General features: G+C 34.5%; 1 long non-coding RNA gene across 1 annotated transcript; it reads left to right on the forward strand.

Annotated features, from left to right (window-relative positions):
• Window positions 1–3,200: 3,200 nt before the first annotated feature.
• On the forward strand, window positions 3,201–35,116 carry LOC140609121 (uncharacterized). The gene is made up of 4 exons (XR_012011076.1): window positions 3,201–3,268; window positions 4,076–4,451; window positions 24,699–24,903; window positions 34,892–35,116. It is a non-coding gene; the product is annotated as an uncharacterized lncRNA (long non-coding RNA).
• The last annotated feature ends 29,488 nt before the right edge of the window (window positions 35,117–64,604 follow it).

Consider the following 64,604-nt stretch of genomic DNA (forward strand, 5'->3'; position numbering starts at 1 on the left):
ATTATTTTTAAAGCCTTTTCCTCTCTGTTCAGAGTATTCAATTTATTATTCAATCTGTTGTTTTGTATTTCTGTTCACCTGTTGTTCTTCTTTACCCTCCATTCTGCTGTAGAATCCATCCATCATGGTTTCTTTTTTTTAGTTTTGATGATTGTATTTTTCAGTTCTAAAAAAAAGAAAAATTTCTTTATAAGTAGACTCCACAATGGATTGTGGACCAATGCAGGGCTTGAACTCATGACCCTGAGATGAAGACCTAAGGTAAAATCAAGCGTCAGATGCTCAACTGACTGAGCCACCCAGGCACCCACATTTTGAAAAGCTTATATTTGATTCCTGTTAAATGCTCTTTAAATATGTGAATTTATTCTCTATTTCAGGAAAGTTTCTTTCCATTATAGTTGTCAGATTCTGTTCCACTGATTGTGTTTTCTTTTAAGAACTTATGTATCTGTGTTGCATGTTTTTTTTTGTCTGTCTTGTATAGTTATTACTTTTTCAGGTTTTAAAAATTCATTCCTTCTTTACGTTATAATTTTTTCCCTCTTTATTTTACAGAGGTTCATTCTGTGGTCTCTTTTTCTTCTTGTATGCCTTCTGGTTTAATCTTCATTTCTCTCCATACTTCTACATCTGTTGCTTAACCATCCTTAAGTGGCTCAATATTTATGATGAGGTAAAATTCAGATTAATGTTTCATTTGACAGCTTCTATAACTTTTTTTGTAATATTAGTATCCAACTTGTTCTCTAGCCATATTCTTTCTGATGTGATTTTGTTTTCATAAACATATAATTTAGATTTCATCTTATATCTTGCAATATTTTTTCTTTTTTTATCTTGCAATATTTTTAATTGGGTTTAACTGCATTTTTTTCATTGTTTATATTAATAAAGATGGAGTTTCCTGTATTTAAGGAGGAAGTGCCTATTTAGCAGAAATGAAGGTCAGGATTGCTTTTCCAACTTCAAAACCAGTTTTCCTCTTTGGTTTTACTGTAATAAATTTTATAAAATATTTATCTGCATAGCTATATCATTGTGAGATCACATCTGCAGCTTTTCTTCTTTGGTTAGAATATAAATCTCTTTTCTCTTTTACACCTAATATTTCTTTATCTTAAACAAGTGGTGACCTGCCCTGGCAATTCGTTGTAGGGTTTTGACTATTTTTGAAATCCCAGATTGTTCAGGTGGCCCTAACACCTTCAGAGTTGTTCAGTCCTCTTGTACACATCTACAAATAGGAACCTGTGAAGTTTCCCAGTGCTATGACTGTCCCATGTTTGGCCAATTTGAGTCCTCCACTTTGAGTGGAGACCTCTTTGAGAATAAAAACTGGTTGGCAATTTCCAGCGTTCTTGGTTTTTAAAGCCCACCGGGATTCTCTTTGTATTCCTTTTTGCTTATTCCAGCATATCTGCTGTTTCCCCTAGGATCTTGCTGCTGTATTTTATTTTATTTTTTTTTTTTTTTTTTTTTTTTTTTTTTTTTTTTTTTTTTTTTTTTTGCTGCTGTATTTTAAATACACTTGCTCTTTTACTGGGATTTATGGGACAATTTATCATCTTGTTTTGCAATCTCTTCTGTTTATTGCTGCCTAACAAATATGCTTAAAGTATATTGCCTTAGAACAACAATTTATTATTGATATTTTTGGGTCATGGATTGAGGAGTGGCACAGTATGGGTGTTTTATCTTTGATTCAGTGCTGTAACTCCAGGTGAGATGACTGGAATGGTTGAGAATTGGAGTGATGTGGGTGGGGGGAAGGGTTGCCAAGCGTCTTTTTCTCTCCACATGGCTCACTAGGCTTCCTCAAACTAGAGTGGCCTCAAGGTATTTGAAGTTCTTGCATAGCAGCTACAGTCTCCAGGAGATCAGATTAAAGCATCCAGATCTCTTAAAAGCTAGGCCTGGAAATGGCACAATGTCTCTTTTGCCTACTGTTAACTCAAAGCAGCCACAGGCCAGCGTAAACTCAAGGGCAAGGCAAATAGATCTATCTTTTGATGGCAGGGGTACCTAAGAACTGTGTCCTCCTTTAACTTACTGTAATAACCCAGTTAGCCTTTTAAAAGTAACAGCTTTTTTTGAGATCTAATTCATCCATTAAAAATGCACAGTGTAATGATTTTTGGTGTATGAACAGAGTTGTGCAACTTCTGCACAATTTTAGAATATTTTCTTCACCCCAAAAAGAAACTCAGAACCAATTAGAGGTAACTCACATTGCTGTTGGTTTTTTAAGAGGTTGGGAAATTCAAAAAACATGACACAGGACTGCCACCATTTTGTTCAAACTTGTGATACGTTTTTATTTAAAGGGAATATTTCTAGTTTCTGAGATATGTATTATTGAGACCAAGGCACAGATGCAATTTTAAAAATACATCAGTAATACAAGATTTTATCTTTCCTATTTTCTACCAGATGTTATAGGGAACAAATAAAATGACGAAAATAAAAACAATTTCAAAAAGTTGAAAATCCATTCTAAATGTATTATTTATTATTCCTTAACTATTAAACAGAGGAAAATGAAGTATTTGGAGAACATATTACCATAGTTTTTGTATATTTCTCAGTAGTTATAGTATCAATCTTCCTGTATTAAATTATAAATATACATATTCCTCACATAAAGCAGTGAATGCTAAAAATTTCTCCAATAAAGTGAATATTCACCTATATAGTTCTGTTTTCTCTTGAGAACCAATTTCAAAACTAAACTTAAAAATATAGAGAGCACATAGGGACGGATTGGAGTATGAGTTGTGCAGCAGTACTTCAGTAATAAGAACTTGATCCTCTATTGCTGCTCCTCCTACCCTGTCCTTCTCCTTTACCTTCTTCCTTACCTCAACCTGGACCTCTGCAGCAAGGGTGCCTAGGTCTTAGCTTTGGATAACAAATGGGACTGACAGCTTTCTAAAACTGGGGGTTCCTAAAATGGAGAAACTGGATCTTCTCTCATTTATGAATGAGGTGATCATACGATAGATGATCTACCAATTGTGGTGCTTTTGTCTTGGAGAGATATTAAACAGGCCAGGGCAGGTGTACAGCAGGTGTACATTGGGCTACTCCTGAGCATTCAAGGTGTATGGTTCCCATCTAAAGATACATCTTACTTTGTCTTTTAAAGTTGATCAGAGTCACTTGGTAACTAAAATATTGGGTGCTTTTCTCTCCATGTATAGTCTTCAAACAAAGACCACTTGAGTTGAGCAATGCCAGCTGGGGAACAAGATGGATGTATAGTGAGGTAAGCCTCCACCCATCTGTAATGTAAATACAACATATTCATATTTACTAATTTGAAGAGAAAGGCTCAGTGACATAGTCATTCAATTAGTCATGTTTGGAAGGTGACTTTTTTTTTTACTGGATTTATACATAAGTTATTTAGATTTTTGTAAAATTATGCATAACAATATCCCTAATAAAACATGAGAGAGTGTCTCCTATGAACAGGTAGCTTAAATCCTCTCCACAAACTTGATTCTCCATTTCCCTTTTGCTAGAGATTGGCTTGGGCTCAGTATATGTTTAACCTTAGCTTCATTTCTTAAACAATAATAATAATAACGATCCTTCCTCACAGGGTTGTTGGAAGGCATACCAAGGTTAGATATGCAAATGTCTTCTGTATAGTTAGTCTTATATAAAGTTTTATATAAATAATATGGTGGGTATTTCTATTCACTGGTAAAGCCCTTGGGCTCTAAAATGAAGATTCTTGATTATAAATTGCTGTTTCACAACTTATTTAGTTGTGTAGCTTATACACTAACCTCACTAAATCTCAGTTTTATCTCTAAGATGAGGATAATACCTTCTTCATAAGATTGTTTTAAGAATTGAAGGATATAATATATATAAATATTGTAGCCCAGTGCCTAAGAAGTGCTAACCAATTATAGATTTTAGTTATTAATATTATCATTGATCATATTAATGATAATAAAAACTGGTAAGAACATTTACTTCAAGGTTTAATCAAGATTATTCTTCATTACTTATTTTCTGCAGAAGTCTGACAAAGATTTGAGGGTTTTTTTTTTTTTTTCAGGCTCTGTGTCTGTTCTTTTCATGTACAAACATGGTTTTCTTTGCTACATTAGCATCTTAAATTCTGAAGTTGTAAGAGACCAGTTGGTGAGAAAAAGATTATCTGATCACTCTTGCATCGACCTGTACATGACACCCTACTCTGTCAGGGAACCTGGGCCTGATATACTGGCATAGAGGACAGCGTACTTGCTCTTCACTCCTGGACCTAGCACTTTTTTTTTTTTTTTTTTGGCACTGAACCTGCACAAGCTTGGACTCCTGGCCCAGACAGGATCCAATTTCCAAAAGGAAGAGGTGACCTCCTGCCACTGACCTAGAATTATGGCATTGTGATATTCCACTATTTGCTCTTCTGATTTTTTCTCAGCTATGTTGTAAGTATCTCCTTTTTGACTGTCATTACTGCAGTGTGGTTTCATCTATTTCCTATCACTGACCTAAATCTTCAAAACAGACCACAATGTCAGAACTCTGTTTTTAATGCAGGATTTGAGACTCATACCATAGCTGGGGTGAGGCTAATCTGGACTCACCGGTCTATAAAGCAATCTATAACACTCTATAAAGATATTTTCCTTTTTGTTTAAGCACCCAATGTATGTGTTACAAAGGTTTCTACCTTCTGATATATAAAGAAACAGCTTGTTCATTTCTTACAAGTGATCTGATCTTTGTCATAAGCTACTAGCTAGGTTAAAACAGTCCTCTTCAGGTATATGTTCAGTTTTTTTCAGAATTCTACTTGCTTTTCTTATTTCTCCCCAAGATGGAGTTTGTGTGTAGAAAAAGGAGCTCATAGTTTCCCTTGGCTTCAGAGAAAGGGCTGCAGTTGTGTGTGTGTCCTTGTGCTACTCTTTGGATCATTGCTAGATTCTGCAGCACTACTTATCAGCCTGTCATAGCTAAATTTGCTGGAATCCTCTGCTGGAATTTGAAGCTGGAGAACATGGGATCTCTCCCTCTCTTGACTTGGACAGGCCCTATGGTCCTATCTGCCATTTTGACCCTACTTCAGTTTTTCCAAGACAGTGGCTGCTACAGAAGTCTGGCTGTGATTCTCTTTTGCTTACTAGCCTACATGCTTTACTAGTAAGGTGTTAACAGATGTTAACCCCAGCTAGTCATCCTATCAATTACTAGACATCCCATCAGTTAACTTGCATGACCCTCCTTAGGACATGTGAGAATTTCTGGATTTCTTCCATGACATTATACCCAAACTGAAGATCTCCACTCAGGCCCTTTCTCCCTAAATCTGCGATGTCTCTGACTTCACACTGAAACAGCTTCTCTAGGCTGTTCTCTTCTCCAAATGTGAGGAGACGCCCTCCAGAGTTACTGAGAGTGGAAGAAAAGTAGGACTTTCCTTAGCTTCTCATTGATGAATATGGACTATTTTCCTTCCCTCCTAGCTAAAGAAAGGAAATACGGGTTTTGAATCTCTTGTTAGACATTGTACCACTCATTAATTCTGTTTTTTAAAAAGTCATCTACTATGCGTATTTCATTTTTCTTTTCCTGAAAAATTCATTTCTTCCTCCAACACCACAACTGTTATAATTCTTGGTGATGCCACAGTCACCAAGATCCTTCAGTATCTTTGGCCTTATATCCTTCAATGATATTGATCTTATTTTTAGCACTCATTCCTGTTTATAGCTTAGATTTTTTTGGTCATTACTAATCTATCCCTTCAATCATTTCAATTTCTAGCTTCTCCTTCTCTGCCTATCACTTTTTATTTCTTCAGCTGACTCCCTTTAATGGTCCAGCTCCAACAATGCTTTTATACTCAGGGACTTGAAACTAGCTCGTCTACCATCTTTTCCATGTCCTTAGTCCATGTCTTCACACCCTTTCTTCTGTGACAATTCCATATTTCATTATTATAATCATTCCTTTGCTATTAAACCACAGCTCCCTTGTATCTCTCTTGTTTCATTATACTGCCTGGCTATAGTTAAATAAGACTGTTGGTCACACCTGTGTGCTTGCTTGAAAAATTGAACATGGCTAGAGAAAAACTTGCCATCATGCTGACTGGTCCCATTTTAAATTTATGAAACCCTCAAGTGGGCCCTAATGATGATCAACAACCATTTATATTTCTTTTGTATATATACTCTCTCAGTCCTTAGATAACTTTTCAGACCTTTTCTTTCTTCTAGATCCTTTCTCATCTATTCTCTTGTTTTCATCCTCTGCTGCTAATAAAATAAAAGCAATCAGAAGACAATTTGCTTTTATTTATGCCTTCTCACATTTCTACTCATGTATATCAAAGCTCACATGTTCTCCCTTAACTCCTTTTTGTAAATGAACTAAATTCCTAGCAAAGGAAATGCTTCTATTTGTGCATAGGGTCTCATGGCCTTATCCTTTTAAGAACTTTCTAGTGATTCTCCTTCCTCATTCTTGCATCATCAGTTCTCTTTCCATTGAACTTTTCCATGAGCATAGAGTAATTTCTCATAACAAAAACATAAACAAACTGCCTCCCAAGACTGTGGGATCACAACCTGAGCCAAAGGCAGACACTCAACCACTGAGCCAGCCAGATACCCCTTTATTTGGATTTTTAATGTGGAGCGTGCAGAGGCATTTTTGAAAGTGATCTGAGGGTCTAGGTTTTTGCAATTAATATTTGATCTCCTAACAATTGTATCTCCACACCTAATTTGACAAGACTGTTTAGAGAGTCACATTGATTGAGGCTTTACAAAGTCATTACATTTTAATTTAGTATAAACTCTATTTTTTATGTATATATTTAGCACATACCATTTAATATACAATAGCAGGTTCAATATCAAGTACAACAGATGTAAGCATATCTGGGAACAAATATGACTGACCCTTGGTAAGCATACAGTTCAATTTGTGTGAATAGAAGGATACAAGCATGCAGTGAGAGCAACCCATCAGTGGTTAGTGTTTGGACTACTATGTTTATGTCAGCATGTTTTGCAGAGAAATAGAAATTGTCTGTTAATATGGAGAGTCAGTTAAGAGAGCTCTTACTGCATTACTGTGTTTCTGTTAATGTCAGCTTTTATTTTCAACACACCTTTTTTGCTTTGTTCTATGCTTTATTTGATGCATAAAAGTTGATGACAGTTATAGCCTTTGAGCATTGCTCTTTCATACATAAAAGTAACATTCTTTGTTCCTTTGAAGCTTTCACCTTAAATTTGAATTTGTCTCTTACTGCAACCTTTCTTTAATGCTCCTTATCTCTTCGCTTTGTTTTCTGTTATAGCTAGAGTTTCTTTGATATTTTTCCTTTTTGTAATTTGGAAGGCCTCCAAATTGCTAGAGATCAATTTTAGAAATAAAAAAAAACCTTTCTGGATTCTATATTACTCAAAGTATCAGCTTCAATAACTGTCAACTTTCCTCTTTTAGATGAAGTGTTGGCAAACTTGCAATTTCTTCACTCTCTTATCTAACATATTTTGTAACACATTTCCATAATCATCGATTCTTCACAAATATTTATATATACATGCACACATACATGTGCATGCACACTTGCACGCACATGTGCACACACTCAAATATATTTAATGCCCACTAACAAATTCCTCCCTTATTGGCTACTTATTTTGATTAACTTACTCATGTATAACTTCAAATAGCTTTTTCTCCCTGCAATGGCACATAAACAATGTACTTTTCACACCATATTTTTATCTGAAAAATTTCTTAGATTTCTTATTTTCCAGAATGGGAATTTATTAGACTTGTAAACTTCATGAATTGAAATCCTGTCCTTTTAATATTAACAAATGTTAGCAGATGCTAAATGGCATTTAATGCAGTCAAGGAGAAAAAAAACCCCTATGTATTCAAATTGCTGTTCTTTGTAGGTGAATTTTCTATCTTCTCTGGATGCTTGTAGGCTTTTTTTTCCCCACAAATGACTAATTGCATTATGTGCAGGGCAAATGTTTTCTATCTGTAGATAGACCATGAATATGTTCTTTTAGTATACTTCTGGTTATTCCATCCCATCTGTTGTGTTTTCTCCTGCAGGAAATTTTATTCCCAAATGTTGGATTTCTGCTCTCTGTTCTTGGTGTCTCTCATTTTTTCCTTAGACCATATTCTGGGTATTTCTTAAAGCCCTTCATTAAAAGCAGTGATTTGATATTTGATATTATTGATTCTACATTGCTTTTCAATAGTTTCTAAGCATATGTATCTAATTCCTTTTTAAACTGTTCAGAAACTAAAAAATTTTTTAGCTTGATCCACATCATCATCTTCATCTTGATATAAGTATTTTTTCTTATCACTCATGGAGTCTATTTATTTAATTTTTTTTGAGAGAGCAAAGCACTTTTGGTTTAGTTTTCTTTTGCTGTTTTACTACATCTTCAAAAGCATACTTTTGCATCCGTACTTTGCATGTTACAGTTTCATTTCTATGTGGCAGATTGATTTCATGAGTTTTTATAGGACTGAATGCACTGGGGCAACTCTAATTAGTTCTGCCATTTGTTCCAAAATAGTAAAGATGGATTCTCTTTGGCTCTCTTCTTTGTTTACCAAGATCTCATAATTTTGCCCTTCAAAATTTAACTGAAATGCTAGATTTCATAAGTAAATGTTATGAGTCTAGTCTAACTAGTCTGAGGAAGTGTGGGCATTGTCACCTTTGTGGTGATTTTGTTTCTATAACGTTTAGAACTACAAAACTAAGAGCTTAATTTTTCTGTTTATTTTTCTTTTCAGTCCACTTTGAGTTCTAGAAAGTTTAGCTCTATACAATCTTCTAATTTTCAGTTTGCTCAGTGAGGAAATGCTGTATCTCTCATGCTTTGGGGGACTTGGCTGAAAGTGTTCATTGCAAATCCTCCTTTATGACCTTAGAATGGGGTTAAGAAGGGCACAGTTGTACATCTCTTGTCTTTCCCATGGCAGCACAATTCCTCTAGCCTTTAGTGCTAGACATTAAAGCATTTTTTGACAAAATATTCTTCATTTACTTCATGCAACACTCCTCTGATTTCTTGTTAAAAGGAACTGTGTAGTAGCCAATATTGTCTTTTATTCAGTCTGTATTGTAGCTTGCAGCCATTCTTGTGTTTGGTATGGTCCCTTGCTTTCAGTATTCTGGAATATTTTTGGTCATCGCAGTTGGTTTCTGAGTTGGAGTGTTGGAATAGACCCATTGATTCCTAGGGCATTATCTTTTCCAGAGGACATCCTCAATATGACTTTTGTTCCTATCTATACATTATTTTATCCAACTCTTCCTCCTTCACTCATTTCATAAAGTAATTAGTCTAAATGTTCTCTTCCTTTTTCCTTAATACTAAATTCCTTTAAATCTTTTGTACAGTCATATCAATCTGGTAAATTTCTATCTTTATCTATTTTTTAATATATCATGACCTACAATCCATTGAATTGCCACTATTGAGGGAAATTAAGTCCTATAACTAAAGCATGAAGCTATGTGGGACTCCATAAATATGAGTTCCAGTCCCCTTGCATTCCCAGGTGCTTTTATTGTGTATTTCCTCTTCTGTTCTCTATATCCTGAAAATTGCTGAATAATTATCTTTAAAACATAGCTCTCTTGGTACTTGAATGTCATATTGGTTACAAAACCGCTAACAAACTTGGTAGTCAGCAACTATTTTATGTTTCATAAGCATTTGCTTGGATTCTTTACATTCCTAGATGATATATAACTAGACTAGTTACAAGAACAGAATAGATACTCAGGAAAAAATTCACTGATACAATGAGAATATTCTTTGCTTTTTTTCCTTTTAAAAAGTTCCTTATCATTACTTTTGGATTACTTGCACTCATTGGCATTTGTTTTCCTTCCACTTTTCCTCATATCTCAATGGGGGTTGAGAGTTCGTAAGCCACATTGAAACTATTTTTTTTTTGGAAGAAAATCCCATGGAAAGTAATATTTCTTGGCATTTCTTTTTTGTTTCAGTGGAGGGTTTTGTTTTGTTTAAATCTGAATAAAATATTTTCTGCCATATTTTTGAGTTATATAGAAAGAAAAGGCACATTTATTTTTTCTTTAGAAAGCATACTGAGTTTCTAAAAATTTTGTATTTATACTGAAGGCAATTAGTTTTATATTTCAAATTTATTTCAGGAAAAAAGGAATCTAGAGCTAAAGAGAAAGGGTGCATTATCTTATAAATGATTAACTAATGTCTGTGTTAGGAAAAAATACATATTAGTTTAACATAATTTTAGTACTTTAGTTAATGTTGAAAGGATTGAAAAACTCATAGGTTCACATTAGATTAAAACAAATTATATAGTGAATCAGAAAAGAGATCTTGTTTTGCTAGTGAGAAATGTATGTACAGCAAAATGTTTTTCCTTCCAAATTCATCCTTTCAAAAGTTTTCGGTGTAGAGGATTATCTTTTCAATGATTTCTTTATGGTATAAACTAAATTACTCTTACTGCAATTTAAACTTTTTCCCATACCATTATATTCCTGTGGAATTGGAAACTTCATTTGACTCAAGTAGATGCTGTCTTCCCAATAAATGGGTGCATTTAAAGGGATCTGAGAAGAATACTGCACAAAATGCCTTTCTGTAAGATTTTCATTCTTCTACACTGGTTACAGTCGGATATTATTTTATTTCTTCATATACTCCCTCCTTTTTGTTTTAGAGTTTTATTTCTGAATAGTTTAATATAGGTAATCAAATTTGTCACAGGGAAAAGTTCAAGTTAACTAAAGGATAACTTTTGTTAGAGATATGGACTTTGCAAAATCATTACTGAATATTGATCATAATTTTAATGTATTTTGAAGTATGCCTTTAGGTTTTTGTTTTTTGGTTTTTATTGTTTTTTCCTGAAAAGCACCTGTATGGATATGGTGGTAGTTACATAATTACAGAATATTACACACTGATATTCTGTCCTTGCATTACCAAGCATTTTATAAAAGTATGTAAAAAAGATAAGATCAGATAATTTAGAGCAAAACTACTGTAGTGTTCATTAACGAATATTGCTGCTTCTGATTTTAGAAGTTTCAACCACTGGATACTGAATTAACAGGATCTGTTGATGGCAGCAAGAAGCAAATTTAAGTTTCTCTTCACTGTATTTACATAATCACAACAAATACTGAAATATGTCTACAGATTTTGTGTAAAATACATTTGACAATATTGAAATGGGTTCAGAAAATTTATAGTTACCATATGATGTAACAGACTATATATTTTAAATAACACAATAATTTAAAATAATTTGTATTATGGTTGGTACATTTGCTGAAATCTTTCTAGTAAAAGAAAGCTTCACTCTTAGATCTTGCATGATTTCTTCTTGCCTAGCATCCTTTCTCATTCTTGTGGTAACATAATCTCTTTCCTGGGAGGAATCCCATATGATTCAAGTGAAGGTCACTGATTTCCATCAACCACAGCTCGGACATAAGCCCCAGGTTGCCAACCAGGTATTCTCCTTACTAATTATAGTGATTTATTCAGAGATGGACACATGGCCCAAGCAGAGAGGTATCCCTAGAACATTTTTTTTAATTATGAAAGAACACTCATTATCTGAGATTGAAAGTATAAAAAAGCTTATTTTTTTTTTAAGTTAGCTCTATATTAACATGGTGCCCAAACAGAGGACCCTGAGATCAAGGGTCTCATGTTCTATTGACTGAGCTAGCCAGGTGCTTTGGAAAAAAAACAAACAAAAAAATAAACTTTTAATTATGGAATTTCTGGAGCCATTGTTGCTACTCATTGAATGAAGAAAGCAAAGTAGTTGTTCTAGTGGCATTGTTTGAAACCTGTGTCAAATCCACCCAATAATCCATGGACTTCATGGTTACATACACCAGTATATCTCTTGCTTCTTAAAGTTGTTGCTGTGTTTTCTTTGAATTAGTTAAATTTATTACTTTCACTTACATTAATAAGGTCCTGAGTAGTGCGAAAAGTCAATGCAGCAGTTAAAGAATTCAGACTCTGGAGCAGTTGGCCTTGGTCTGAATTCTAGCTCTGCACTTGGAGCTGTGTCATCTTGGCCAAGTTACTTGACCTCTCTTCCTCTGTTTTCTCACCTGTAACAGAGAGATCGTTGAAGTATCCACCGCAGAAGTTGTTAATAGTGATTGACTGAGTTATTATAAAGTGCCTGTAAGAACCAGTGTATAGTATATACTGTACAATGTTAAATATGCATAATGACTGAATAAAAAGTTTTTCATATTAAAGAGGAAGAATTGATGTTAAATTATCTTTGATTTTATGATTGATTTAAAAGGAACAGAGAATATGCATAGAATGCTGCTTTTTTTTTTTTTTTCTGTTGGTAGCCAAATTACTCAGCATCATGACAAAGTTTAGGCTCAGTACAATCTTTAATGATTTTCTCATTTTAGAGTATTCTATTTTACAAATATCCTTTTCATGTTACTTAGTGGACCTTTTGGATGTAAGACTGGGTATGAGCTAAAAAGGAGATTTAATTCTCAACAAAGATCTTTTTCTATCCTTTGAATTACAGGAAATATCTTAGAGATTTAAAATCTGGTACAGATAATTTAATTCTTAAATTATAAGTCAGGTCCTTGACACATGCCATGCACTAATATAAATAGACTCTACCTCTTTTATTAGTACACCATTGTCTATTTTATCCCTTCTGCCACAAAGAATTTCTTTCAAGCATTTTAAAGAGAAGCATATAGTGGCAAATACTTTAAATGGTAAAAACCCCCCTCTTTCAGTATACTTTGTGGAGTTAAAGCCATAAATTCTTAATTTTCTACAGAGCCTTTGACTTTATAACATTTATAATAAGAAGAAAAATGGGTTTTTAAATAGGTATTTTTGGAAATTGAGAGCTCAATTTTTTAGCCTGTTGTTTTTCTTCAAGTCTCCTGTTGATGTAGCTAAAATTTAGTTAGTAAAACTGTGAAATCACACCCCAACATTTAAAAAAAGTTAATCATTTTATGTCCAGAGGTAGGAAGCAATGTAGTTTTTGAGATATTAATCATTGCATTTCATGTCATGAATAATACATTTATGTTCTTTGCTGGACTTAAGCTGATAATATACATATGTAGCATATATACCCTTTGCAAGCATGTTATAGCTCTTGAGATGTATTATGTATGTATAGGCAGTTCTGTTTATTAGAGTCTATGCTCAAATCTTACTACAATGATTTGGAAAAAATTGTAGTCATGTTCAAGGATATTAGGATCTTCATTAAAAGACAAGCCTGGTCCTGGTCCTAACTATTTCTGGGGTGGAGGTACAATTATAGATAGTGATTTATATACCATATGTATAAGATTTTAAAGTTATAAATCAAGCTAACAAAATTATAATATGTGCTATACTCTTACCTGAATTATAATATGTGCTATCCTCTTATCTTGATGAAGTCATATTCCTAATGAATTGCAAGATCAGTTAGAATTTGAAATCCTTTGGAAAATTGGAGCTTCCCAGAAAGTGCTAGACATGTGGCCTATGGTGGCTTACTCAACCTACTAAGCTCTGTCCCACATCACAGGTGCTTAGTGCTTTGTGTACATGTTGTGGGCATCCTCTAGTCTCCACAGGCAAACTTGTTTCATCTATAGCTGCCTTTTTGAACAAATGTCTTTTTGGCCACTTTTCAGCTTTGCAGTGGTGGCTTAGCTCACCCTTCAGAAGATGTAGCTCATCAGACACCTGTCCAAGACCAGCTAAAGCTATTTAGGTAGCTAATTTCAGGGCCCCAAGGGCCCAGAGCCTTGGCCTTACAAGGTCCTTATCTGTGTAGAGTAATGTACCTGGAAGAGGGTAAGAGCAGACTGCTCATAGACTGGCTTGGGACAGGAGCCTTCTTGTCTAGGTGGTACAACCCAGAAATTTAGTCTTCATTTACTTTACTTGATGATTACATTGTTTTGAGGGTTCAATTTCTTCAGTTTCTGTGTTCCAAATAGACAAGAGAAGCTCTGTTTATCTACATGCAGTTATCTTAAAAATAAAAGTGGATTACTAAGGAAATTATGAATGATATTAACATATATTACAAATCATGGCACTCAAGGAAACTTCTGTTATGAAAGTAAATATACTTCTGTGGTTTTGTATAATATAGGCTTTACTTAAAGCTTGAAATAACAAAATTCAGCAATTTCCTGTTATCTGTAAGTCATTTGACATTTGTAGTAACCAGAAGAATAATTAACCAGAAGAATTCTATAACTGTACATTAAATTAGTTTTGTGATTCATTTATCTTCACACCTAAACACAATAGAGTAACTAAAAAGGATTTTTCAATTGCCAGTAATTCTGATATAGAAATAATATTCCTTATGGGATTACAATGTAGGAAGGAGCCATATCATTTTTTCCTCTAAACTTTGATGGAATATACTATCACCACTGTTACTTAATCAGTCTGAGGGAATATTTACCCAGATCAACTGTAGATATTGTATTCCACATCAAACTGAAAGTTTTATTACAAGTACACAGTCAAGGATTTAGTCTCCCTTCACTCCTCATGCTTTATCAAACCACATTTAATACATTCATTTGAAAGCCTATCTCTTGTCAAATAACAGGTTGTTTTATGCTTTACAAATGACAAAGACAAAAATCAACTTTCTATAAGGTCAGCCAAAGGCTCTTTTTGCTGCTGTGCTAAGAAGGCAGAGCAAGTTTCTCAACCAAAAGCAAGTAGTAGTTTCACCTGTACTTGTATGTAGGGAGATACTGAAGCAAACTCTATGAAATGAGATCCAAAGGCATAGAACCCCTTGTAAAAGCTATTTTGGATGAAGTATTATTATTTTTCCTGCCTGGTTTTGCTGTACATTTGTGATAACTGACTGCAAGTCCTGTTCCCAGTGCAAAAATCTGTTGCAAAAAGTGTATCATGTGGTGCTGCAGCCTGGATTTTAGAGAGCCACTAAAGGACACACAGACCCCAATGTTTATAGCAGCAATGTCCACAATAGCCAAAATATGCAAAGAGCCTGGATTCCATCTACAGATGAATGGATAAAGAAGATGCAATGTGTGTATGCATGTATATATGTATGTATATATGTATGAATGTGTATATATATGTGTGTGTGTATATATACATATGTATATATACACACACAGAGGAATATTACTCAGCCATCAAAAGAATGAAATTTGGCCATTGCAATGATGTGAATGGCACCAGAGGGTATTATGCTAAATGAAATAAGTCAGAGAAAGATAAATGCTATAAGATTTTATTCATACTTGGAACTTAATAAAACAGATGAACATAGAGGAAGGGAAGGAAAATAGGATGAAAATTGAGAAGGAGGCAAATCATAAGAGATGCTGAACTCTAGAATGCAAAACTGAGGGTGACTGGAGGAGAAGCTGCTAGGGAAAAGGGCTAATTGAGTGATGAGCATTACAGAAGGCATTTGATGTAATGAGCACTGAGTGTTATATGCAACTGATGAATCACTAAATTCTACCTCTGAAATTAATAAAAACAAAGATACATATAATTTACAAAAAAATAGCCAAATTTGTGGAAGTATCACAGAGATCATATTAGATCAGGAGTTTGGGTCTCAATAAAGTCCTGGTCTCCTCTCTATCAAAGGATCTAATGGGGGAATTTCTTATTAATAATACACACTAATCAATGTCTCAATTCACACATATGCTGCACAAGAAATTTTGTATTTGTAAGGCAAAATCCTCCCTCAAAAAGTAAACTCACCTGTCATTAACTTCATTGACAGTGCAGTGACATTTATGTGCACACATTTCCATCATTGAAAATAAAATAAATTACATGGAGTAATTTCAATTACTTTATCAAACACATTTCCAGGGTTTCATGACATTTAAATAATTACACACGGGCTATAGTAAGGAACATGTACCTGAAATGAGATTCAGTCCTAAGGGAGTAGCACAATTTTTTTCTCTGAAGAGTTCCCATACTGAGAATGAAGATAAGTGTTCAGTCTTTTTTGAATCTTAAGTGCCATTACATTTCAGAAATAAGCCAAAAAAAATCATGGATTATAGGGTTGTTTTTTTCTTTTCTTTCTTTCTTTCTTTTTTTTTTTTTTTTGCATAGGGCCTATCATAATTTGAGTATTAGCAGATCAAGTGACAAGCCCTCTGATTGCAAGCTCTCATGAAGCTATGTTTCTTTTTCCATCTAAAAGATTCAAGAAATAACTAGAAATTATGCATCAGATTTTTTTTTTTTTTTTGCATCAGATTTCTGATGTATGAGGCCAGAATTGGATAAATTTTCTGGGGAATAAAGGTGGTGGTATAGGAGTCCCAAAGTCAGCTTTGAGGAATTTGGGGTCTTCTTAAACTCCTTTCCTTCTGTTGAATCCAAGTAAAAATGGACACAGGTGATATTTTGAAGTGGATCAAGTCAGTTGGAGGGGCTGTTTGGAAAGGTTTGGTAATAGTGCTGATATGGGGTCATAATTGCTTCTGACCTTTTGAGCATTAGTAGAAAGATTATATATTATTTCTCCCAATTCCAGGAGCTGAGAATCAAGCTCAGCCCCAAGTCTCAATCTACTACGCCCATCTAGAAGCCCACTTGTTTCACTACTTACCCTCTTTTCTACTAATGACTATTTCCTTAGGATGTTCTTCTCTAAACTTCAATTCTAATAACTGCCTCTAAAAGAGACCGTAGTAGATATTAGCAGAGTATCTAGCTTCAAGCAAATGATTTAAGATTATCAGTAAGAAGAAATGAAGTAATGATGTTATACAGAGAATAGTGTTTAGCTAAATAACTAGTTAGAATATCTAAGTAATGATGAGGAAAGAGGGTTTGTAAAGACAAATTGAGAAGATGAGTAATCATGAGAGGTTGCATCATGCATGGGCTTTGAATTCAAGACAGATCAGAATCTAAGCTCCTTCATTCACTAGTTTTTATGTAAATTGAGAAAGTCTCCTTTTTTGAATCTCAGTTCCCCTCAAAGTAGAATGAGGCTAATGTTATCTATCATAATGTTTGTGAGGTTTGCAAATAACATATGCAAAACTACTGTTTTTAATGTAAGCATTTAATAAAATGTATCCTCAGGTGAAAAAAGTGCAGGTAAGGTACAACTGAGAGAAGAGGTAAGCATTTGCAAAAACAAAACAAAACAAAACAAAACAAAAAAACCACAAAAAACAAAAAAACCCACCAAAACACCAAGATAGCTATTACATTTGGGAAGTCAGGGTAGAGATAGAAATGTGAAGATTTGGGAGAGAGGTATTGTAAGGAAGTAGGTAAGGATAAACTACTTGTGTTCAAATCTTAGTTCCACCATTTAACAGCTGTGTTTTATTAGACAAATGACTTAAGCACTTTGGATTTCAGGTTACTCATCTGTAAAATGGAAATAATGATAATCATACTTGCCCAATACAGTTGTTCTAGGGATTGAATGAATTGATATTTGTAAATCTAAATCCTAGCACATAGCAAGCACAGAGTAAACACCTATTTTCATTAAGATTGTTTGGACTCCTGGGCACTATTTGATAACTTTTATTTTTGTTGTTTCAGACAGTGAAAGGGAAGATTGGTGATATATTTTTTTAATAGTTGCAAAGACTATTGATTTCTAGTTTGGATATAAAACATCACAAGAGACTATCAGTCTCAAATTTACAATTAAACAAGCCGGAGAAACTATAAAAAAGTCGTAGTTAAAAAAATCATAAAGCCAAGCTTGTAAAGAAACTCAAACAAAACATCAGAGTGCTAGAAGATCTTTTATTGGATAGAAGAGACTTACCACTGCTCTCATCACTGAGGAAATGTTTACCTGAACTGCAAACACATGTGTAATAGCTTATTTGGGTTCTTGTAATAGATCAGAACTATAAGGGACCCCAGCTATACAGCAAGTCCCCACTCACCACCAATTGTAAAAAAAACATTAAAAAATGTACAGTAGCTTGGATGCCTGGGTGGCTCAGTGGTTGAGCTTCTGCCTTTGGCTCAGGGAGTGATCCTGCAGTCCCAGGACTGAGTCCCACATCGGGCTCCCTGCATGGAACCTGCTTCTCCTTCTGCCTATGTCTCTACCTCTGTCTATCTGTATCTCTCATGAATAAATAAATAAAATCTTAAAAAATCTGCAGTAGCATTAAAAAATCAGATAAGAAAACATAAATCTAATGAAAGATGCCAATGATCTCCATACTGAAAACTATAAAATATTACCGAGAGAAATTAAATAGGACCAAAAACATAGATCTAACATGGTCCTCCTTTAGAAAATTTAATGTTGAATTGTCTATACTTCCTAAATTGATATATACATTCAATATAATCTTTGTCCAAATGTCAAAGGCTGTTGTGAAGAAATAGACAAGATGGTTTTAAATTACATAGAGAAACGCAGAGAAAATAGGATAGCTAAAATTATGTTGAAAAGGAACGAAGTTGTGAGTCTGAAACAATCTGATTTCAGAATTGACTATAGATGTACAGCAATCAAGGCAGTGTGGTACTGGCCTAAGCATAGACAAATAGAATAATGAAATAGAATATAGAAGCAGACTCATACGTATTTGGTTAACTGGTTTTTAACAAAAGTGCCAAAGCTATTCTTTGGGGAATGACCTTTCCACAAATGTTGCTGGAACAACTTCTGTATCTATCTGTATGGAAGAAAATATATTTGACTCTGATCTCATGCCATAAACAGAAAGTAATTCCAGGTGGTTCATGGATCCAAATGGAAAAGCAGATTCAAAAGTTCTACAAGAAAACAGATAAGCCTTGTCATTACCTCAGGTTAGGCAAAGATGTCCTATACAGGACAGAAAAAAAAAATTGAGCACTTTCAAAACGTACGTTCTTTTTGGTATCTGCTCTATGGCACATATTTCAGTAGAGTTACTTGTGTTGATTGGTACAAATTCTTTATGTAGTCTTTATATGTCCTTTGTCAAATACTCTACATTTTGTTTCCCAATTTGCAGTTTATTTATTTATTTTTTAATGGAATCTCTTAATGAGCAGAATTATTGTAAAGAACACAACATATTTTTGTAAGGAACACAAATAATCATTTGCTCTATTTGTTTGTTGGCAGAATAGAATCCTCCCTCTGTACCAAATCCTTTTGTCCTGAAATATGTCACACTGCCTAAGTGCAGCCATCCTGAACTGTGTCTCTAATCTTCACTGTATTCTAATCTCTAGTGCAGGTGATTTCCTATATCTAAATTGACTAACATTCTTGCTCTTTTTGTCGTAAATAAAACAAATACTGCAACAACACGACATTTTACGCATCTTAGATTTTAATCAATAAGCAATTCCTTGGAAGACAACCCGTCATGTTTTCATTATTTGGCACCCTATTTTGTCAAAGAGGTGATGAGGATATATGTGGAGGTGTTTAGGGAGTAGAAAGTTAGGGTGTACTGAACTTCAGTGGGCTTGGATGAAAGACATTTTAGTCCCTGAATAAGGAAAAGCTCAATAGAATGAAATTCTTTATCTAATGGAACATGATAAATTTTGAGTCTGTAAATGTCCTATTATGGGTTGATAAATAAATTTATGTACACCTCTAACTTAGAAACACAGTTACCTGCTGCATTTTAAAGAGCTTTAAGTTCTGCTTTTAAAATATGTGCATTCTTAGTAGTCAGCTTGTTTTAAGAGCCCATAATTGTTCAAATACTTTGGGAAATTTTTATTACTATTTTGCTATAATTATGATGAGAGCTGAGCAGGAGTGACCACTTTTGAGGGTACCTCAGTACTTTTTTTTAATGCCACTGTCAATCCACTTGAACTTGGAGCCTGATAAAAAGATATTCTCCCTCTCCTGGTATTGCTGGAAAGCATCTAAGTACATAATTCGTGGTACTGTGCTCATTTTAATCAGATCACCTTGGAATTCAAGTTACATATAGCTTCCAGCAAGTTTTTTCTTGCTATAACTTTTGAGGAAAAAAAAGTATAATGATATCTGAAGCTTTTGTTAGATTGAGCTCCTACATTGACTTAGGATGCATCAATTAGATATTTGTTGAACACTACATCTGAAACTAATGATGTGTTATTATATGTTGGCTAATTGAATTTAAACTAAAAGAAGAAAGAGCGATATTTGTAGCCTCGTGGCTATTATTCGAGGGAGAATTCCTAATCTGGGACAGTATTCTACTCTGGGATGATCATGGCACTGGATCAGAAAGCATGACAGCACTTTTTTTTTTTTTTTTAACTTTTTGCTTTACTATATCCCCTAAAGGGGCTCTCTTTTCCCTTCTTTGAGGGCCCAATGATCCTCACCCTGGGTGGGTTAGGATAGGGGCATTAGTGGCATTTTTCCTAATTCATATATTTGATGCTAAGTGGCCTGCCATACACTCAGGATAGCATAAAAAGTGTGTGTGTGTATACTTCTCATGCATTTTAAGATGTGTGGATACATAAACATGTACATATTTAATGGGCGTGCACACACACAGCTGTTTGACTAGGTAAGAATTATTCTTCAGCATTAATTGGCCAGTTCATAGAGCACCTTTTGGAGCACAAATTAGCAGGCTCAACTTAATTGGAAATGTGTATAACTTTTGATCAAACAAATTTCACCTCTAATATCTATCCTACAGAAATCTTTGCACATTCTTAAAGGCATGTAACCATTGCAACATTTATATAATACCAAAATGAACATAAATGTTCATCAGTAAATTAAACCTTCCTTCTATTAAATATTATGTGATTGAGAAAGTAAAGGTATAGGTCTTAATGTAGGAAGATATCCTTAAAACACTGACAAAAGAAATATGCAGCTCACTGAGTAATATGTATGGCATGATTTTATTTATGATAAAACAAGCCAGTAAGTACCCTTTATGTGTGCACAAGGTACTCTGAAAGGAATTGTTAACTGTTAGTTGAGAAGAGAGGAACTAGACAAGGAATATTGAAGGGGAATAATTCTTTTCTCTATACTTTTGAATTTTAATATTGTATACAGGTATTACTTGTTAAAGCAGTAGGAAAAAAGTAATTTGCAAGTTTTTTTCAATAATTGTGATCTATTAATGAAATAGTACATGTTCCAATTAGAACATCATTAACAATAATGTGAAAATTACATGACGTAGACAATATTGATAAGATTGAAAAGATTGCTATTTAAATTGGTAGTTCACAAGATATATTAAAGCACTGAAATGCTACCTTTGTTAATGGTTGAAAAATTTGCTATTTGACTATTTCCTTTTCAGTGTGAGGTGTCTAGACCACGTGTATTCTATAAGTGAGTGAGTGTTTAAGTAGCTGTCAGTGCGTTCAGGAGTGGCTTCCCAAGACATAGCCTTCATCCCTGGAACCTGTGAATGTGATCTTATTTGAAAATAGTTTTTGTAGATGTAACTATGTTAAGGATCTTGAGATAAGATCATCCTGGAGTATCTAAGTGGCCTCTAAATCAAGTGACAAGTGTCCTTAACAGAGTTAGACAGAAGAAGATTTTAGACAGAAGAAGACACAAACACAGGAGAAGGCCATGTGAAGATGGAAGCAGTGATTGCAGTGATGCAGCCATAAACTATGTTAAGACCTAAAGTCACCAGAGCTCACAGAGTCAAGGAATGCTGCTCCCCTGGAGCCTTCAAGGAATAGGGTCCCATAGATGAGTTGATTTTAGATTTTTGGTGTCCAGAGCTGTGAAAAAAATAAATTTGTTTTTTGACCTACCAGGTTTGTGGCAATTAATTTGTCATAGAAGCCCAGGAAACTAATATACCTTACATCTAAATAAAAAATATGATAGGTTTAACATGCAAAAGAGATCAGAGAATTTTAAAGCTTAGATTATTTCAGATTTTCTTAGTGTGTTGCTTTTTTCTTCATTCCAAAATTTAAGTCCTTAGAATATTGACTACCAAAGGAATGAACATTATTCTGATTCCCCAGAACCACTGAATGTAGGAATCAATATAGGGATCATCTGGTCCAGTGGCCATACACAGAAGAGCCCATAGTGTCAGGAATGAGTCATGAATGTTGGAGTTGGGCTAGGTTAGGGCAGAAGTGCATGGTAAAAGGTAGTAAAGTGAAGTATCTGATCTATACAAACAAAGGCACTGCAAATCAAACAATTAAAAACCCTGCGAAGGTACGAGACATATAGCTTCATTTGGCTGCCTGTGTGCCAGGGGGATCTACTACCAAAATGAAGAGAAAATGGAATCTGAAAGACTGTTGGTTGTTCCTGCCACAATATCTAATCAGCTCCTGAGCTAGGATCATAATTCCTGGTTCATCCCTTCTGATCGAGTGTTGTTCTGCCTCTGATTTGCTCTTTATCTCAGCTAAACAGTATGGAAAAAACTAAGATGTATTGACCAGCATGTGTTGGGCACCATGCCAGGTTTTTTCAGATGTGTAATCTCATGTAATTTGCACAATGGCCCCGTGAGGTTGGTAGGTTTCCTCAAGGTTGGGTAACTTGCCTAAGTCACTCAATTAGTAATGCAGGTCTCTTTAGCTGCAAAACTCATGCTGGTCCAAGATATAATACCGCTTCTGAAGAGGGGCTCAACAAGCCATGAGACTTGGGGAAAATATGAATACATTTTTTCCAAAGACAGATCATAGTTATTTTTAATACTACTGCTAATTTTTAATATGCTTGAATTGGAAAAAAAAATAGTGCTTCTTCATTGATACAATCACCTTCACTATTTTTTTTTCCTGTTACATATCCTGTAGGTTTTCCTGTTATCTTTTTGGTTTTATAAGAATTTCCTTTCCCTTAATAAATCCAAGGCAACAGCCTTACTCCTTTTTTTCTCCTAATTATTCTGTAACTGCCAAAATTATCAAATTACTTTTGAAACATGATCTGATTTCCTCTGTACTTGCTAAATGAAGCAATAATTCTGTATATCTGGCTTTCTTTAGTTAGTTGTACCTTTAACAATTCTGTCTTTTGGATTTTATACATGCTTTAAGAACTAAGTTGGGCTAGAAGACAATTTTTTTCATTGATGCATGGAGAAAATGCACTTTTAGAAAATAAATTTTGGGAAGGAGTCTTGCCTGTAGTCATTCTACCAAATGACATGGGAGTTTTCTAGTTATTTTCTGTATTTAGTTAACCAATAAATATTTATTCATGGCCTGTTATATGTTCAGCATGTTACATATGGACTATTTTAGGTGTTTTAAAAGAAATAAGAAATACAAAATATGACTTCAGTCTTCAGAAGCTTGCAACTGAGTTCTAGAAACAAGACTAACAAAGAATAAGAGACAGGAATGCCTTATAAAGCATTAGGAACTCAAAAATTGAATAGCGCAGTATGAACTAAAGTATTTAGAAAATATTTCATTAAGACTGTGGAATTTGAAGTGGACCTACAAAAATTGGGAAGGTGGAAGAAACGAGTAAGGTTTTGTGTGTGTGTGTTGGGGGGAGAATAGAATTAAAAAGGCAAATGCAGAATTTGTGTATATGGGGGACAGTGGATGAATCAACTCACTGAAGAGAAATAAAGGGAATATGAAATTAGATATGGTAGCCAAATGGGAAAACATTAAATGCTCTAAAAGCCAGTCTAAGGAGTTTAGATTTAAAAGCAATTGATGGTAATGAATCCTCTTGTGCTGGAAAATGAAAAGATAAAAGGCATTTCTCAAAGAGATCTAGCATCAAAACATACAAGGGTTGGATTAGAAGAGGAGCAAGGTCAATGTTCAAGTCAAGTAAGTATAGCAGCTAAAATATTGCTTTTTAAGTTTGTATTATAGGGAGTGCATAGACTAAGGGTAGTGGTAGTTGGAGTGGATAGAATAAGGTAGGTTCTTCCAAGAGGCATTAAAGGGAGAAACAATGATGTTTAGAGATTAGACAATGGAAATGTCTGTAGGCAGCTAGAAAGGACATAGTATGATGGAGTAGGGAAGGAAGTATAGATTCATTAGTGGCCAGATAATACATGACATAGCTGAAATAGTGAATTAATATCAGCTCAATTATACTTAGAAAACCAGAAGGATGAGCTTAAAGAACATTCCACATTTAGGAACCTAGTAAGGAAGGGAGAGAAAAAGTTGTTTTAAAAAGATGGGAGAAGCTCTTAAATACGCCACAGAAGAAAGAATTTCATGACTGGGTAGTTTGTAACACCAAACATTATAAGATATTGAAGAAAATGTCTGAGGAAAGGTCAAGGTCATCAATTTAGCAGGAGGAGATCATTGGTAATCCTCAGGAAATGGTTTCTGTGGAATAGTATGCACTGAAATAGGTGGTAAGGGGAATAAGAAGGAATTAGAATAGTGAAAAAGAAGAGAGGAAAGATGTAGATCACATATTGGAATAGTTAGGAGCAAAACCAGAGAGTGATGTTGATTAGTAAGTAGAAGAGCTAGGAGTAAAAGGAGGATGTTATGATAGTTGACATCCAAGTGAACTTCACCTCCTGCTATTCACTTGTGTAGTTCCCCTTTCCATGGCATGGGGTTGACCTGTATAACCAACAGTATAGAAATAATGGTGCATGATTTCTGAGGCAAGGTCATACAATCAAACAAGATCATGATTTCTGCCATGTTTTCTCATAGATTACTCATGCTTGATGAAGCCAGCCCTCATGTCATTATGACACTCAAGCAGCTCTTGAAGAGGAGCTGAGGCTTCCTTCCAACAGTCAGCACCATGTTAGTGAACTGCCTTGGAAACCAATCATCCAGGTCCCAGTAAGCCTTCACATATCTACTGACATCCTGACTACAATCTCATAAGAGACAGTCAGTCAAAACCACCCAGGTAAGCCATATCTGAGTTTCTGAGTTTGTTTTAAGCCACTATGTTTTAGAGTACAGTTGACTCTTGAGCAACATGAGAGTTAGGTGTGCCAAACTAACCCCCTAGGAAGTAAAAAAATCAAATAATTTTTGACTCCCCCCAAACTTAACTACTAATAGTCTACTTTTGACCAGAAGGCTCCTAATAACACAAAAGGTGAAGTGACACATATTTTGTATGTGATACATGTTACATTTTGTACTCTTACAATAAACTAAGCTATAGAAAAGAAAATCATGAGAATACATTTGCAGTACCCAACTGTATTTCGAAAAAAAATCCATGTGTAAGTGGACCCGTGCAGTTCAAACCCATGTTGTTTAAGGGTCAACTATAATTTCTCATGTATATTAGATAACTAATACAGATTTCTTTAGGTATTTTCTTTTGTATGTATTTATCTCTTTTGTTTTTCTTTTTGGCTGGTAGAACTCTGAATATGTTTTAAGGTGCTTATGAATATCAGAATGATTCAAGATGATAACATGAATAAAAGAATTGGTAGGAGTATGCTCTGAGTGACTGGAAAATTCAGGGAACTGAAATAAAGATGGGAAAGTTGATTTTCAAAAACAAGTCACCTATTTTATGAAAGTAATGAGAAGTTCAGCATAGATGTAGACTCTATTCCATCTTGAGATGAAGACAGGAGTGCCTGAAATTACTCACTTCAGATCAGTTCTTTTTACTAAATCCTCTATGTGTGCATTACCCTGTATGTTGATATTTTTACCTAGATAGTCCAATAGGTACTTTCCTTATCCATAAGAAGATATTTTCTATGATACATATACTTTGTAGGATAAATAGTGAAAATGTTAACTTCATTCCTCACAAAGGACAGGAATCTGCTAAGTGATTCATTAAATACACATGTAATATTTCATAATGAAACAAATACTTTTACTTTTGGTTATCTCCATATTTTTCCCATAGGGATTGCTTATTATTGCCTTTAACACATCTACATTCACCATGGCATCAGGGAGCCATGTGCATGAACTCTGTAGATCCTCTTTGCTGTACAAAGGTCAAATGGACTTATGGCAGTGCTCTGAAGGGTGTACTTGGCAGTTAGTCTAACAAAAGGAGTGAAAATGCAGTAGAGATAAGATTACATAGATTGGGTTTGTGATCCTGTATAGATTCTCAGATTCTGTAGTAAGCTCTTTGAAATGTATCTTCAGGGAGGGTATGTTCACTTTATTACATTTATCAACATTGTTTGAACATAATCCATTTGTAGGGTACTTCTTTTTCTTAGAGCATTCATTTTAGAAAGTTTGAAATTGTATACACCACTCAGGCTATTACAATAGGAGAGAAAGACTGAACTCAGCTCTGCTGAAACAAAAGGCAAGAGGATTTTTAAGTGATGGGGTGAACTAGAGAAAGGCACAGGGGACATTAGAGAGAATGCATGTTTGGTAATAGCCTGAGTAGCGTGGTCTTTGCTTAACTTTGGCACAGGTTTTGCTTTGGCACTGGAAATCCTGTTGTCATCTGGCCTTGCATGCCAATATCAGTGAAGACAGAATTGAGATGGAATTTTTAAAGTCTATATCTTTGATGTTAAGAGAAAACCAAATAAAATGCTCAAATAAATATTTAGTTGTAAATTGGGGCAAAATTTACAGGGATCGGGAAATTGAATGTGGACATTATTTCAAAATGATAGTGAGGGCAGCCTGGGTGGCTCAGTGGTTTAGCGCCACCTTCAGCCCAGGGCCTGATCCTGAGACCCAGGATTAAGTCCCACATCGGGCTCCCTGCATGGAGCCTGCTTCTCCCTCTGTGTGTGTGTCTCTGCTGTGCTCTCTCTTTCTCTCTCTCTCTGATGAATAAATAAATAAAATCTTAAAAAAATGATAGAGCAATAATTTGGTCAAAAAAAGAAAACACAGGGACGCCTGGGTGGCTCAGCGGTTGAGTATGGATATGGATATGATCCTGGGGTCTGATTAAGTCCTAAGTCCTGCACTGGACTCCTTGCAGGGAGCCTGCTTCTCCCTCTGCCTTCAGTGTTGTTAATTTATCAACTCCTGGTAACTTTTGTTAACTATTTCCTGAAAAACTAGGGCAATTAATACAAATGAATGCCTGCCTTTTTTCTCCCCAACAAACTCCCCTTTTGGTTTTCTTACATGTATTGTAATACAAAGACGCTCTTCTTATAGTTATTCTATTTAAAGTACTTAGACATAGTGAACTGGTGCAGCCACTCTGGAAAACTGTGTGGAGGTTCCTCAAACAGTTAAAAATAGACCTGCCCTACGACCCAGCAATTGCACTGTTGGGGATTTACCCCAAAGATACAGATGCAGTGAAACGCCGGGACACCTGCACCCCGATGTTTCTAGCAGCAATGGCCACGATAGCCAAACTGTGGAAGGAGCCTCGGTGTCCAACGAAAGATGAATGGATAAAGAAGATGTGGTTTATGTATACAATGGAATATTACTCAGCCATTAGAAATGACAAATACCCACCATTTGCTTCAACGTGGATGGAACTGGAGGGTATTATGCTGAGTGAAGTAAGTCAGTCGGAGAAGGACAAACATTATATGTTCTCATTCATTTGGGGAATATAAATAATAGTGAAAGGGAATATAAGGGAAGGGGGAAGAAATGTGTGAGAAATATCAGAAAGGGAGACAGAACGTAAAGACTGCTAACTCTGGGAAACGAACTAGGGGTGTTGGAAGGGGAGGAGGGCGGTGGGTGGGAGTGAATGTGTGACGGGCACTGGGGGTTATTCTGTATGTTAGTAAATTGAACACCAATAAAAAAAAATATCTTTAAAAAAAAAAAAAGTTCACCTTCAAAAAAAAAAAAATACTTAGACATCTTTTTCTCATTCCAATAAGATTAATGGTTCTCCAACTTAAGCATGCATCAAAATCACTTGAAGGGCTTGTTAAAACGCAGATTCCTGGGCCCCATCCCTAGAAAATGATTCAGCAGATGTTGTGACTGTGTTAAATTAGCATTGCTACTTACAGCCTGGGGCTGAGCTGGGGTGTCAGGCTGTCTGAGTCACTAGTCAACAAAATACTACAAAGGAATTGACTTAATATTCATAACTCCTGGAGGAAATTCATGGTATATGTGTAGGGACCATGAGAAGGGGTCAAGGCAGGGTACAGGCAGAGAGACTGGTGGGATGTGGGGCACATGCCTTTATTAGGGTCTGAGGGTGGAGTGATTTGAAATTCCTGGATTAAAGCAAAATTGGTCAATTCAAACCAAAAAGAAGAATGTTTTGGTAAGCTTCATGGGGCATTTACCTGAGAGGTGCCCAAGGGGAAGGCCCTGGGATGTGGAGGAGAGTGCTTAACACAATGATAGCTAAGAGAGTCCTATTAGGAGCATATTTGTTCATGACTCTGGGCACTGTTACCTAAGGCATGCACTCAGGCAGTGACTAGTTTGAGTTCAAGGTCCCTGCAGGCCATTTGGCCACACAGGATGAATGCCAAGGCAGCACTATCATAGATCCACTTAGCTAAACTCTTAACAGTAGCTCTAAGCTGAAACCTGAGAATTTGCTTTTCTATTCAGTTCCCAGGTGATGCTGATTTGCTTGTCCCATAGTCCACATTTTGAGAACTATGCCTTTAGATGGTATTTATTGAGTAACTGACATATAAGATGAAGAAATTTGTGACTCTACCCTTCTCTTTATTCTTCATTGCTTTCACTTCAACTTTTGTTAACTGTACCATTACTTTTATGTTGTTAATATTTACAGAGAAAATGAGTGAGAAATATCAGAGAGTGTGACAGAACATGAGAGACTCCTAACTCGGGGAAAGGAACAAGGGGTGGTGGAAAGGGAGGTGGGCAGGGGGTTGGGGTGACTAGGTGACGGGCACTGAGGGGGGCATTTGATGGGATGAGCACTGGGTGTTATGCTATATGTTGGCAAATTGAACTCCAATTAAAAGAAATTTAAAAAAATATTTACAAAATTGCATTATTTCTGGTTATTATAAGTATGCTCTGTCCTTTGCAAGTTGATTCAAAAATTTGAAAACTAATAAAGTGATAGATGATCTGCAGAGAAGAAAACATATGCCCATGTAACAGGATCAGAATCATTGGTCAGAACCTTTCTCACTCCCACTTTTGTCTTCAAATACAGATTCTAGCTTTGCCCATTGAGCCTCATTTCTTCTTCTGCTTTCTGAAGACATTCAAGGGTTGCAGGACTAGGTTTGAGGGCTTTATGATGCAGATACTAGAGGAAAGTAGAGAAAAGTCCTAAGATCAAAGGGTGTGCTGGGGAATGGGTTTTGGGGTGAATAGAAAAGAATAGAAATAATTTCATGTGTAAGGGAATTAGATGGGAGAGTTCATAGGAATTTAAAGTATTCTTATCTGTGTAATCCTTTAATGATGGAAGAAATGCAAAGATAGGTTCTGACTGTGGCTTTTTGCTTTTCTTTTTAAAGTCGGTCTTTCTGTATCTTTTATTGATGAAAAGGTCAAATAATTTTTATCTCTTATTTTGAAGTTCCAGACCTTTAATAAACACAATTTATATCCTGAAAATTTAGCTTCTTTATAAAGACCCTCCTCACAGAGAATTCTGAATTCCTTTTCTTCTATTTTATTCTAAGGAAGTTTTTAAAATTCATAAAAAGATTTTTTTCTCAGATATTACTATTACGAAAACATAAAACAGGCAATTGTGGTGTAATATATTGGGGACTATAATCTGTGGTCTCAGGATTCTTTATACTCCTTAAAATTATTAAGGATCCCAAAGAACTTATAAATCATAAAATTTAAAAATATTTATATATTTAAAAATGGCTGGGTGCCTGGGTGGCTCAGTGGTTGAGCATCTGCTTTTGATTCAGGTCATGATTCTGGGGTCCTGGGATCAAGTACCACAATAGGCTCCCCACAGAGAGTCGGCTTCTTCCTCTGTCTATGTCTCTGCCTTTATCTCTGTGTCTTCCATGAATAAATAGATAAAATCTTTAAGAAAATAAAAATAAAAATGGGTATACTGAAACTATTATTGATTAACATGAATACTGTTTTTTTAAAGATTTATTTATGTATGTATGTATGTATGTATGTATGTATGTATGTATTTATGAATGATAGACATAGAGAGAGAGAGAGAGAGAGAGAGAGGCAGAGACACAGGAGGAGGGAGAAGTAGGCTCCATGCCGGGAGCCCGATGTGGGACTTGATCTTGGGACTCCAGGATCGCGCCCTAGACCAAAGGCAGGCACTAAACCGCTGAGCTACCCAGGGATCCCCAACGTGGATACTGTTTTAAAAGTTAACTATTCTTCTAGCATAAAAAGTTATTAGAATAGCATTGTTTTACAATTGTATAAATTGCTTTAATGTCCAGCTTAATAGAAGATACCTGTATTCTCATACCTGCTTTTGCATCAGTCTGCTGCCATATATCATTTGGGTAGAAATAAGTAAAGAAAATCTGCTTTCACATTTGTAACTGGGAAGAGAGGGATATTTTAATAGCCTTCTAGATAATTGTGAATATTCCTTTCTTAATGCTACACTGAAAGTTACTTTATAAAAGGTAGATTCTTAAAGGTTGGTTTCAATATGGAATCTAAAACTATATCCTATTAGTTTCCTATTGCACTGCAGCAAATTACTGTAAACTGAGTAATTGATAACAGAAATCTATTCCCTGGAGGCCAGAAATCTGAAATTCAGGTGTTAGGTAGGTTGCATTTCCTTAAGAGGCTCAAGGAGAGAATCTGATCTGTGCCTCTTTCATATTCTGATGGTACTGGCATTTCTTGATTGGTGACCTAATCAACCTCTGCCTCTGGGTCACATCTGCCTTTGCCTAATTCTTATAACTATTTTCATTGAATTTAGGTCCCATTCACATAATTCAAAATAAGCTTCCCTCAAAATCCTTAATATAATTATATCTTTGACATGTAATTCATTCTTTTTTCACTAAGGTACAGTTTCTGGGGATAAAGAATAGGACTTACCTTTCATGGGGGCCACCATTCAGCTAATGACATATCAGTAACCTGGTCCTACTCTATTTCATTAAAATTCATAGCTTTATCTTGCGATCTGTATTGTCTTTTACCACACATGATATTATAACATCATACAATAGTCATTTGGAATATACTCATTTACCAAGTTAGGAGGATCTTCCAAATATTGATAAATTTTATTATATAGTGTAAAAAAAACCCACTTACCAATATCACCATAAAACTCACCAATAATGTCTTTGAAGATTGGGAACATGCATGGTGGCAGATAAAGTTTTTCTAAAATTATCACTTTCACTTGAAAGTTCCAATTTTATCATTGGCTGCAAATCTAGTCAGCTCTCTTTTTTTGAAGTTGACAGGCTCACTTTGTTCATTGTTAAGAATGTTCTACCAAATATCCCCAATCTGAATAACTATCATTTGTTTTCTGTCATTCTTTCAAGTAAAAATAGTGTTCTGTAAATAGTAGCTAGTTTAGCTCACAAGTCAAACCATTGCATGACTGCTTTTCCTAAAGGCAACCATCATACTTCAGTATGCAGAAAAGAACTTTAGGTATAATTCTCCCTTGTCAAACAGTATTTAAAAGATATATACCAAAGAGTTGAGATTTAATAATATTAATAATTTCTTCTGCTTCAAGGATATTTTTAAGTGGAATTGGTTTTTTCCCCTTATTTTTTTGGTACTGTGAGTGTGTGGGAGTGGAAAATATGAATACTAGTAAAGCTTGGTGCCACTTGATTCATGTGGAAATGTCAGCAATTTTACCCATGATTGCTCTTGAACCATCAGTGAAAATATCAATGTAGTGAAAGAAGACAAATAACATACAAAAATAATTAAAATACTTTCTACCTAACATACCCCTAAAAGGTCTAGGGAACTCTCGAGAATTTCTATGTTGAGGTCTTCTCAAACTCCTTTGTATTTACAGTCCAGCTCTTTTAGAGTTAAGGTTTGTGATACCTGCAGTCTTTTTCTTACAGAATTATACTCTGTATCATCAATAGCATCAATGATAGAGCATTTCTTTAAAGGATGCTCTACTGTATACTCTGCAATTTCCTTCCAAGTTTGATATCCACTCAGTATGTTTTGATGTTGAACTTTTCAGGTTATTTTCAGAAAGTGTCAACAGAAGGATTGCAAACAAAAAGCAGGATGGATATTACTTGCTCAAATACTTCCAAAGTTGTTTGTGACTGAATAGTTAAGGGAGTATAATTGTCTAGTCATGCTACTAGGACTGAAAACTGAGGTCATGCTGTGCAAGCAATGATTAACATCTTTGTGATATTGAATTTTATATGCATATATATGGTGTATCTTCCTGTTCTAGCTGCTTTTGTGCCTTTCAGGAGTATATTACGACTTTCCTCATGAAAGCTTCGATCATTTCTAAGCTTGCAGACATACACTATTATAATGAGATTCTCTCTTTCATTAAATCCTCTAATTGGTTTTGTGTTGTGTGTTTACATACTACATTTCTTCAAAGAAAGATTTAACATCATAAAGATACTAATATTCTATAAATTAATAAATTTAATGCAGTTTTGATAGAGTTACCAGAATTACCATATAGTTTACTCTCTCTGGGTGTAAATATGCTAACTGGTACTTGCATTTGGAAAAGCAAATAAGCAAGTACAGCCACAAATGTCCTAATAAGAAGAGGAGTAATATGTGGGGTGAACTAGCTCTATCAGATACTAAAACATGTAAAGATTAAAATAGTGTATTATTGATAGCTAAAGAGAAGAGAACAAGAAAATCTATGAATAGAGCCTAATCCTTGTGAGATTTTTTTTGGTAAAGTTCAGTATATCAAATCAGTGGGGAAAAATATGTTTTTTAATAAGGGATCCTGGGATAACTGACCAGACATAAAGAAAAGATAAAATTCAATTCATTCTCACACTACATATCAAGATAATTTTCAAATGGACCAGAAGTGCAAATTTAAAGAACAAAATGTACAAACCTACTGGAAGGAAATCTGTATATCTGTATATCTGTATATCTGAATATTGCTCTGTAAACTGGGAGTAGAGAGAACTTTATTGCTTCTGCATTTAATCAGAGTTCAAGGAAAAGCTTGTAAATTTGATCATTTTAAAAAATGGAATGACTAAAGAATTATAAGCAAAATCAAAGATAAGTAATCAATTAGAAAAAATTTAAATTTATTTCAAAAATAAAGTTGATAGGACAGAGTTTCTAAAAATAGAGACAGAAAATTATATCTTTAGAGGAAAATGAAAAATGAGCAGTTTATAGAAAAGGAGAGGAAAATGTCTTAAACATGGAGGAGTCTTAATTTTGCTCCCAATAAGTAAAAGGCAAATTGAAACTACAATGAAATTCCATTTCTATTAGATTGGCAAAAATTCCAATTTGGCAACATACCTTTGGATCAAGCCTGTGGGGAAACGGGTGTTCTCATATGTTGCTGGAGGGAGTACAAAATGATAAAACTATTATGAAGAGAAACTTTGTGTTATAGTAAAATTATGGATGATGTTAATTTTTGGCTCAGCAATGCCTCTGAAATCTGTCTCAAAAATACCTAGGCAAATATGCAGAAAGAATATTTGCATAGGATTGTCAATCTTTCTAGTCCCCTTTGATGGGATATTTGGGTTTCAGATATTTGTGTAAAACACTATTACATCCACACAATGAAGTTTTGAATAAAAGTTATAAAAGAATGAGGAACTTATCTAAATAGTGCTATAGAATAAAGCAATATGTTAGAAAAAAACTGTGTCATGTATTATTGCTTATATATATATATTTAGATTTGCAAATACATGTACACATACAAGCCAACATATGATATGTACATCTATGCACATACACATGTATAAATGAATATATAATGTGTAAACATGTACATTATAGAAAAATATGTATAAAAATATACATATGTAAATATTTGTTTTTCCTTATATTAAAAGGATGAATGACTAAATCAGAACATTTTCAAAGAAACAATATGTGGAGGGCATATAAATAGAACCTGAACTGCCTGAATATAACATATTTTATGGGTTTGACTTTGAATCCATTTAAATGTGTTTAGTTTTACATAAGCTTAGAAAATTTATACAAATAATACAAACACAAAAGCATTATATAAAATAAAAACAAGATGAACTAATGAACCTAATTTTGACCCAGTACAAGTATATAAATCACATATAGAAGAAATATAACTGATTTAAATTCTGGTAAATTTACTTCAGACACAGGATTATATTTTATGGAAAAAATTAGATAAGAATTTTTTTTAACCAATTGTGCTATTTGTTATAATACTGAGATTGTTATTCTCTTAGTAGAATAAAATGACTAAGGGATATGTTAATACTACAAAGAAGCCAAAATTTTCAGACTGAGGTAAAAATAAAATGATAATCTAAATTTGAATAGGAATTACTGGTATGAATTCATACTTCTTACTGCATTTTCTCTTTTAAGAAATGCATATTATCTTACTTTGTCTGCTGAAAGCCCTAGAAACTGTAATGGACTCTCTAGCAATAAGCACCCATAGTACTTAGAATACCATCTCTAAATACCATTCCTTGTTTTTAGAAACCAAAATATCTTGAAGAAATGAGAAACTTGAGTTTAGAGAAGAAAAGCTAACAAAGACTTGTATTTCAAGATGCCTGGATAGCTCAGTGGTTGTGATCCTGGGGCCCAAGGCATGATCTCAGGGTCCTGGGATCAAGTCTTGTACCAGGCTCCCCAGAGGGAGCCCGCTTCTCCCTCTGTGTATGTCATTGCCTCTCTCTCTGTGTTTCTCATGAATAAATAAAATAGAATAAAAAAATAAAATGGAATACTTATATTTCTGTTTTATTCTCCTTAGGATGTACTATTTTTCAGTCATATTGATTTATATCTTTCTTCCATTTCAGAAAATACTCTGGCTTTAGCTCTTTGAAGATTTCCCCTTCTCCATTCTTATCTTCTATAATTCCAGCAAACAGTTGAAGATTTTATTTACTTATTGGACATAGAGAACATAAGTAGGAGGAGTGGCAGGCACAGGGAGAAGGAGAAGCAGGCTTCCCACTGAGCATGGAGCCCAATGTGGAGCTGAATCCAGAGGACCCTGGGATCATGGCCTGAGCCGAAGGCAGGTACTTAACTGACTGAGCTATCCAGGTGCTCCAACAGCAGACAAATATTTGGTTTCCTCATTCTGTCCTCCATATCTTCTAAATTCTTTTTACATTTTTTAATCTCTTGATCTCTCTCTGGTTTCACTGTAGATAAATATTTCATATGTGTCTTCTAGCTTACTAAGTATCCTTTCTACTCTCTTTCCTGCTATTTTAAACATTCATTGAATTATTTATTTTAAATTCATTTTCTGTAATTCATTTTTCAAATTTTGTGTATTCATTTGTTAGTTTCTTGATTTATGCTGATCTTTGCCATTGTCTAGGTGGCATGTTCATGTAAACATTTCATTCATGATTCCTCTAAATGTCGGGATTGACAATTTCAAAATCTTTAAGCCTTGTTGGTATTAATTTTTACTTGGTCTTTTATTTTTTGTTTTTTGGTAGATTTAATTCAAAATTGTTGGAAGCCCGGGTGGCTCAGTGGTTTAGTGCCACCTCCACCAGCATGAGTCTGGAGACCTGGGATCGAATCCCATGTTGGCTCCCTGCATAGAGCCCGCTTCTCCCTCTGCCTGTGTCTCTGCTTCTCTCTCTTTCTCTTTCTCTGTGTCTCTCATGAATAAATAAATAAAATCTTAAAAAAACAAAAACAAAACAAAGTGGTTTACCTTCTTACATGTGTATAACAATCTTTGTAAAGTTATGCATGTTTTCTACTTCTGGAAATTTTGCAAGACTACTACATATAATGTTTTTGCTCCTTACAGGTTTTGGTTTCAGAGCAGATAGTCAAGACTCTGCTTCCCTTCTAAAAGTTAATATCTGCAAAACTGTGTTGCTAGAAGACTTGGCCTCTGAGGTTCTGTGCTGCTTCCTGCTGCCATCCATCTAGGCCAGCCCATTCTTCCTTAATCCCTGCCTCTCTGACTCTGAAGTACTGACCCCATTTTTCTTTCATTGTCCTCTGTCGTGTATCTATAGGAGTTCCAGCTATGGAAGCCTTGGCTTTAGAATTTTAAGGCATTAGAACACTTGAGTTTTGATCTCTGCTTCATCCCTTACATATTGTTGTTGGTCAATATTGACTATTTTCTCTAATTCTACAAATTTGACACTATAATCATAATTACTATTTTATCTAGACATTTTCTCTTTAACATAGTTTTTTTACTCACTTTTTTTTCTTATGTCTGTCCTGACTGGAAGAATGACTAACTTGGAGTCTACAAGACACATAAAAAGTTTTGAAATACTTTGGGGTCCTTATGGTGGTTATTGCCACTTTAAACAGTAGTGGAAATTTCTCTAGTGTGTTTTAGTAAGTAAACACAGTAAAATAGTGTAGTGGGTGTGCACAGGACAGAAAAATTGTGTGCTCAATAGAGCGTTTTGCTTTGTGCCAGGGGCCTCTTCCATAGACTTAATTGCAATGAGGAAATCATAGCCAGTAGCTTGAGCTAGCAATTTACAGATTATTAGACAAGAAGATTTATTGAACTAAACAATAAAAAGGAAAAGCCATTTTATAATGTGTGATAGAATGGTCTAACCAAAAAATTGTTGTCTCCTCTGGTCTATATACATAAATCAGTGCCTTATCATTTCTGTGCAGTCATGCCTAACATTTTTTACCCTGGAATTACAAGTAAAACCTTTGTAATACAGGCCTTACAAATTTTATGTCACATGTAATACAGGCCTTACAAATTTTATGTCACATCTAATAAGCATTTTTAAAATGCCATTTTCCCCTCACTTTTATTCTTCCTGCATTAGAAGCTCACAGTCTAGTAACTCATTCTTTGTATCATGAACAGATCCTAAGCAGCCTTATGCAGGTGGCTGACCCTCCGATGAGACACATTACTTTGCATGGAGAAAATAGGAAATTCAAAATAAATACTTCAGCCTTAATGTTACCAGAGTTTGTTTTCTGTTACAGAAAGTGTTATTATAGTGGTTATTATTACTAAGGACAGATATGAGCTATTTGAGGCTGGTTTGGTTTTGCTCTTCTCAATTTGACCCTTAAGGGGTAAATGTTTTCCTATTGCTCATAATTTCATTCATCATTTTCTTCTCTGTCCTTTTTTTATTTCTACTGCTGCTCCAGCCTCATTTCAGAAATTGCTGTTGGCAAGAAGAAATGTGTACAACACGAATTACCTGTAGGGGTCAGATTGCATCAGTATTGTCAGTAATATTGTTTAGAATCAGCTTAAAACATTGCTTTGTAATTCTGAAAAACAGTGGAAATGGGAGACAGATAATATCCAAGACTCCCATATCTTCGTTTTGTAGGCATGGAAGAAAGTCCTATGTTTGGGACATTTCAAAAGGATGTGGCTTTTGAGAGAGGATATAATTTTCCTATTTATAAGGCAAATGATAATAAAGCAATTAAATGTGAAAGCAAGTAAGTCATGTGTATACCCCAAGTTTGTGGAGTATTTCTTATATAAAAAAAGGCTCTTGTAAAGTAGAGAAGATAAAATGTTGAGAGGCATATATTCATTTTGCAGGCAAAATAATTTCTCATTTCCCCATCACTGAAGCTAAGAAATAAGAAATTATTACCACCATAGAAGACTACTCTGTGCCCCATAATTATCCTAGCTTCTGTGCCTCTCTTAGGTTCCAAGAGGTCGCTACCATTCTGAAATTATGATTTCTGTGTTTCTGAAATTGTGAATTTAGTCTCACTTTTCTAACTTTTTAAAAAAGTTTCTCTCTGAAAAATATATCATTTTGCCTTTTTAAAAAACATCACAAAAAATAAAAATAAAAAACACATAAATGGAGTCATATTGTATGTATTCTGTAAGTTTCTTATTTTTTTCTGTTAATGAGGTAGTCTATTTTTACTATCCTATAGTATTTGATTGTGTTAATCTGTGTATACATGTGACTATATGTAAATAGATTTTCATATATGTATATATGATGAATGGGTTATTTATCCATTCCACTAGTAGTAAATATCTGCAGCATTTTGGGGCTTTTTTGTTATAAATGATGATACTCTTATGAATAATAATAATAATAATAATATCTTAAGCTATAGTAATATGTGCTATGCACTATTGCAGGAACTTTATGTATATCAACTCCTTTAAATAGTAGCACAAACCTATGAGCTCTGCACCATTATCATAAATTTACAGATGAGGAGACTGGAGAATTAAAGTGCTAATATACTAAGATACAGCAAAGATGGAATTACAGTACCAAGAGCTGAACTACATAGTTGGTGCTTGGAGACACTGTGCTTTGTCACTTGATTTTTGCAGTGCTTTTGAAATACATTTTCAAGAATGTTTCTATACTTCACACAGACTTGGAACTGCTGGATAAGTGGGGTTTGCACATGCTCCACTTTATTATGGAATGCCAGACTTTCCCAAACTCTTCCAATTTCCCTCCTTCTAGCAGTGAATGAGAATTTTCATTAATGCCATCCTTGCCAATACTTGGTATCATTTGACGACGACTTCTTCTTCTTCTTCTTCTTCTTCTTCTTCTTCTTCTTCTTCTTCTTCTTCTTCTTCTTCTTCTTCTCTTCTTCTTCTTTTTAAAGATTTTATTTATTTACTCATGGGAAACAGAAAGACAGAGAGGCAGAGACACAGGTGTAGGGAGAAGCAGGCTCCATGCAGGGAGCCTGACATGGGACTTGATCCCGAGTCTTCAGGATCAGGCCCTGGGCTGAAGGCAGTGCTAAATCGTTGAGCCACCTGGGCTGCCCGTATTTTTTGACTTCTTAAGTTTTACAAATCTTGAGGGTATGAATGAGTATTAGATGGTGATTTTCAATTTCATCTCTTGATTATTAAGGAAGCCGAATTTTTTCATACATTTATATAGGGATTTTGTGTTCCCTGTGAAAAGTCCTTTTTTTGTGTGAAATTTTCCCTATTTGAATATTTGTTTTTTCCTTATCGATTGATAGGGCATTTATATTTTTTGTGCTTTAGTTATGTTGATAATATCTTTACCTAGTTTATGACTTGTTTATTTAATTTTGATGAACTAGAGTTCTTAATTTTATTGTAGTCAAATTTATAATTGCCTTTAGGATACACACTTTTCATACCTTAATGTCATGAATGCTTTTCTTCACATTCTAATTTTTAAATTTTCTTCTCAGTTATGTCTTTAAACTGTATTTTTTGTTCATGATAACCCACTGTTATTTTTTTCTATATGAAAACCAATTGCACTAGTACCATGTATTGAAGAGTCCATCTTTTTTTATGGCTGAGTAATACTTGATTACACACACACACGCACACACCACTTCTTTATCCATTCATCAGTTGATGGACATTTGGGCTCTTCCCAAAATTTGACTATTGTTGATAATGCTTCTATAAACGTGGGGTGTGTGTATCTCTTTGAATTAGTATTATTAATTCCTTTGGGTAAATACCTAGTAGTGCAATTGCTGGATAGTAGGGTAGTTTCTATATTCATTTTTTGAGGAGTCTCCATACTATTTTCCAGAATAGCTGCATCGGTTTTCATTATCACCAATTGCGTAAGAGGGTTCCCCTTTCTTCATATCCTTGCCAATACCTTTTGTTTCCTGAATTGTTAATTTTAGTGAGTCTCACTGGTGTCAGGTGGTATCTCATTGTAGTTTAGATTTGTATTTCCCTGATGATGAGTGATATTGGGCATCTTTTCATGTGTCTGTTGGCCATCTCGATGTCTTCTTGGGAAAAATGTCTATTCATGTCTTCTGCTCATTTTTAAACTGGATATTTGTCTTTTGGGTGTTCAGTTTGTAAGGTCTTTATAGATCTTGGATACTAACTAACCAGTATCTTCTCCCAGTCCATAGGTTGCCTTTTAGTTTTGCGGATTGTTTCATTTGCTACATAGAAACTTTTTCTTGAAGAAGCTCCTGTAGTTCACTTTTACTTTTGTTTTCCCTGTCTCAGGAGACATATCTAGCAAGAAGCTGGTATTGCCAAAGTCAAAGAAGTTGCTACCTGTGTTCTCCTCTAGGATTTTCATGGTTTCCTGTTGCACATTTAGGTCTTTCATCCATTTTGAATTTATTTTTTGTTTGTGGTGTAGGGAAGTGGTCCAGTTTCATTCTTTTGCTTAAGACTGTCAAATTTTCCCAATACCATTTGTTGAAAAGATTGTCTTTGTCCCACTGGATATTCTTCCTTGCTTTGTCAAAGATTAATTAACCATATAGTTATGGGTTCATTTCTGGGTTCTCTATTCTGTTCCATTGATCTATGTGTTTGTTTTTGTGCCAGTACCATACTGTCTTGATCATGACAGCTTTGCAATATAACTTAAAGTCCAGAATTGTGTTGCCTCCAGCTTTGCCCCTCTTCATCATGACTGCTTTGGCTATTCAGGCTCTTTTATGGCTCCATTACAAATTTTTGGATTGCTTGTCTTAGCTTTGTGAAAAATGACAGTATTTGAATAGGGATAGCATTAAACGTGTAAATTGCTTGGGTAGTATAGACATTTTAACAATATTTGTTCTTTTGATCCATGAGCATGGAATGTTTTTTTCATTTCTTTTAGTCATCTTCAGTTTTTTTCATCAGCATTTTAGAGTTTTCAGAATATAGAACTTTTACCGCTGGTTGGGTTTATTCTTAGGTATCTTTATAGTTTTTGGTGCAATTGTAATTGGGATAGATTACTTGATTTCTCTTTCTGCTGCTTCATTATTGGTGTACAGAAATGCAAAATATTTCTGTACATTGATTTTGTATCCTGCAATTTAATTAATGTGTCAGTTCTAGCAAGCTTTTTTTTGTGAAATCTTTCATGTTTTCTATATAAAATATCATGTCATCTGTAAATAGTAACAATTTGTCATCTTCCTTATTGATTTGGATGCGTTTTAGATGTTTTTGTTATCTGGTTCCTGTGACTAGGATTTCCAGTACTGTGTTAAATTACAATGGTGAGAGTGGACATCCCTGTCTTGTTCCTGAACATAAAAGAAAAGCTCTCAATTTTCCCCCTTTGAGGATGATATTAGCTTGGATTTTTTTGTATATGGCCTTAATTATGTTGAGATATATTCCCTCTAACCCTGCCTTATTGAGGGTTTTTATAATTATTGGATGTTTTACCTTGTCAAGTACTTTTTCTGCATCTATTGAAAGGATCATCTGGTTCTTATCCTTTCTTTTATTAATGTGGTATATTACATTGATTGATTTACGAATGTTGAACCACCCTTGCAGCCTGGGAATAAATCCCACTTGATTATGGTGAATGATTCTTTAATGTACTGTTGGAATTGATTTGCTAGCATCATAATGAAGATTTTTTGCATCCATGTCCATCAGGGATTTTGGCCTATAGTTGCCTTTTTTAGGAGAGCTTTATTTGGGTTTGGTATCAGGGTAATGCTGGCCTCCTAAGGATGAATTTGGAAGTTTTCCTTCCATTTCTATTTTTTGTAAAAGTTTGAGAAGAATAGGTACTAACTCTTCTCTAAATGTTTGATAGTATTTGTCTGTGAAGACTTCTGGCCCTGGACTTTAGTGTGTTGGAAGATTTTTGATTACTGATTTAAGTTCTCCGATGGTTATCAGTCTTAAGTTTTCCTTTTCTTCCTGTTTCCATAAAAAAGAATGAAATCTTGCTTAAAATAATGATATGGATGGAGCTAGAGAGGATAATGCTAAGCAAAATACGTTAGCCAGAGAAAGCCAAATACCATATGATTTCCCTAATTTGTGGAATTTAAGGAACAGAAAAAACGAACATGGGGGGGATAAGAGAGGAAAGTGGAGAAACAGACTGTTAACCATAGAGAGCAAAAACTGATGGTTACCAAAGGAGAGGTGAGTGGGTAGAAAGAATGAGTTAAATAAATGATGGGGATTAAAGAGAGCACTTGTTGTGATGAGCACTGGGTATGTAAGGGATGATTGTATGATAACTAATTGGAATTTAAATAAAACTTGAAAAATGAAGAGTCCATCTTTCTCACTAAACAGAGGCTTGTGTTCTGTTACTAAGAATCGCATGTGTTTATGTGATTGTGTGCGTATATAGGATGTATATTTCTGGATTCATGGGCTCTCTTTCCTTTTATATTTTCTTCATTAAAATTAATAATTTTCTTTGTAAGGCTTATCCTTTTTTTTGTTAGGTTTATTTCTAGGTACTTAATATATTTTTGCTGCTATAGAAAAATGATATCATTAAACTATTTTCCATTGATACACATAGATACAATTGTGTTTGTATTTTTATTAAAAAATATTTGTCTTGATTTCCAGCAACATTTGTTGCACTCTAACAATTGCCTGTAGATTGTTGTTTTTTAAGTAGATAATTATATTATCTGAGAATGACTTTCTAATTGTGATCACTTTTAATTTTCTTTTTTCTCTTATTCTAATGGTCAGAACAATACAATGTTCAATAGAAGTAGTGTAACAACCACTCATATGTCATTTCTGATTATAAAGAAAATGATTTCATAATGTTACTACTAAATCTGACATTTACTAAGAATTTTAATACCTTTAGTCAGATTAAAACAATGTCTATTTTGTTTTCATTTTGAAGTTTATCATTAGTAGCTATTGAATTTTATTGACTGATTTTTGCTTATTTCCTGAGATTTTCATCATTTTTCTTCAGTCTATAAATGTGGTAAATTACATTAATTGATTTTATAATATTATTACAAAATGTATATTCTTTTTTTTTTATTTTATTTTTTTTACAAAATGTATATTCTTAATGTTTATACATTCTTTCCTCCAGAATAGTTCATGTAGGGTTAAATTTGAGTCTTACATAAGCAACATATAAAAATAGATTTTTAGTTGCTAATTCTGGCAAGTCTAAATTCATGAATGTAAAAATTCTTTAAACTCATCACTCTCCTCCTAACTATGTAGAGCTCTAATTTATTTTGAGTCCATTCCCACTCATCTGCACAGTGGACATTCTTATTTTATGTTCAGTGTTTCTTAAGATTTACTCACATATTAGCCAGTATTGGTTTCCAACATTCATTATTTGATCTCTGTTCTCTACCTAGGATCATTGTCTTTCTAAAGCTTAGCTTAAAAAATTTCCTTTAGTCATTTGTGGTAAGTCTCTTGGTCTGAAAATATCCTTTATCTACCCTCATTCTTGGATGATATTTTTGCTAGGTATAACATTTAGATTGATAGTTGTTTCATCTTGACACACAGAGATAATTATCTTGACATCTGTTTTTTTTTTTTTTTTTTTCTTTCTTGTTCCTATTGAGAAGTTAGGAACTGCCTAATTGCCTTCCCTTTGTGAATGATTGCCTTTTTTTTAAACTTTTTTTCTTCTTTTTTTAACTGCTCGATTATTTTTCTATTACATGTTTTTTTTCCTGCAATGTCTATTTCAGTTCACAGTGTATCTCTGCAGCTATATTGATATATTGACTTCTTAATTTTAGTTATTATAGCATTTATTTATTGGAAGGGTTTTTTGGTTTCCTTTCAAATCTGCATGTTCATTACCTATAGTTTCCTGATGCTGGTCAAATTATCAAATTTCATTTTTGTTTTTTAAACATGTAAAATACAGTTATTTTTTAGTTTGTTTCTTTTTTTTTTTAAGATTTTATTTATGTATTTGGGACTTCAGGATCATGCCCCGAGCTGAAGGCAGATTCTCAACCACTGAGCCACCCAGGCATCCCTAGTTTGTTTCTTTTTAAAAACCATTTATTGGGATGCCTGGGTGGCTCAGTGGTTAAGTGTCTGCCTTTGGCTCAGGGCATGATCCTAGAATCCCACATTGGGCTCCCTGCCTGGGGCCTGCTTCTCCCTCTGCCTATGTCTGTGCCTCTCTTTCTCTGTGTCTCTCATGAATAAATAAATAAAATCTTTAAAAATAAATAAGTAAAAACCACTTATTGAGGTACAATTGACATACAAAGAGATATAAATATTTAATATACACAGCTTGATGACTTTAGAGATAAGAATTCATCTGTGAAATCATTGGAACAATCTAACCCATAAACATATGCATAATATTCTAAAGTTTCCTCCTGCTCTATTTGTTGATGTATTATTATTATTACTATTACTTTATTTATTTTTTTTAGAGAGAGAAGGGGCAGAGAGCGGCAGAGAGAGACTCTCAGGCAGGCTCTATGCCTCACACAGAGCCCAACATGAGGCTGTATCCCACAACACTGAGATTACAGCCTTAATTGAAATCAAGAGTAAGACACTTAGGGCTGCTTGAGTGGCCCAGTCAGTTGAGCATCTAACTCTTGGTTTTGGCTCAGGTTATGATATTCTCGTCATGAGATTAAACCCTGCATCAGGTTCCCTGCTCAGTGTGTGAAGTCTGCTTCATATTCTCTCTCCCTCTGTTCTTTCCCCCATTGCATGCACATGATCTCTTTCTCTTTCAAATAAATATAATCTAAAGAGAGAGAGAAAGAGAGAGAGAGAGAGAGACTTAAACAATTGAGCCATCCAAGTGCCCTGGTTTATTATGATTTTTTTGATAATAATTAACGTGATACCTACTTTCAGTAAAATTTTAAAATATACAACGTGGTGTTATGAACTATAGGCAGTATAGTTACCTTTCTTGTATAACTGAAACTTTGGACCACTTGACTAATACTTCCCTGTTTTCTTCTTCCCTAAGTCCATGATTACTGTCTTTCTAATCTTTACTTCCATGAATTTGACTGTGTTAGATTCAACATATGAGTGATGTCTCATAGTATTTGTCCTGTGACTCATTTATTTCACTTAGCATAATGTCCTCTGGATTTATCTATGTTGTCACAAACTATTGGATTTTCTTCTTACAACTGAAAAGTATTCTATTGTAAAAATATACCACTTTAAAAAGATATCAATTAACATATTGATACTTATGTTGCTTCCATTTCTTGGCCATTGTGAATAACGCTGCAATAAACTTGGGAGTGCAGATAGATCTTTGAGGTCATGATTTCATTTCCTTCCAACCCAGAAGTGGGTTTCCTGGTCATATGGTAGTTCTAATTTTTTGAGGAACTTCTATATTGTTTTCCAAAGTGCCTGTACCAATTTACATTCCCATCTTCAGTGTAAAAGTGCTCTCTCCTCTGTATTCTTACCAATACTAGTTACCTTTTGTTTTTTGATAATAGTCATCTTAATTGGTATGTGATAATGGTTCATTGTGGTTCTGGTTTGCATTTCTTTGATGATTAGTTATATTCAGCACCTTTCATATACCTGTTGGTAATTTGTATGCTATCCTTGGAGACATGTCTATACAGTTCCTATCCCAGTCTTTAAAAAAGGTTATTTGGTTTTTTGCTATTGAGTTTTTGGAGGTCCCTATATAGTTTGGATATTAACCACTTATAAGATATGTGGTTTTTCAATATGTTTTCTGTTGCGCACGCTGCGGCAACACGATCAGGGTCCTGAGGATAAGGGGATGAGGAAAATAAAAGTAAAGAGATGGGGACAGGAGGGACACAGTGGATGATGTCCAAGCAGTGCCAGCTTTATTCAAGGTTTTACAACATTTTATAGCATGAGCAAAACAAAGCCAAGAAGGTGTTTATTTTTAGCAGGTTTGTGAAACCCTCCAAAGTTCCCCTTTCTCAGCATGCAAGACAGACTCACGGGTGCCAGAAGACCTTGGTAAATAGATAAGCTTGTTGCTCCAGATGTGCATACTTCAAAGGAATATTAGGTATGGTAAACAGAACAGCAAAGACAGCACAGACCCTTATTTACATTTATGACCAGGTCAGAATAAGTTGTATCTATTGTATTATGTGGGCGATCACGTACAAGTGAGCCCTGAGAACCATTGCTCAAGCCCTTTCTCAAGCATCTACCAAGTATTCACCCTTAGGCTCTCGAGCCTTTTGAGTGAATGAGGGACGCAAGTCCGGGCCTGGTTTGGTTCAGTTACTCCAGCTAATTTGTGGTCGCCCACAGTTTTCCCACTCTGTATTTTTCGTTTTCATTTGGTTGATTGCTTTGCAGAAGCTTTTTAGTTTAATATAGTCCCACATGTTTATTTTTCTTTTGTTGGCTTTACTTTTGATGTCATAACAAAGAAATCATTGCAACATCGATATTCAGAAAATTTTTCTCATGTTTTCTTCTGGGGGTTTTATTCTTTCTGATCTTAAATTAATTAATTAATTAATTTTTATTTTTAAAAATTGTATTTGTTTATTCACTAGAGACAGAGAGAGGCAGAAACATAGGCAGAGGGAGAAGCAGGGTCCTGGTAGGGAGCCTGTTGCAGGACTCAATCCTAGGACTCTGGGATCATGATGTGAGCAAAGGCAGATGCTCAACCACTGAGCCACCCGGGTGCCCCTATTTTTTATTTTTTAAAAAAGATTTACCTATTTATTTGAGAGACTGAATGAGTGCAACTGGGGGAAAGTGCTTAGGAAAAGAATATCAAGCAGGCTCCCTACTGAACAGAACACTTGGCAGACCCAGGGCTTGATCCCATGACCCATGAGATCATGACCTGAGCCAAAATCATGAGTCAGATGCTTCACTGATTGACCCACCTAGGCACCTCTCTGGTCTTACATTTACATCTTAACTCATTTTGTATAAGTTTTGCATAATGTGAGATAAGAGTCAAATTTTACTGTTTTGCATGTAGATAATGTGTTTTTCTTGGCACCATTATTAAAGAGATTATCACTTCCTCATTGTGTATACTTGGGATCTTTGTGGAAGATCAGTTGACTGTATGGGTGTAGGTTGGTTTTTGAGGTATTTTGTTCTCTTGGTTTATATGTCTGTTTTTATGCTGATACCTTACTGTTTTGAATACTATAGTTTTGTAAATTGTTTTGAAATCAGGAAATAGGCTTCCAGTTTTTTGTTCTTGTGCAAATTTCTTTGGCTATTTTAGTTTTATTTTGTGGTTCCATAGAATTTTTTTCAGCTCTATTAAGGTATAATTAACAAAATTATGTATATTGAATGCCTACAATTTAGTTGTGTATTTTGATGTATGTTAAAAAATATATAATTTTGATGTATATCAAATATATATTATAAATATATTACAAAATATGTGTATTTTAGATGATCAACACAATTATATCAATAAATATATACATCAGCTCATATATATATATATACATATATATATATATGGTGAGGATGCTTAAGATTGACCCTTTTAGCAAATTTCAAGTATACAATATAGTATTGTTAATTATAGTCATCATGTTGGTTCATTAGATCTTTTGAGCTTATTTATCTTGTATAGTTAAAACTGTGTACCCATTCTCCCCATTTCCTTATCTTTGCCTTTAGTACCTTAAATATTTTGGATTTTAAACACTTATCAAATGTATGGTTCACAAATATTTTCTTACATTCCATAGGTTACCTTTTGATTTTGTTTGCTTTGCAGAGCTTTTTAGTTTGATGCAGTCTCACTTGTTTAATTTTGCTTCTTTTGTCTGCTTTTGGTTGCATATCCAAAAGATCATTGCCAAGACCAATGCCAAGAAGTTTTTTCCTTATTTAGTTTCAGATATTGACTTTAAATCTTTAATCCATTTTTGAAGTGTATTTGTATTTTTTTTTTCTTTTGGCTTTTTTGAAATATTATTGCCGTATAACATGTTTGAGTTTAAGGTGTTCAAAGTGTTGATTTGATACACTTATATATAGCAAAATGATTACCACCAGAGCTTTAGCTAACAGTTCCAACAGGTCATATAATTACCATTTTTCTTTTTGTGGTGAGCACATTTAGGATATGCTCTCCTGTATATATTTCAGTATTAACTATAATCTGTACATGGTATCTGTGGATGAGTTGCTCTCTGTTCCTGAGAGGATCCTTCATATTTCCAGAGGATCTCTCTTATAACTGTGCTTTGCCAGGTTGGGGGAGGATTGATAAGGATAAAGTTAAACTTTTCCTCACCTTTGCAATGCATTTTTTTGCTATGCACTGCTGAGGCTGTGTAACCTGTTACCTGAATTCTAGAGCTCTTATAAAGGTATTTTCATCTGTAGGTGCTAGTTAATTGGTGTTTCTGTGGGAAAAGAGTGCTAGGACTTCCTATTCTGCCATCTTGCTGATATTACTGCCTTGTTTAATATTAATTACATTTATAATAGCTGTTTTGACTCTGTGCAGACACAAAGCATTATTTAATGTAATCTTTACAGCAAGCATACAAGGTAGTATTTTTATCTCATTAGCACTGATAATATTGAGACTCAAGATCACATAGACTTATGTGATGGACCTGTAATTCTGACCTATGTATGACTTTAAAGCCAATAGTTATAACCTCTATGATATATCAACTCTACCACTTGTTAGTATTGCTTTGGTAAAATGGAAGTGTTGTACATTGATTTGGAAAATATTTCAAACCAAGTATCTTAGAAAAGCTAACAGATTAAATCTACAAACTCTGTGGTTGGAATACATGTATTCCTAAATGCTTATTTGCCAAAACAAATATATTTTACACATTTTTAAATATTTATATATTTTTAAACACTATTTTTAAAAGTTGATGTTTCTTTTTTTTTATTTAAATTCAATTTGCCAACATATAGTATAACACCCAGTGCTCATCATATCACATGCTCTCCTTAATGCCTGTCACCCAATTACCCCATCCCCCCCACTGACCTCCTGTTCAGCAGTCCTCAATTTGTTTTCCAGAGTTAAGAGTCTCATGATTTGTCTTCCTCACTGATTTTTCCCCGTTCAGTTCCCCCTCCTTCCCTTATGGTCCCTTGCCCTATTTCCTATATTCTATGTATGAGTGAAACCATATGATAATTGTCTTTCTCCAATTGACTTATTTCACTCAACATAATATCCATAAAAGCGTTTATACATGATTTATTTCAGAGGTCACACAGTGTGGGGGGAGGGAATTCAGAAATAAGGTGCTTGGAATCTGACATTGAAAGCCTCTGGTTGTAGAGTGCTGCTGATTGAATAGAAAATAAGTTCAGTATGTATTTTCATAATATTTCTTTAAGGGAAGTTTCATATTCTAAAGCAATTGTTTTAGAATAATGCATAGCAATTTCATTCTTTATTAATTCCTTTAAGTGAAATTTTTTTTATGTTAGATTACTGTCTTTACAGAATATGAAAAGATGTTAACTTTAGGAAGAAAATGTCCTGACGGGAGATTTGTATGCCTTAAAGTACATATTATGAAGAATTTTAATGGGTAATAATGTCATAAACATACAAAGTTTCTCAATTGGTTAGCCCAAATAAAGCTGGAAAAGGCTAATAATCAATAACCTCATATTGCATAGAGGATGTGAATGATTAATCTTTTTACTTGATGAACTCCTTCTTAAGAGAATTAACCATCAGATTATTCAAAGTTTGAATTAGAGCTTTTCTTCTTGCTTAAAAAAATCCTTATATAGTAAGAAATTTTATTATCTAAACAAATTTTTAATTCTAGTGCATATCATGCTATCTTTTTCTACTGTAGACACCAACTTTTTGTTTCAAATTAAACAAATGATTGTATTCTGGTTTGTCTTCTAACTGTCCGTGAGAAGATACTTGAAGTAAAAAGAAGCAATGCTGGTCCTGGCAGTTCTGGGTTAACCGGTCACCATGTGATGCTTGGGATAAAAACATGAGTTAACAAGTCCAGGACACACATACCTTTCTCATACCCATACCCACACACAGCTCACGAATCAGCCATCCAGTGATAATGATTTTCCATCACTGTTGGCCTGGTTTGAGTCCAAACTGCTGCCGTGGCAGGGACACTGCTGTGCATTACATACTCTCTCTCTGCTGCTCCATTTCCCCTTAATCCTGTGGTTTCTGTGCCAGTGGCTGCCGTGTCTATCTCTAGGAATCTCTTAAATAAATTTATGTTCACCTTAAATTGTCCTTTACTGATGCTTCTAAAATATTTTGGTTTCTATCCCTTCAAGCTTTAGCTTTTAATAATTACAAAGAAACCTTTCACTGGTGAAGCTTCCATTTAGAAGGTGCATTATTATGTTGCTTTTTTTCTCATAGGGCCACTTATCAGTCAAATCATTAGCACACTCTGGAATTGAATGGGAAATGGGCATTTTAAAGGTCCTTAGCATGCTTTCAAATATTTATTCATGAAGAAATTTTCCCACCCAATTTTATTAAATATATGGCCTTTGGCTTTGAAGTAAATAATCATTCGTACTGTCATACTGTTTTGAGGAGAAACAAGTAGGTACACATGGGTATAGTTATTTACAGAAAAATGTTTGGAAAAAATAAATAATGTTGAAGAAGAAATGTTTTAGACTTTTTAAACTTGGATCCTAAAGTTTAGCATATATTTTATGTGTTGTAGTTATGGTGTGGGATCTGTTCTAAGGCATAATTATGAAGAGAAATGGAATTCTGGAAAGGGCTAAGATCCATTGTAGAATATCTGTGGGGCCAACCTTAACTGGGTGGCTTCAAACTAGTTGTCATGGATTTTTATCTGAGTGTAGCCAAGAAAGGGAAAACAAAAACAGCATTTTAGATTTCATAATATCTTTTTTTGTTTGTTTGTTTGTTTGTTTGTTTGTTTGTGGTGTCTTACTCTGGTTTTGACATCAGGGTAATGCTGGCATCATAGAATGTATTTGGAAGCCTTCCTTCATCTTCAATTTTTTTGTAATAATTTGTGGAGAAAAGGTAACTCTTTATTTATTTATTTATTTATTTATTTATTTTTTTAAGGTAACTCTTTAAATGTCTGGTAGAATTCACTTGTGAATCCTTCTGGTCCTAAACTTTTATTTTTCAGTAGTTGTTTGATTGATGATTCAATTTTGCTACTTATAGTTGGTCTGTTCACATTTTCTGTTTCTTCCTGGTTTAGTGTTGAAGATTATGTTTTTAAGAATTTATCCATTTTTTGTAGGTTGTTCAATTATGTCAATTTGTTGATATAATTTTTCAGAGTATTATAATCCATTGTATTTTCTCTGGTTACTTCCCTTTTAAATCTGATTTTATTTATTTGGATTCTTTCTATTTTTTCTTGATAAGTCTGGCTAAGGGTTTGTCAGTATTGTTTATCTTTTCAAAGAATTAGCTCTTGGTTTCTATTTTTTGTCTTTTTCTTTCTTTTTTTTAATTTTTGTCTCTAGGTCCTTTATTTCTGCTCTAATCTTCATTATTTCATTTCTTCTACTCACCTTAGGCTTTATTTGTTCTTTTTATGGTACCTTTAGTATAAATTTGGATTGTTGTGGTTTTTTTTTTTTTTTCTTGAGGAAGGCCTGTACTGCTATATACTTTCCTCTTAGAACCACTTTTACTGTGTCCCAGAGAATTTAGACCATTGTGTTTTCATTTTCATTTGTCTCCATGTATTTTCTTTTTTCTGATTCATCCTTTGACTACATCATTGACCCATTGATTGTTTGGTGTCATGTTGCTTAGTGTCCATGTGTTTGTTTGTTTGTTTGTTTTTCCAGTTTTTTCTTTTGATTTATTTCTAGTTTCAGCTTGTGTGCTTTCCATTACCCTGTCTTCCAGATCATTGACATATTCTCCTTCATACTCTAATCTACTGTTGATTCCTTCTATTATGTTCATTTCAGTTACTGTATTATTCAATTCTGATTTGTTCTTTTTAATATTTTCCACCTCTTTCTTGAAGGTCTCATTGAGTTCTTTCATTCTTTTTCTCGAGCCCAGTGAGTATGTTTACAGTAATTGCCTTAAATGCTTTACCAGGCCATATTACTTATCTCTGTATCACTTAGTTATTTTTCTGAGATTTTCTCTTTCTTTTCTTTGGTGCATTTCTTCTTCTTTCTTTGGTGCATTTCTTTGGTGCTTTTTCTATGCATTAGGCAAATGGCTACTGCTCCTAAAGTTGGAGTGGTGTTGTGTATGTTATCCCCTATGCGCACTGTGTGTGCTTGGTAACTTTTGCTGGCTGGCTGGAGTTGTAGCTGTATATGCTAGTTACTCTTAAGTCATGGCTTTTTACAGAAAGAATAATTGTTTAATAATTTTAATCTAATTTATTTTAATAATTTATTAATAATAAAAAAGAGAAAGAAAATGATAAAAAAGAGGAAAAAAAAGCACAAGAAGAGAACAAAGCCATAAAGAGAAACAAATAAAAATAACGCAAGACAAATTTTTAAAAGTAAGTAAATAAATAAATCATAAAAATTAAAACAGAAACAAAACACAAAACTGGAGTTTGTTTCCCTTTCTCTCACACCACATGGTGCTGAGACATTTCTGAGTTTGCTGAGGTTCGAAGCTCACCATGAGCCTGGATTGGGCTGCATTCTGGCCTTTTAATGTGGAAGAGAAGAGAATGTTCCTTCCTACAGATCCTCAGCCCTTTCAAACCATGACTTGTTTTCTGTGTCCCAGCACAACTGGGGCTGGTATGGACTTGAGAATCCTGGGTTTGCTGAGGTCACAAGCTCCCTGACCAGACCCACTAGTTATGGCATCTGGACCTGCCTGGTGTGTTGTAGGGACTCTCCAGTTAATGGTGTCTGAACCCAGCCCTTATAGCATCCAGATCTGGACTTTTAAGGTTGAGAGGAAGAGAATGCTTCTGCAGTTCTTCAGCCCTTTTAAACCATTTCTTTTTTCTGTGCCCCCTGCTGTGGGGCCCTGGATTCTGGGCTTTGGAAGTTGCAAGCTCACTGAGAGGACCCGATCTGCCCATTATGGTGCAGGGACTCTGCTCTGATCCAGGCTTTTGTGGTGGGGTAAGACCATGAGCCATGGTGAGCTTTCCCACAGCTCTTCCACCATTTGGCAGAGTTCTCATGTTATCTCTATTATGCTAGTTGTTTTTTCAAATTGTGGCTTTCTTTCTGTGCCCAAGGACAGCAGAATCTGATCCTGGTCTCTGAGTATTATCTCTCCTCACTGTTTGCAGTGTTGGGACTGGAAATTCCCTTTGTTACCATGTCTTTGTCTTTCTTGCTGTTCTTTTTTTAAAAGATTTTATTTATTTATTCACGAGAGACACAGTGAGAGGCAGATACATAGGCAGAGGGAGAAGCAGGTTCCTTGTGGGGAGCCTGATGCAAGACTTGATCCCAGGACCCCGGGATCAGGCCCTGAGCCAAAGGCAGGCACTCAATCACTGAGCCACCCACATGCCCCTCTCTTGCTGTTCCCTAGCCATTCTATCTTCAATAGTTCAGTAGCTGTTCAGTCAGCCCTCAGTCCTTTTTCAGGAGGAATTATCCTATTAATAAGTGTAATTTGATATGTTTAATGGAGTAAGAGAGTTCAGAGTCTTCCTGCATAGCCATCTTGAAGCAGAAGCCCATAATATTCTTTGAATGAAAGAGAAATACTTTCCTTGACAGATTGTTCCTTTTATCCTTAACTCAAAATGAGAATAGTGTTTTATTAATTTAGAACAATGGGGCACAAAAGACAATATTGATCTTTGACAGTAAAAATTGCAACTTGCAACTAGTAAACTATATAACTTGACTTTTTTTTTTAATTGCACAACCGATTTTCCTACAAGCATAATTACAAGTTACATTGAAGAGGAAATAGTCTCTCAGAAATTCCAACATTGTTGAGTTTTTTATTCCCCTTCTACAGCTAGCAGGAAAGAAAAAAAAAAAAGCCATCCCTGATATTTTTTCTCTTTGGAAGAATTAGGAACAGAATGCTTTTGAGATATAACATGACATAAATATGGTTCTGCTCTATCTTATCACAGTATTTTAGGCAAACATCTTACCACATCGCAAGAATTGTCAATAGCGCCTGTAAAGATAAGACAAACAGAGACCAGGAATATTGACAAGAAGCAGCAACAGAAATAGTAAAAATCCTCCAGAGTGAATGTATTAAATTTGTTACTATTTTTTTTTCCTCAGGACTTCTGAAGGTGAATGGAGTGTGTTAGTGGTAGTTTAGGTTTAAAAGAAAGTCAAAGATCATAATTAGACACATGAGTCAAAAGAAGTTAGGAGGGAGCCAGTGTTCTGAAAAGAAATAGGAAAACATAAATTAACAAAAATAAAGAGACATAAAAATGATGTTAGGTGAATTTGGCTTGTATTCTCTGGGTCCCCAACCTCTTCATTTGTATAAAGAGCAGCGGTGATCCATGGGGAAAGGGTGATTGTAAGGTTTTACTGGACACAGGTTATAGGGGGGACAGGTTTTCTGCTCTGTAGAAAACAAACTAAATTCAGTTTTTCTTCTTTCTTCTTCTTCTTCTTTTTAAAAATTATCATGCACAGGCAGTTCTAACATTATGTTAGTGATCAAATACCCTTACCACTGGGGAAAATTACTTCTACTGACCCTCATCTTGGTATGCCAGTCCATTCTCAATATCTACTGACATTAGTCTTAGTAGTGGATCCCTGGGTGGCGCAGCGGTTTGGCGCCTGCCTTTGGCCCAGGGCGCGATCCGGGAGACCCTGGATCGAATCCCACGTCGGGCTCCCGGTGCATGGAGCCTGCTTCTCCCTCTGCCTGTGTCTCTGCCTCTCTCTCTCTCTCTGTGTGTGTGTGTGACTATCATAAATAAATAAAGGTTAAAAAAAAAACTTAAAAAAAAAAGTAGTGGAATTAGTGGTGAATATTCATAATTTCACTGCTGCATTTAAAGAAATAGGAGCTAACGTCTTTGTGTTTTATTTTATTTTTTTATTTTTTTTTGTCTTTCTGTTTTAATGATAAAAACTCCATGACAAAAACAACAAAAACAGGGAATATTTATTGAACAGTTTTGACATCACAGGCACTATGCATAAATAATTGAATTTATCTTCATTACAATCATGAAACAATGTAACTATATTTTTTACTTCAGAGTTTGAGAACTTAAGAAATTTGACCAGCACATTAAGAAATGTCCTAGGCAATGATGTAGTAACTGAAATTCATCTCCAGGTCTATCTGACTGTAAATTCTACATTGTTTTCCATTATAAATATATTGATTCCTTCTAACTCACTTGATTGTCTTTGGAAAATAATTTTTAAAGAGGTTTTGGTAATGATATGTTTTTTCTCTTCTAGCTCCTTATTCTCTTTTCATTATTCCATCCTCTAATGAGGGCTTTCATAGTACCTTTACCTTTTCTTGACTCCTTTGCCAGTCTTTATAATTTGTGCATCAAGTGTGGGTTTCTTGACAGATTCTGTGAGGCAGATGTGGAAGTTTGGGGAATAAATATGTAGTGCATCACTTTCTAACCTGCCTATTTGTAGGGGAAGACAGTGATGAATATGGGTCTATGGGTAGGTTATAAATGAGTTTTCTCTGTTAATTGTGACAGGTCTGGTGTTATTTTAGTCACAAGAAGTGCCTTAATGCTGAATTCCAGGATCCCTTGTTAGGGACTACATATTTATGTCTTCTCAGAATTCCTATGTTGAAAGCTGGATTCCCCATGTTATGGTATTTGAAGTAAGGTGTAAGGAAGTCATTGGGTCATGAGGCTGGAGCCCTCATGATGGGATTAGTGCTCTTATGACAGGATATATGAGAGCTCTGTGATCTGCCACGTGAGGATGCAGAAAAAAGATGGCCATCTGCAAATGAAAAACAGGGCTCTCATCAGAAATCATCCATGCTCACATCCTGATGGCAGATGTTCCAACTTATGACATTCTGTTAGGGCAGCCCAAACTACCTAATACACAACCCATTATGATTCCACTTGATAGATGATGCTGATAGAGAATCAGCATCAAGGAAGATAGAGAAAGACAGTCATCACTTTTTTTAAAGACTTTATTTTTTTAAAGCAGTTTTAGGTTTACAAGGAAATTGAGGGGAAGGTTCAGAGATCTTCCCATATACCTCCTGCCCCCATACATTTGTAGCCTCTCTCATTATTAACATCCGCCATAAGAGTGGTACATTTATTATATATAACATATATAAATATGTAAATAAGCAATATGTAAATAGAAAAAAGTAATCTATAAACTAATATATATAGCTTATCTTAGGGTTTGCCCTTGGTATTGTGCATTCTATGGGATTGGACAAATGTATAATGACCTATATCGATCATTATAGTATATAACAGAATATTTTCACTGCCCTAAAAATCCTCTGTGCTCTAGTTACTCATCTGTTTCCTGAACCCAATCCTCGAAGACCCCTGATCTTTTTATTAGATCCATAGTTTTGTTTTTTCCATAATGTCGTATGACTGACATTACACAGTATGTAGTCTTCTCAGATTGGGCTTCTTTAACTCAGTATTATGCATTTAAGCTTACTCCATGGCTTTTCACAGCTTGATAGCTTATCCCTTTTAAGTGCTGAATAATTCATTGTCTGGACATACAACAGTTTATTCACTTGCCCACTATAGGACATCCTGGTTGCTCCCACATTTTGGCAATCAGGAATAAAGCTGTTATAAACATCCATGTGCAGGTTTCTGTGTGGACATAAGTTTTCGACTCCTTTGGGTAAATACCAAGGAGCATGATTGTTTGATCTTATATTAAGAGTGTGTTTAATGTTGTAACAAATTGACAAACTGTTTTCCGAAGTAGTTGCACCATTTTGCATTCCCATCAGCAAAGAATATGAGTTTCTATTGTTCTAATTCCTTGTCAAGTGTGTACTGATAACCCGTTGCTATTGTAATTTGTATTTCCCTGATTACATATGACAGGGAGGGGCATCTTTTAACATACTTATTTTCCATCTGTGTATCTTCTTGGGTGATGTGTTAAGACCTTTGACCCATTTTTAATCAGGTTATTTCTCATTAATGAATTTTAAGCCTTCTTTGTATATTTGGATAACAGTTCTTCATGACACATTCCCTTTTTTAGAAATATTAAGGGAAGTAGACAGGAAAATCATAATACCAATTTTTTTTGATCATTTTTTGGACTACAAGATCAGAAAAATGTAATAGGCTAACCTGCAAGTCTAGCATATTCTTTTAACTTCAACTTGAATTACAATGGATTAGCAACTATGAACAATGATTAAATAGTGATTATATAATGAATATTTGATGTCGCTGAATAATCATTTAAAATTTAATTTTGAATATTTTACAATATTCTACATAATTAAGGAGATTATATAACTCATCTTGCTTTTCCCATAACTGGTTTGATAGAGCCCCTCCTCTTATCATAATAATAGCTTCTTAAAACTAGTTTTAATGTCTCCAAAATACTTAATCATGACTATTTTAGATCTTTACAAATGCAAAATTCAAATCTCTATGCTGTCAGTCTCACATAAACCCCCCTAAAATGATGGCACCATCAAAATACATGACTAAATAAAATAAGCAGGAAACATTTTCTAGAAAAGGAATACAAATTATTTGTATGTGCTATTTGCAGGAAAAGACACAAATACATTTAATAAGTGAAGAAGGATTAAGGCAAACTATTAATCTATAAGCCACGTGCCCTCACTGATTCTGTATTCCATTGTAACTTTGAAGGGAGAGCATGTTACTTTACCATGCAGAGGGTCTGTGCTAGCATAGTGCTACTGATTTTTTTGCTGACACATCACTCACTCCTCCTCACTGATTACAGGTTGAGGAGAAAGAATGGGAAAGGCTCACTCAGCCATTCATTTTCTATTTTTAGGAGTAGCTTCATACATTTTTGTTCTTTCTCCTGTACTCAAGTGAACTCCCAGGAATGGCAAAAGCCTGCATTCCTGCTTGTCACTGGCTATGTGACTATATACATAAGGGATGGAGTGTTGGGAAGTTCTTTAGGTGCAAGTTTAAAGCCACATTCTCTAATCTGCTTTATCAGCAATAAACCTCTTTTAAATCTCCATCTGTCTATCTTCTGTGCTTTATTTTTAATTGGTCCTGAACCTAAGATGAAAAGAAAGGGGTATTATTTATTGACCCCATAAGCTCCTGAAGAGGATACTGAAATCCTTGGAGCGTATGTTTCTATGAAATGTGGAAAACAAGGCTAGCCTGTCATAAATTCAAATGAAAATGCAGTTGAATTACATCCAAATGAAAACCAAAAATCCTTTTAAAATTTCTAAAACATGAACTAATTGAACATAAAAATCAAGACCTACAATAAGTTCATTTTTATTTTCTTAGTCCACATCAGATAGAGAAAAATCATTCAATTTCAATGTATAAACACTATGACTTATTACTTCGAAGATAGTGATATAGACTTTGCCTGTGTTGTGTATATATCATTATATACTTTGATCGTTCAAAAAAATATATCCTATGAGAAAGACCTTTCCCACTGGTTCAGCCTTGTTGCCTTTCTGTAATACCCAGTTAATCTAAGACTTAGAGCATGATATTTACATATGAAAAATTCCAAATAGAGAAATATTTGTGCTAGTGATTTCACAAGTTTTTACACTGATTTAATTTTAGGTCACAAAGGATTGAAACTCTTGAGAGGATATTTTACAATGCTTGTTTTGCATCATATAATACTTAGAGAGTATAAGATAACTTTACTAGTGTTCCTCCTCTTATTAAATTTCTTCTTGAATTTTATTTGAGTTATCTATTCTTTACAGTCTGGTAACAAATTGAAACATTTGCTTTTGTTAAAGAATTGAGGAAGTTGAGGAATAGGACTGTCTTACCTTTCAATTTGTTGTGTATTCAGCCTTTCTCTTAGTAAAGGGGGGGTCCCTAAGATGCCATATTTTCAGTTCTGTTTACCAAATTACATATGCATTATTGCAATTGAGTTCTTCTACAAAGAAATCCATAATGAAAATATCAGAGGGAATTAAAGTGCTCTTTATACATGTAAGCTTGCTTCATTAATCTGAGGGCAAAAAAGATTGAGTATTTATTTATTTATTTATTTATTTATTTATTTATTTATTTATTTTTATTTTTTTCCTGAAGCTTAGGTTTAGTAGTAACAAATTGATGCTGGTTAAAGAAAGTCTATGAGAAGTATTTTAACTCAATTTTGAATCTTTACACCCCAAGTTACCAGGGCCCTGTTAACTAGCAAGAAAGACCTAACATTTTAAAGAGCTACATTCTAAATTGTCTTTGGGGATAAAAATAAGAGTTAAACTGAATCTAAATATAACTTACTCTGTGATTTTGGATGAAGAATTTACTTTTCCTGAGTTTTTAGGCTTTCAAACATATTTTTTGTGAGATAAATATATGGTTGTGATTATTACAAATGTCAGATTTTCACAGAATAATAATATGGCTCCTGGCTGAATGAAATTAGTGATTATGATCATGCAATAGGGACTTCCTTTTGTTCATCCCTCTGAATGCTTTTAGCATCTGTTTTCTTACAGTAATTAATTTACCCTCAAAATAGACTATCTTACCACCTTCCTTTTGTAGCAGAAAGAATGAAAGCATTTGAACCAGATACACCTGGGGCATGTCTAGCACTATTGAGCTATGGGCCTTGAACTATTTGCTTTTAACTGCTCTGAATCTCAATTTTCTTAGCTGTAAAATAGAACAAATAGAACAATAGCATCATTACAGGCAAGTTGCAAGGATTTAATACATTTTATGAGGTCCTAAGCCAAGTCCCTGGCACGAAGTAGTTGCTCAACACGTTAAAAAATAACAAGTCTTATATTTCTAACCAAGGCATTATGTGCTCGAGGGAAGGCATTGTGCTGGTTTTTTAGTGCAGGAATAAATCTTTGTGCTCTTACATTCTCCTCATGAAGATTTCTTTCCTGGCAAAGGCAGAGCTCTTACAAGGGCTGTCTGGAAAGACAGTATGTAGGAAACTTTACACTAGAACTGCTTTGTGTTCTTTGATTTGGCTCCTTTGGCTCAAGATGGAGAGGAGAGATAAGTTGAAGTGCCAGTGATGTTTCCTGTTTTGTGGGCACCCTGTGCAGCCTGGAGACCACACTTCTAGGACTCCACTGCCTGCAGGATTCCAGTTTTCTGCCAGTTAGACGCTTTTGTGAAGATTCAAAATGGGGAAGAGGAGAAACTGTTAATCTGCAGATGGACCAGGTCAGGCACAAGGGTATCTGCAGATGGCTGAGGTGGGTTTTGCAGTTTGGGAGTGTCTTCCTCAAAATCCCTCCTTTGAAGAGGCAGGCAGATGGTATCATTGATGGTAGCTTCCTTGTAACCCTGAGGCTCTGAATTTCCTGGGAGAGTTCAAAATGTCTAAAGTGGCTTCCATTTTTGGATCAAACGGACGACTATTACAATGGTCTTTCAGGTAACAGTGGCCTCCGGAAAATTTTCATTCATTTTTATTAGCCAACATTCTAACCCTTAGCATGATGTCTATGTTCAAATTCATTTGAAAGAAAAAAAAACCAATAACTCCTTACTTTCAATTTTGAATAGATTATTTTGATAATAGTAAGAACTAAGTGAACTTTTGAATAAATTATTGAAAATAATCAGTTTCAGGGTAATAAGGCATTTAACTTCAATATCCTTAGCCCTCCCATAAACTAATTCTTAGTGAAAAGGAGAAAGAGAAAAAAAATCTAACAATTAATTTGCAAAACTAATTTTGGTAAGCAGAGAGAAAAAAGATTCAGTCTTCCCTCTTTTTAATTTTTTTTAATTAAGTTTTTTTTTAACCTAAATTTTAGGTAGTTAATATACAGTGCAATATTGGTTTCTGGAGTAGAATTCAGTGATTCATCACTTACATACATTAACCAGTGCTCATGATAACAAGTGCCCTCCTTAATACCCACCTCACCCACCTTTCTCCATCAACCCTATTTGTTCTTTATAATTATGGGTCTCTTATGGCTTTTCTTCTCTCCTCTTTTTTCCTTTCCTCCTTTTCTTTTGTTCATCTTTTTTCTTTATTAAATTCCACATATGAGTAAGATAATGTATTTGTCTTTCTCTGACTTATTTCACTTAGCATAACACACTCTCAGCTCCATCCATGTCATTGCAAATGGCAAGGTTTCATTCTTTTTGATGGCTGAGTAATATATATATTTTTAAAATTAGGATATATTTCAATGCATTTTTGGATGTTGTAGCTTGTGAATACATACATAAAGCATTATAGGGTGTTTTCTGGGAAATGTAGACACAGGATTTAAAAAGAAGAGAGAAGGTGATTTCAATAATTCTGTTTCTCAGACTCAGATACAATTAGAAATTGGTTCAGGTAGGAAAATCTATAAGGATTGTACTTCAGAATTGGATATCCATATTAAATAGCGAGGCCATCTTAGGCTGACTTTCAGAGTTAAGGATACAGAAATGCATTAGTCAAAATCTCTGATTCTGGAAACTACAATTTGCTGGGAGGAATAAAAATCTAAATTTAATTATGAATTCTAGTACATATTTATGAGACTGCGTTTAGGTCCTATTATTTAGGATGGTAATGACTGGTTTGATGGTTCCACAAACTAAAAAATATTTTATTTTTTAAAAAATAATACCATCCAAAATTCTAAAATTATTCACATTATGCAAGAATTTTTAGATCAATCCAAGATTTGAACAGATTTTAACGGACTGTGGAATTAATATGGTTCTAATGTAAACTGCTGAGCTGGTAAGTGCGAGCTGGTGAATCTCTCATTCCATAATGCCCACTGTCCTCTGATCCTGTCCTGTCTCACAGTAGCCATCCAAAGGGATGAGAGTACATATATCTGTGTAAACCTCTGTGCATTTAAGAGTTCATACCTGCTCATGGTAGGTCCTTATGTTGTTCTTAACACTGAAAACTTCATAACATTTTATAATAGTTACTCTAGATAACTCCTATACATTTTTATTCTATATGTTTCTCAAAATCACTATTTGACATAAAGAAAGATATTTTCATTTTTTAAAAGATGAAAAATCTGATGGTCAAAGTACATCAATGTCTTGGCTAAGATTACCCAGCAAATTTAAAGGGGCAAATGTGGGTAGGATTTAGGTGCAGGGATCTTCATCACAATGTTTTTTCCACTGTCATCTGAGCACTATTAATGAGTTTAACTTCAGGCAATGGGGATCTGAAGCGAGAGAATGACATGGCTCTAACACAATGTTAGTAAAAAAAAAATATTGCTAATAGAAAATAATTGCAGGCCCCATAAAAGATAGAAAAGCCCGTCTTCCAAATTTGCTCTCAAACTTCAGTTCATATCTTTTTGTTTGGCCAAGGCTATGCTATTAGCCATCCATTGTTGCCAGAATGAACAACTTCAAAGAACCCATCAGCCGTCTGGCAAGGTTTTTCTCCTAACACTGATCCAGTGAATCTATGCCAGGCTATTTGCACCATCTGTTGGGCATGAGTTAGTGGAGGGAGGAACTGTGGACAGCTGGAGCTGTCGGCTTTGAAATGCCACTTACTGGGGAAATACAAGAATTCACATTAAAAGGCATCAATACAAAGTACCCTGCCAGTCCAAAAAGAAGACTGGTTAAATATGGTTGTATTTCTGATGAACGTCTTCTCTTTCCAGAAACTCATGCCCATTTTTCATCTTGCCCAGCCTTTTTTTGAGGGAGGATTTTGCTGTGCCATGTGAAAGAGACATGAGCAAAGATGTTTCAGGTGAGAGTAGAGTAAGAAATTCAGAGGAAATAATAATATATTACATTATGTCTTCCTGGTCTAAGGGCCTGGAAGCAGAGCATTTGGAAGCTTTTGCTGGATTTTGCTTTAGAGGTAGAGTTATGCATCCATACCTATATTCATCTTCTCATTCCATCCCTCATTCAGTGAATGCTTACAGTATTCCAAGTGCTGATGGATGAAAGAGAATAGTAATTACCATTTATTGAGTGCCTACCATGTGCAGAATGCTTTAAATAGGATATTTTGTTTAATATTGGCAAGACCCCAAATGTATAAGAATTAGTCATTTTTCCATAAGGAGGTTGAAGCACAGAAAGAAGTAAATTTGCCCCAAATCACCAGATAGTAAGTAAAAGGGATTTGTCATGGATCTGAATCCTTGGATATTTTTAAAATTGGCTAAATACACATGATCTATGAATATCTTATTTTCTCTTCCTCCATCCATGAAATTCATAGGAAAGTTTCTTTATTGTAGGAATCTCCAGAGAGGGGAAGAAGTCAATGTTAATCAGAACATAGGGTAAACCTGTCAAATACAGTGCAAAAGTCAGATGGGAAGAAAGTTCCAGAAAAAACTACTATGGGATGGTGCCACTCCTTCGTATTTCAAAAGTTTCTATGTTTGATCATTTCTATATATCAACTTTACTTTAAAATGTAGAGAACTGTAGGGAAGAAATAAAGTCTAAAAAAAAATGCCAAAAAGATTTGTTTTTTAGTTGTGGAATGTACATCTTTGGTTTCCTTTTGATGTATATTCGAACATGACAGAAGACGAATTTTGCCCTCTTGATAGTGGCCTAAAAGAACTTTTCGTAAATTTAATCTGGGACACAACTAATACTGACATTGTTTTATAGATTGGATAAGTATCATAAAAATTATTTGGAAATTGATTAGCATTACTCTCTTTGATCTCCCTTGTTAAATTTAACAAGGTCAACTTGGAAAAACTTTAGCCAAAACTGTGAATTTACGAATGCAGGTATGGGGTAGTGGATAGTCTCATAGACTGCTGTTACAAATTGGTACAAACTTTCTGGAAATAGAACCCTAAACTGTTCATAATCTAGGCTACAGTATTTTGCTTCTACAAAATTTCCTAGAGGAAATAGAGAGTATTTGTTATGAGAAGTCTTATTTCAGAATTATTTGTGGTGATAAAAATAGATAAAATACACATATTCACATAAAAATTATGAGTTAAATTGTGGTTTATTTGTATGAAATAACATAACTAAGCAATGCAAATATTTTCAAGAAATTTTAATGTCATGGGGGAATATTTATAATGTGAGGTTAATAGAATACTCAAAATACATGATGTTCAATGCAGAATGTTCCTAAAATATCAAATAGTAGCTGTCAAAATGTAGTGTCTAGACCAGCAACATCAGCATTATCTAGGATTTTTCTAGAAATACAAATTCTTGGGGCCTACTTGACTTAATGTATCAGAAACTCTGGGGATGCAGACAAGCAACCTGTGTGTTAACAAGCCATCCAGATAGTTTTGATGCATGTGGAAGTTTGAGACTGTTGATAAAAATTATGAAAAAATTATTAAATACTAGAAGATCATGAACCAAAGTATTCACTTTGATAATTTCTTGGTTATGTAACTAAAGGTAATTTCAGAATATTTCGTAGTTATCAAGGTTTTCTCCAACTAATACAAATTTCATTATTAGAAAACTATAATTTTAGAAAATAAAGGTAAAAATAAAGAAAATAAAGATAAAGCAAAAAAGTAGAAATTGCCTATAATTCCATTATGTTGAAAGTTCTAAAAACTAAGAATTGAACATTTCTCTGCATCTCAAACAAATGTATAAACACCATTAATGATATCCTACAATACATTTTAAAAATTAAAATGGAATCTTGCCAAACATAATGAACTAAATAGAGGTTACTTTTATTAAAAATAATATATTATGGACATCTTTCTTGGTTAGTAGACTATATTT

The sequence above is a fragment of the Canis lupus genome, chromosome 18 (assembly GCF_048164855.1).
Source record: "Canis lupus baileyi chromosome 18, mCanLup2.hap1, whole genome shotgun sequence".
NCBI classification, from domain to species: Eukaryota; Metazoa; Chordata; class Mammalia; order Carnivora; family Canidae; genus Canis; species Canis lupus.